Raw genomic sequence first — 72089 nt, forward strand, 5'->3', positions numbered from 1 at the left:
TGCATCAACATTAAGGGATCAAAGGGCCTGGAATGAGATACTCCAAACAGCAAGGGACCTTGGAATGCAGCCAAGAATCCACTATCTTCCAAAGCTGAGCCTACTCTTCCAGAGGAAAAGATAGAGATTTAACAAAATGGGAGACTGTCAACGTTTACTGATGAAAAAATGAGAACTTAATAGAAATTTTGGACATCAAACAGGAGGCTCAAGAGACACATGAAAAGGTAAAGAAAAAAACTACTATTCAATAAGATGAAACTGAAAATATCCCCTCCTGGGAGAAAGATTCTCATAACTCTTGAGAATTATAACTTTAGGAGAGAATATACTTAGCAAGAAGCAATGAACACTCATGATTTTTCTGTGACTCAGATAAAATGATTTAAAAACAATATCTCCTTCAAACGGACAGTAAGGAAATGGGAAGATGGAGGAGACTGAATGGGGTAAATCTCATTACATTAAGAGGTACAAAAGACCCACTGTAATAAAGGGGAAGAAGGGAGGAGCTGAGAGTCATCTGAATCTTCCTCTCATCAAATTTGTCTTAAAGTTAACTTATACAGCCACTCAGTTAAGAAACTTATCTTACCTTTCAAGTATTAAAAGGGAAAAGGGGAGGGAGAGGATGGGGAGGGGGAGAAAAAAAGAGAACTAACAGAAGGAAGGGTGGGAACAAGGGGAAAAGGGAAAGGGGAAAGAAAGGGTAGGGGAGATGATATAGGAGGACAAACACACTGAAGGGGGTGGTATTCAGATAAATACTGGGGAATATGAATAACGGGGCAAAGGGGGAAAAATACAAACAGAGGGAAGAAAGCATGAAGGGCAATAAAGAGTTAGTAATTATAACTTTGATTGTGAATGGGATTAACTCTCCCTTAAAATGAAGCAAATAGCAGAATATATTAAAAATGAGAATCCTACAATAAGCTGCTTGCAAGAAACTAAGCTGAAGCAGACAAATACATACAGAGTAAAGGTAAAAGGTTGGAGCAACATATATTTTGCTTCAGCCTAAGTGAAAAAGGCAAGGTAGCAATCCTTATCTCAGACAAAGCAGTTACAAAAATAGATAGCATTAAAAGAGATAAGGAAGGAAACTATCCTCCTAAAAGTACTATAGACAATAAAGTAATTTCAATAGTAAATATGTATCCAAATTCTTAGAGGAGAAGTTTAAAGAGCTACAGGAAGACACAGACAGCAAAACTCTACTAGTGGGAGACCTCAACCTCCAGCTCTCAGATTTAGAAAAATCTAAACATCAAATAAACAAGAAGGAAGTTAAGGAGATAAATACATTGTTAGAAAACCTAGATATGATAGACTTATGAAGGAAACTGAATGGGGACAGAAAGGAATATACTTTTTTTCTGCAGTACACGGTACTTACACAAAAACTGACCATGAACTAGGGCACAAAAACCTAATAATCAATTGCATAAAGGCAGAAATAGTGAATACATCTTTCTCAGATCATAATACATTAAAAATCATATGTAACACTAGACCAAGGAAATACAGACCCAAAACTAATTGGAAACTAAATAACCTCAATTTAAAAAATGAGTGGATCAAACAACAAATTATACAAAGAATTAACTATTTCATCCTAGATAATGACAATAATGAAACAATATACCAAAACCTATGGGATTCACTCAATATGGCTGTCAGAGGATATATTATATCTTAAAATGCTTACGTGAATAAATTAGAGAAAGAAGAAATCAATGAACTAAATATGCAACTAAAAAAATTAGAGAAAGAACAAATTAAACCCCCCCAACTGAATACCAAATTAGAAATTCTAAAAATTAGAAGAGAAATTAATGAAATGGAAAACAAGAAAATTATTGAACTAATAAATAAAACCAAGAATTGGTTATATGAAAAAAAATAAAATTAATAAACCTCTGGTAAAATTGATTATAAAAAAAGAAAAAAGAAAACCAAACTACTAGTATCATAAATGAAAAAAGTGAACTCACCACCAATGAGGAGGAAATTAAAGTAATAATTCAGAAGTATTTTGCCCAACTCTATGCCAATAAATTTGGCAATCTAAGTTGAAATGGATGAATATTTACAAAAAATATAAATTGCCCAGGTTAAGTGAAGAGGAAATTAAAAACCTAAACAATCCTATCTCAGAAAAAGAAATTCAACAAACCATTATTGAACTCCCTAAGAAAAAATCTCCAGGGCCAGAGGGATTCATAAGTGAATACTATCAAACATTTAAGGAACAATTGGTTCCAATTCTATATTAACTTTTTGGAAAAAGTAGGTGAAGACGGAACTCTGCCCAACTCTTTCTATGACACCAATATGATGCTGATACCTAAACCAGGAAGAGTGAAAACAGAGAAAGGAAATTATATATATATAAAACACTATATATATATATATATCTCCCTAATGAGCATAGATGCAAAAATCTTAAATAAAATCTTAGCAAAATGATTATGACAAGTTATCACTAGGATAATACACTATGACCAAGTAGGATTTATTACAGGGATGCAGGGTTGGTTCAATATTAGGAAAACTGTTAGTATAATTAATTATATCAATAACATACCTATCAGAAATCATATGATTATATCAATAGATGCTAAAAAAGCTTTTGACAAAATACAGCATCAATTCCTACCAAAAACACTAGAGTGTAGGAATAATTGGTTTGTTCCTTAGAATAATAAGCAGTTTCTATCTGAAACCATCAAAAAGCATTATATGGGATGGGCATAGGTTTGAGGTATTCCCAATAAGGTTGGGGTGAAACAAGTATACCCATTATCACCACTACTATTCAATATCATATTAGAAATGTTAACCTCAGTAATGAAAAGAAAAAGAAATTGAAGGAATTAGAATTGGGAAGGAAGAGATAAAACTATCACTATTTGCAGATGACATGATGGTATATCTAGAGAATCCCAAAAAATCATCTAAAAAACTACTAGAAATAATTAGCAACTTTAGCAAAGTCACAGGATATAAAATAAACCTGATAAATCTGTGACATTTCTATATATGACTAATAAAATACAGCACAAAGAGCTAGAAATCCCATTTGAAGTAAACTCAGACAGTATAAAATACCTGGGAGTCTATCTGCCAAGGCAGACTTTTTGAAAACAATTGCAAAACATTTTTCACACAAATAAAATCAGACTTAAATAAGTGGGCAAACATCAACTGCTCATGGATAGGCCGAGCTAACATAATAAAAATGACAATTTTACCAAAACTAAATTACCTGTTTAGTGCCCTATAAATCAAAATCCCAAAAATTTACTTTTATGAGTTAGAAAATGTTGTAAGTATATTCATATGGATAAATAAAAAGTCAAGAATTTCCAGGAATTCAATGAAAAAAAAGTGCAAAAAATGGTGGCTTAGCTTTACCAGATCTAAAATTATATTATAAAGCATCAGTCATCAAAACTGGTATTGGCTAAGAAATAGAGTGGTGGATCACTGGAACAGATTAGGTGCAATAGCAGGAAATATTTATAATAATCGCCTGTTTGATAAACCCAAAGAGTCCACCAGCTATTGGGATCAAAACTCTCTCTTTGATAAACACTGTTGGGAAAATAAGAAGGTAGCATGGAAGAAACTTAGATTAGACCAACATCTCACATCCTATACCAAGATAAGATCAAAATGTATACAGGATTTAGACATAAAAAAATCCAATATTTTAAGCAAACTAGAGGATCAAGGAGTAGTTTACCTGTTAGATTTACGGAAAGGGAAGCCATTTATGACCAAGGAAGAGATGGAAAACATCATTAAAACAAACTAGACAATTTTGATTACGTTAAATTAAAAAGTGTTTGCACAGATAAACCACTGTAACCAAAATCAAAAGAAATGCAGTAAATTGGGAAACAATTTTTACCACTAATATTTCTGACAAAGGTCTCATTTCTAAAATACACAGAGAAAAAAAGAGAAGCCATTCCCCTATTGACAGGTGGTCAAAGGTTATGCAAAGGCAATTTACACATGAGGAAATTAGAGCGATCCATAGTCATATGAAAAATTGCTCTAAATCATTACTTATTAGAGAAATGCAAATGAAAGCATCTCTGAGATATCATCACACACCTCTCAGACTGGCCAATATGACCAGAAAGGACAATGGTCACTGTTAGAAGGGATGTGGGAAATCTAGGACACTAATACATTGTTGGTGGAGCTTTGAATTAATCCAATCTTTCTGAAGAGCAATCTCAAATTATGCCCAAAGTGCAACAAAAATGTGCATACCCTTTGATCTAGCAATACCATTACTGGGTCTATACCCTGAAGAGATGATGAAAAAGGGTAAAAACATCACTTATACAAAAATATTCATAGCAGCCCTGTTTGTGGTGGCAAAGAATTGGAATTTGAGTAATTGTCCTTCAATTGGGGAATGGCTTAACAAACTGTGGTAAATGTATGTCATGGAACACTTGTTCTTTTAGTAACCAGGAGAGATGGGAACTCAGGGAAGCCTGAAAGGATTTGCATAAACTGATGATGAACCAGATGAGCAGAACCAGAAAAACATTGTACACCCTAACAACAACATAGGGGTGATGATCAACCTTGATGGACTTGCTCATTCCTTCAGTGCAACAGCTAGAGACAATTTTGGGCTGTCTGCAATGGAGAATGCCATCTCTATCCAGAGAAAGAATTGTGGAGTTTGAACAAAGACCAAAGACTATTACCTTCAATTTAGGGAGGGGGGGAGTTATCATTATGTAATTTTGTGATCTCTTATACTTTATTTTTCTTCCTTAAGGATATGATTTCTCTCTTATCACATTCAACTGAGCTCAATATATACCCATGGAAACAATGTAAAGCTAACAGACTGCCTCCTATGGAGCATGGGGGAGGGAAGCAAGAATGGGGGAAAAATTGTAAAACTCAAAATTAATAAAATCTTTCTAAAGGAAAAAATAAATACATAGAACTGGATTTGTTCCTAAACTAGGCATCACTCTCTGGCTTCTGAACTCAGTCTAAATAAGCCCTATGAAATTTGGTACCTTACATAAATCTTTGCCTTGCATTTTTTTTTCTCAGAAGTTAGACTTAAGAGTACAACTAAGAAGATAACTTCCTATGAGGGTAAGGACAACATTATCCAGGAGATAGCCATGGTAGTCCTGGGATAGTGGGGTAAGGCAGAAACAGGTACAAATAAGACTGCTGTGTAAGCATTTTGAGTTAATGATTACCTAATAAAGGTAATTACAGATAATATGAGTGTGTGCATATGCTTGTGTGCATAGAAAAAGGAGATTGGACATTGCATGTCCTATTTTTCTGACTCATTTTCTTATGGACACTAGTATAGGTTATTCTCTAGACCTGGAACTTCCTTCTTCATATTTGTTTCTTTAATTCCTATTCTTCCTTCCAGACCTATCTCAGGTGCCTCTTCCATAAAAGTTTCCCTCATTTCAAATGTTTTAATGTGACTTGTCGAAACTCCTCTTTTATATCAAGTGTTATGATTCTACTCACTGTCTCTGTTACTTCTTTCACTAAAACATCTCTCTTTGGTCACCACTCCTATGTATGTGTCCTTTTTCCTTAGTGGAAATGGAATTCTTTTATTTTTTTATTTGTGTATACCTTGTGACTAGTAAATTCTGGTACTTGTAAAGTGGTTAATAAATGACCGCTTGCTCATTTATACCACAGTATAATGTATTGGAGAGAGCAGTGGAAAATCTGGGGTTCAGTGTATACCAGATGTGTGACCATGGCCAATATTTCTGAATCTCAGTTTAGCTATTTATCCCAAAATTCAATGGCATGGTGAGAGATGAAGGCCCTGTGTCCCAAGAGAGATAGGACAGAATTAGGTAAAACAGAAGAGTTCTAGCCTTCTTCAGTATCTCTGGGACTCTTAAAGCTTTAAGTTATATTGGAAATTTTTAATATTTCTCCAATTGTTTAGAGCTTTCTTTGTGTAAAAGGTATTTTGCAATTATATTCTTAGACCCTGGGTATGTCGTGGCTTATAGATTGCCAAGTATTTTCTATTGTTTAAAACTATTTTCAATAGAATTTCTCTTTCTATATCATAACAGTTTTGTTATGCTTTTATAGAGAAAATACTGACGATTTTTATGTGGATTTGTTTTAAATCCTGAGAATTTTTTAAAGTCATTATTTCAAACTAGTTGATTCTCTAGGACTCTCTAGGTATGTCATCATATCATTTGCAAAGAGTGATAATTTTGCTTATTTTTATCCCTTGTTTTTCTTATCTTATTGCTTACAGTGAGCATTTTTAGTAAAATTTTGAAAAATAATGATGATTATGGACAACCCTTTTTGAAGGGGATGTGGGAAAACTGGGACATTAATGAACTACCTGGTGGAATTGTGAACTAACCAAGCATTCTAGAGAGAAATTTTTCAGGCTAATTGTTTTTCCAGTGAGAAATTTCATATTTTATTCTATTTTTTCATTCTTTTGGCTTTTTTTTTATTGTTTCTTGATTTTTTCCAGAAGTCACTAGTCCTGCCTATCTCTAATTCTTAAGGAATTCTTTTCATCACTCAAATGTTTGTACCATTTTTTTGCCTTTGGTCAATTCTGCTTTATAAAGTGTTGTTTTCATCAGTGAAATTTTATACTTTTTTTCATTTTTTTACCTTTTGCAAATATTGCTTTTTAAAGGGTTCTCTTCTTCATCCCATAGCTATTTGTTAGATTTTGAGCCATTAATAATTACTTTGCTTACAGTCTTACCTTCAGAGATTGAATATTGGAAGAGATATGAATTGATCACCATTAACCAAGATGATGTCTCTCAATCATTATGATGCAGGAAAAATGATGTAGAATAATGAATGTAGCAGAAACAAAATCTGTAATCTTAAATGCTGTTAAATCTTGTTAAATGGGTGGAGGTTCCCCACTCTTGAGATGCAAATTGACCCCGTTATTGTATCCTACCTCCTCTGGACACTATTGTTTGTGTCTTGTACCCCCATTTTTCCCTTTATTTAAATTTGGCCTAGATGCAGGCCCAAGGAAATGACATGTTGAACTTGGCGGTTGAGCACCTTGGAACAGGAAGGACCAGTACATAGCTTGCCATCAGAAGAAACCTGATACAAGGTATAAGAACACTCCCCAAGTTCCACCCTCTGTCCAACCTACCATTGGAAGGTATTTAATAGGCAGTGCCACCCCTTCCAGCTCTTGCTTCTTCCGGAAGGATGGGACTGTCTCATGCTCTTCCTTAACTCACATGGAGCACCATGGGTCTCACCAGGTGGTTAGACCAAGCCTCATGGCTGCCTGCCCTTTTCTCTTTCTCTCTTTCTCTCTCTGTCTCTCTCTCAGACTTCACCTGGCCTTGTCCTCAGGGTGCTTAATGCTTTTCTTACTAATTTTGGCCTGTGTATTTTGTAACAATATTTTGACATAATAAAATCCTGAGCAGTTTTAACATCTCAGAAAGTTATGAATTCCTTTGCCTTTTCCGATGACCCTAAATCTTCTGTCTTCAATCTCCAAATCTTTAATAATCAACAACAATTAGCTTGATAAAAGGAAACCAAAGAAAGAAAAGAGAAGAAGGAAATTAACTGGAAAAATGCTTGTCTTTTTTCTAAAAAAAAAACAACAACTTGGTAACTATGATAGAGAATGTCCTATGAGGTTGAGAAGAGATCTCAGGGGTATCCCAAACTCTGAGGGATTGAAATAAGGCAGGGAATGGAGAGGAAGCTTCCTTCCTGGCACTTAACAAAGGTTTTTTTGTCTTTTCCCAAAGAACTGTGGAAGAAGTCTGCAGATGGACTTTAAGCTGAAAGGTCATGGCAGTCCCTGCTTCATCTTGAGGATATTAGCAGTCAAAAATGAGGCCAGACATCCAGTTGTCCATATCGGATAGAGCAGTGTAAGGATATGGAGGGTCCAGTAGAGCACACTGTTGGCACAATGTCAGGAAAAGACCACAACTGAGCACTGTCTGATGTGTATTATGACAGCATTCAGGGAAGAAACTGAGACACTAAAAGGGAGCCAGCCTAGAAGAAGTACATTGACATTACTGAACAAAAGCAGAGGCCTTATAGTATCAGTCATGAATTATCCCAACATAGAGGTGCCCTGGCTACACATGTTCCTCATATGTTCTCCCTTCTATGACTACCTTGTTGTCACATCTTCTCACATTTTCCCTTCCACGTGTGTTCTCAATTTATATACATTCTTTGCATCAGTATTATATATTTTGGGGGAAAATAACCAAAATTTATGAGGGAAATCTCTTTTTATGATGCCATTTGATTCAATGCCTTTCCTTTGAACTACTTGAGTCCTCGACTTTCTGTTAGATCTGCCACTCACTCAGATACTGGATTAGGGGATACATTAAAATCAGAGTACATTAAAATCATAAGTAACCTTCCATTAGGAAGACTGATGATACAAGTTGTTACTAACCTCCAAACACAAGTCTCTGTGATGAATAAACTACTCTTCCAATATCAAGAAGCTCACCAAGCTACAATAGAAGGAACATTTTTTTTGGTCCTTTGTATTCTGAGAACTTAATTCAGAATCTGGTACAGAATGTTGAATTAATAATGTATGTTAAATGTCAGATATAGACTGACTGACTAATTTACTATATACATATATATATATATATATATATATATATATATATTACTGTTTCAAAGTCTAAGAGAAAGTATCAATTCTTGCCTGAAATTCTCATATTTCTAGTTTGACACTATATATTTTTTATCAGCCAGAATGGAGTCTAGGAAAATCATTGCTCTTCTCATTTATTCTACTGTTCAAAGAGTAAATTTATCATTAGAAAATCCATACCAGATTTTCATTTTTACTGCATTCATCAAAAAACTTCAAAAAATACCAAGGACAAATATCAGAGGGCTTCACGTACCTGGAAGTGTGGAGTTACTGAAACTGTTTTACATGATCAGAATTTATTAATTATTTGGGGCAATAAATTAGAGTTGAAAGACTTGAATAGGATTTTTTCTTTCTTTCTTTCTTTCTTTCTTTCTTTTTTTTAGTATTTTTAAAATTTTATTTGAGGCTATAGGGTTTGAGTGACTTTCCCAAGGCCTCACAACTAGGCAATTATTAAGAGTCTGAGGTCATATTTGAATCCAGGTCCTCCTGACTCCAGGGCCAGTGCTCTATCCACTGTGCCACCTAGCTGCCCTGAATTGATGTTTAATATTAAGTTCTTAAGCATTTTTACAATTTAAAACATCTTTTTAAAATTATTAAGATGGTTCCATTGAGCATACTGTTAATAAATAAGACAGAGTCATCTGATTGGATTAGAAAGATGCAGGTCATGGAAACCAGGGAGACTAATGACTCAGGCTTTGGGGATATTTGAGGAGACAGCAGTATATACATTGAAGTTCTCAAGAAAAAGACTGTTGAGTCAACTAACTTGGGAAAGGTCATAAATAACCTGAAAGCTAGTGAATTATGCCAAACCTCATGTTTCCTCATGTTGCAAGAGAAGGTGGAAAGGGTATAAGGGAACAAACTTTTATTATCTACCTACAACATGCTGGGTACTTACTTTGCTAAGTACTTTACTAATATTATCTCAGTTGATACTCACAATAAATCTGTGAGTCAGGTACTATGTAGAGTCCCATTTTACAATTGAGGAAATTGAGGCAGACAAATGAAGTTACTTGTCAGGAGTCCCACAGTTAGTATCTGAGGCTAGATTTGAATTCAAGTCTTTTGGATTCTATCTGCTGTGCCACCTGTCTCTCATTATTACATTCATTATTATTCATATTTATTAATCTCATTATTTAAATGAGGAAACTGATTCACAGAGGGTAAGTAACTTGACCAAGATTCCAGAGCTGGTACATGATGGAGTCATGCTCTTATCCCAGGCATAAAGACTCATCAAGATGAACCATCTCAACCTGGATACAGAATGTGATGAGAAGAGCAGTGCACAAGGGTTCACAATATAAATCCAAAACCCACCAAAATGGTAGCACCATCTCCTATCCCCAATAGTAGAGACAGGTGTGTCTCTCAGATTGGCAAATAGAGAGATCTTTATTGTTTCCTCCAGCTCTTGATGCTTCTTCGGATGTAGAAGATGCCAACACACTTTCCTGGAAACCCACAAGACTTTGGTTCCAGTCCTGATTAACCAGGATAGTGGCAGCAGGAAGCAGCTGCTATGATGATAATTGGTTTAGTGGTGTTTGTGATTAAACCCACATTTACGAATGACATGTGCGTTTGCAGGTGTGTAACTACTAAAGGGTATCAAGACAGCTCAAAGACCCAGGAAGTGTGAGATTTTCCCTGTTTGCTTAGCAGTTGGGTCCCAGATCAGAAAAGGAAGGAAGCTTTACCAACTACATGCATCAGTTCTGAGGTTATTATCTCTGTGCTGATTTGGTAAATCATTCCCTTTCTCTAGACTTCAGGCAAAGTGGTGTGAATTTTCCTATTTACAAAAATCTGATTTCTTTTCATTAAAATCTCCTATAATATTTCTGACCTTTCATATTCAGGGAGGTTTCTTAGTATTTGACTGATGTAAACTTTAGGGCAGGTAGGAGGTGCAGTGGATAGAGCACCAATCTTGGAGTCTGGAAGTTCTTTGTGAACAAGACAAACATCCTTATCATCAATGTAGGGCAAGGTATACTTTAACATTTCTCCCAACATAGAACAGGGAGAACAGTAGTCCTGGGGCTCACCCTCAGTTAAGGTGGTCTAGTAATAAAAATTGTTTATATTTCTTGGGGTTCACACCTCCATAATATTGATTCTGGTCTGAGAAAGAATTCTCCAGGGCAAGTTGGCAGTTTATTGGGTTTATTGGGTTCTATGCTGGCACAGATGGGAAATACTCTAGCAAAGATAGATCAAACCTATTTTCCTTTATATAGGAGAGAAGGAAGAAGAGAGAAAAAATGATCTCAGATAAATAATTAACTGTTTGAAGTGGGTCTGGAGGTCAGAAATTAGAACCCAGAATTGATAGCAAATATACTAGAGACCGAAGACCTTGAGTAAGAGGCACAAGACAGAGGTTGTAGAAATCTGGTTTTAGGAAGAACTCAAGGACATTCAGAACAGGTCCAAATATTATGGAGGGGGCTCATTAATTGGGAGTCTAGCTCATTGATTTAGGGCCCTTATGTTTGTAAAATGATAATAATATATTGTTTCATTGGTCTTTAATCTTATTATTTATTTTAATTGTCTTCTTAATCTATTTTTCTAATGACAAAACCAAAGGGAAAGTAACTTGTTCTCTGTCTCTGTCTCTCTCTCTCTCCCATACTGTGTTTTATTCATACATATTCCTCATATGTGAATCCCTCTATGAGTATTCTCCAGACACATATGTTCTCTGTGCCTTCCCACATTTGTGCTGTTTCTTAAGATTTTGTTTAGTTTTTGTTGTTGCTTTCTTTAAGAAACTTACAACTATCACACTCCTTTATCTCTATGTTTTATTACTGAAAAGCAGTAGAGGAAAAGAAGTATAAGTAGAGTACTAAGGAGAAAGATTTAAAAATAATATTTATATGTATGTGTAATATATATTATGCATGTATGTATATTTAGCAGGATGACTTTTTCATGGTGATCAGATATCTAAACATAGAATTTATTGATTCATATTTTAAACTTATGAAAAGCATAGAGAAAAACATGAAATTATATTCAATTCTTGAAAATTATATTAACAATTCAATGAGAACCAGTATGAATTGGAGGCAGCAGTGATGCAGGGAATTATGGACATAGGAGATCTGTATCTTGGAAACAAATTTTGTAATTCTTATTCTGTCAAATTTTATAAAACTGTAAATTGTTATCTGCTTCTGGGATGTAAATTGACTCCCATTGTTTCATTGTTAAATGTAAAATTTGTATGGTCTCATTCCCAAACTCCAGCTTCTGGTTTCCAGCTATCTGTCCTTAGTCACTGATGGGTCAAATTTACACTGGTATGACAGTAAATGACATGTGAACTTAGACATCACACACCTTGGGACAAGAAGGACCATTTCTTAGCTTGCCTATTGGAGAACACCTTGGAGCCAGGTGCTAGACCACTCCCCAAGTACCACCCTGTCCGACCCATTACAGAAGTGCATTTAAGTGTGGAAGAGAAGCACAGGCCCATCTTTTCTCCCCGTTCTTCTTGACCCTACCTTTGCCTAGCAAGGTTGGCTCTCCCCCTCTCTTTCTTAGGCCATGTGCTCCCAACCTAGTTCCAATGGAGAACCATGGGCACCTATGCCATGTGGCTGGGCTAAGCCAGCCCTTTTATGACTGTCTATCCTCTCTCTCTCTCTCTCTCTCTCTCTCTCTCTCTCTCTCTCTCTCTCAGACACACACACACACACACACACACACACACACACACACACACACTGAAACCTCTCCTAGACTGTCCTCAAAGTGCTTGCTGTTTTTCCAGGAGGAGAAAAGGTTTTAATCTATATACTTTGTAGGGCTGTATAATAAATCCTGAGCAGCTTTAAATCCCAGGGTTTTATGTGAATTTAACTCACTATTCAAAAAAAAAACTTTCAATCTTCATCTCTCAGTCTTTAATTAGTGACCCCAATCTCTCTGATAACAGTATGTTAGATGCCACCAAGGCAGCTAGATGGCAAAGTATATTTAGAATTGGATCTGAAGTCAGAAGACCTGAATTCAAATAAGGCCACAAACACTTGTTAGCTGGGTGATGACAGCTAAGTCAATTAACTTTGTCTTTCTTACTTTCCTCATTTGTAATATGTGCTCAAGAAGAAATTGGCAAACTATTCCAGTATTTTTGTCAAAAAAAATGGGGTCATAAAGAGTTGGACCTGAAAGAAATGACAGTAAGATGCAACTTCAGACCTTTTTCCTTCTTATAATTTTCTCCCTCATGGATTTGAAAGAAAAATTTCCCCAGGAGAAGAGGAAAGGAATGACTAGACACTAGAGAGAAAACCAAGGCCAACAGTGAGGAGATGGGGTAGGAAAGAGGCAGAACCTGGGAAAATAGTGGTGTTCCCCATTGAGAAAATTTGGGCCAGAAAGAAGGGTTAAAATGCCTCTCCTCAATAGCAACTGCTTTCAATAACTATTAGACATACATAATGCATATACTATAATACCTCATGCCAGAAGAAAATAATCATGAATCCTAAATGTCTGGCTATGGGTGAGAAGCTCTAAAGACTTGCTATACATTACAGTGTGCATGATTGACAGAGCAGAAATTGAATCAATGAGCATATGATAGGTGCTTTAGATGTGCTTATTGAAAGAAGTGTTAGGTTATAAAAAAATTCAAGACACATAGTTTCTGGGTAATTAATAATTTTATTAATAATATTACCATAGACGACCCATGATAGCATAAGTTCTTCTCTGAAATACAATAATCAAAGGTAATTTTTCTTTCTCATGGTTTTTCTCCTTTGCTCTGATTCCTCCCTCACAGTATAACTAATATGGAAAGAGGTGGAATATGATTTTGCATGTATAACCCATAACAGATTATTTGCTTTCTTAGGGAAGGGTTAGGGAAGGATGGGACTGAGAATCCTTTTTTTAAATAAATGTTGAAAACTATCATTACATATAATTAAAAAAAGAAGAAAAATAATAATGCTGCCTTATTTATTAATCAAAGGGGTCTGTGATACTCTCAGATGCCAAATGTTCTTCATGTAACCCACTCAATGCTTCTAAATCCTTGGAAGAGTGTGTGGGCCTGAGGGTGGCAGTTGTCTTTGCTTGCTTAACAAATAATGAAGAGAATGAATAGTATAATGAGAGCTGTAGGATATGATTTTGATCATGTCATTTACCTACAAATCACTCACAGTCTTGGGTAAAGTAGTCTAAGAATTTCTCCCTACCTAAACCTGAGTAGAATACAAAGAATAGGAATTCACTTAGATAAAATGGTCTAGGTGGAGTGAATTTTTGACAGAGGCAGGTAGTGTCCTTAAAAGAATGGGCTTCAAAATAGAAAACAGAACAGGGGAAAAGCCTAGATTTCCCCCTATGGTATGGTTATTAATAATCATTTCACTCACTAGCTAAGTTAGGGGTAAAATGTCAAAGCAAAGACCTGAGTTATGATGCAATTTAGGACATGAATTGAGCACTGAATCAAGGGAGGTTCTTTTGGAAGATAGAAGAAGGCATTGAAAATAGCTAGGATTCTGGATTCAAAGTCTTCTGTCCAGTTGACAGTGAGCATGAGATCTCCATATCTAGATGAAGGAAGGGAAATATTATAGGTAAAAATAACTAATCTTTATAATTAATCTATTTCCAATGCACTGATTATGCAGCTTACCTTAACACATCCCCCCCCCCCATCTCATTGTCCAGCTTAGCGATGGGGGTCAAAGAACTTTTAGTAAAATTCCTTGGCCCTCCCTGACAAGGACTTCCAGTAAATCTCTGCCCCCAGCAAAAGACAAGCCCCTGTCAATAAGACTATGGATTACTGCACTTGCCTGAAAGGATTAAGTCTTTGAGCTACCACTCCTGATCCATAAATCCCCAATTACCTCAACTCTGATCTCTGGTGTTACTTTTACCATCACTCTAATTACCTCATCTTCCTGTCCCTTTAAAAGCTTACTCACTACTCCCCCAAATAACTCTCACACCACTATCCTCTTCCTTACCACTTATATTCCCTAATTGCTTATCTTCCTGTGGTAGAGCAGCTACTTATGAGGGAGCATGATCCCCAAATAATCTCTCACATCCCTTTACTCTTATTTTTTATATTCTGATTGCTCAGCTTCCTTTGGGAGGGCAATCTCTTCTTGGGGAGCATGATCCCTCAGATGTTCTCTTATGCCCCTTGTACCTTTCCTTACAGTTTATAACCTCCTGGATCTCTCTCCCTCAGTCTCTGTTAATCAAAGCTAAAATTTCTCCTAGGTCAGAGTCAGTCTTTTACATGAATTCTTCCATGTTCTGCCTGAACTTTTAGCTAGCTTTATTTTTCCCCCAGCATCATAGAAAATAGGGTAGAAGACTAGTTCATATAAGGGAAGGTGCTTCTTTGGAAAGGTGTGCTCTCTTACAGTTAGAGAACATGCCTGTATTCTTCTTAAAGCATCTTTGCTTACACAGAAGCTTTCCAAGCTGTTGAAAAGGTTGACCCTTTCATTAATGAAGAGTAGCAAAGCAAATGAAGCAATTCTGTGTGTAAAGAACTGGAAGAAAAGGTAGCAGTCAAGAGAATAAAGGTAAAGGAAGGCTTAATATTAAGGACATGGGAAAAGGTGGTTAAAAGAGGGACATTTTTGAATTAAAGTTCCTGAAGCAAAAGCACTTTTGATGGAGGCCAAAATCTCACTCTGGTGGGCAAATTCAGAATAGTAGAGAGTTTACCACATATAAAGAGGTAGAGAGGAAACCCTTAACATTGTCCTTTCAGCATATAGTGTTTGAGGGCAGATGAATTTTAAAACTATTTCATGTATCACAGGAATCTATTATATTCCAATTCAAGTCAATAAACATTTATTAAGATACTACTTCTAGTTGATAGTCTTAAAGTGATATCTGAAGGATACCAATCTCAACTTCACCATACCCCAGGTCTTCAGAACATATTGGTGGATCACCTTCTCTCATTCTGGTGTCAGGGGATCTGCCAAAGAACTTGGGAGACTGATCTAGAACCAGTAGAGCTGAATTTGTAGCTGTGTCTAAAGAATAACAAGTAATCTGGTGGTAGTACTACTCTACTGGGTGAAGATGTTCTCTTCATCTAAATGCATTGTTGTCAGGGAAAGGAGCAGGACTTGCAAGGGCTGAGAGAGGGCTATGGAAAAGGAGTCTGGAGAAGGCAATTTCAGAACCCCAGGGTCTGTTCATTGTGTTGCTTAGTTGCATCACTGTGGATACAATGGTTCCAGGAATATTTCTGAAAAATGTCCAGTACAGAGAATTCTTGATGTACTGACAAAATCTTTTTGTTCTATAAATGACTTACCTGTGGGTGATTCCCTGTTTCCATCCCATTCATTGGTAGGACCCAAAATACTCTTCTCATTCATCTGGATCATAGGAAGAATTTCAGGCCCAGATAATTCTTCAGCATCATCATACCTATTATCTAGGATATCATCAGGCCAATGTGAAATATCTGAGGGAGAGATGATAGTTTTATTTTCAACAAAATCTTTCTGTAAGCAAATTTCCTTGAGCATGTGAAACCAAATACAAACATACGCATATATGTATGTATGTATGTATACACACATATTTTATATAGAAAGGAGTGTCAGGAAATATTCAAAGCTGAATTCAGCTAAAGAATAAGATCACTTAGGAACCTAACCTTGCAGTAAGAATCATCAAGTGGTCAAAGTGGGGATAAACTCTCCCTCACATAGGACAATGGTTTCATTTCCCTTAATTTCTCTTACTTTCTGTGTTTTCACTACTTATCACTGGCCCCAGCTGAAAGAAATAAATCACTTAGATCAGAATCTTCAACATTGTCATAATTCATGTTTATCTGATGATAGTGATCCCGAGTCAGAATTCACAAGATAGAGTTAATTGATTTCTTGAATTATTCTCCAGATTCTGATGCCACTTTGATCATCCGATATTTTCTATAAGAAATAATCTACTGGAGTGAGAGAAGAATTGAACTTTTTATTCACGGATCTTGAAAGACATGGATTCCCCTCCTAATGTAAGGCATACTGAGGTGCAATAATGTCCAGTATTATACAGTTTTGGAAACTCTTTCACCTCCCAACTGAAGTTTCATAGGTTCTCATCATTTGAATAATGGTCTAAGAGGTCTGCCCATCCCATGACATGTGTCTAATATGATGTCGCCCTTGATCATACAATGCACCCAATCATCACAGGGGCATGTGGGGTAATATTCATGAACCTAATTGCACTAACTAAGGTGCTTTGTTAGGTCTGAATCTCTAGATCAATCTTGGCTGGTTGAGGACCACTTCCTCCCTGGGTCTGTCATCTTTGAAAGAGATTAGAAGATCTCTCCTACTTTTGTGATTGACTGGGATTATTTCCCTTTATAATGTATTTCTTAGTCAGTCTCCACCCTGTGAAGACCAACAACACTCCACCAAACCATATACCCCTTTCAGGGACACAGCCATCTATCAAATCTAACCTGACTCCTTCCTTTTCCTTGAGTCATTTCCCTTATTTCAGTCCAAATCTCTAACTTTCTCGTATAGTCTTAGAGAGTATCTAGCTGCCTTTGAGAATATTAATAAAAGCTCAACCTAGGGTGAGATAGGATGTGTGGGATGAGGATGTCTGCTGCTGAGGGAAGCAGAGTTATATTTTAGTTGTAGCCTTTCGGGGCTGAATACTCCTTAGGAAATATCAATTCTTGCCTCTATAGCCTATCCTTTTCCATTATTTGGGGAAAATGTAGGTTGACTTTTCCCTTTATTTTCTCATCTATAGTATGGAAACATCTATTACAGAAAAGACTGTTGGGAATAAGAAAATAATAGAAACAAGTAAGAAAATGAAATTCAAAAACACACATACACATTCTCTCTCTCTCTCTCTCTCTCTCTCTCTTTCTCTCTCTCCCCCCTCCCTCTCCCTCCCCCCCTCACCCTAGGCTGGATCTTTCCAAACTTCTGAATAAAAGACAGTGTATTTTGATACCAGTATGGGAGATACCCCCAGTCTTTGTAATAAGAATAAAAAAGTCACTCTGAGATGATTAATCAAAGTGTTTTGGGAGAGACTTAAGGAGTGAGACAAAATGTCTCCTGAATGAGACAGAAAGTCTTATGCCAACTTCTGGAAGACTTCATATTTCACTATGGAAGAACTTTACTGACAAGGTATAAGTAGTATAAAACAGCTAAGTGGTGCTATGGATAGAGCACTGACCTTGGAGTCAGGAGGACAGGAGTTCAAATCTAGCCTCAAATACTTGGCACTTACTAGCTGTGTAACTTTGGGCAAGTCACAGTCTTGATTGCTTCATATCCAGGGCCATCTCCAGTCAGCTGGATTCATATTTGACCATTGGACTCAGATGGCTCTGGAGAAGGTGAAGTTGATGACTTAGCATAGAACCCCCTCATTCAAAATTCAATTCATGTGTTTGCCATGACATCACCTCTCTAATGCTATGAAAGAAAAACACCATCAGTATAAAAAAGCTAAGTTTTTAAAATTGTAGCATGTAGGAGGTAATGTCCTAACAGAAGGGTATTGTTTTTCATGCAGAATAGGGGAAAAAAGTGAGGAAATTGAAAACTGAATGAGGGTATCAGGTCTGGCATTGGAGAGAAGTGATTCTGCTGGATGGAAAAGTTTCATCCTCAACTTCAAGTTATTATTTTTACAGACATTCACACTTTTTGTATCCAATTTTGGATACAAGAGAGATTTGGAATTAGAATGGTATAATAATGTTAATTCTATAGAGTAGACTCTTAGAGACATGAAATCATTGAATCCTTGGATCAGAAATTATCCTGAGCTAATAATTAGTGGAACTCCAATTGACAAAAATTTCTAGAACTAAAAGAATACAGAACTCTGGTTATTTTCACTCTAGAGATAAAGTTCAGAGCTCAGAATTGAACTGTTGCACCTGTCTGCCCACATAGAGAATAAAAAATGGAAACTAAAGTGTTGGGGGGGGGTGGGCAGGGAGCCACAACAACCAAGTTTAGGCAGAGATTTCTGAAGACCAAAGCTTATAATTCATGTCCAGAATGTCAAAGGAAGAAAATTGACAGTAGATACACATACCTGGGCTGCTCAGAAGGTCCTCTAAATCTGTCAGCTGGTAATCAATCTCTTGGTACACATCTTCATAAAGAGAATCCCCATATCTGGACAAATCTGTGATAAATGACCATGGATCAGAAACTCTGGACCTGCAACCATTACCTAACATACATTTGTCTCAGGACTCTCCTCAATCTATTCACACTCAAACCACTCTCTAGTTCTATTATAGATAGCTGTTCTGTCTAAAACCATATGGTATGACCTTGGGTGGAATCCCATGCCTTGCACAAACTCTGTGCTCACAACTTAGCCTCTCCTAGGCCAATGACAATTGGAGCCCATTGGGACTTAAAAAACAGAGCAAAAAGTTGTGGCTCATATTCAGTTCTGAAGTACTTTATTTGTCCTTGTCCACAATTCCTATCTCTGTTGTTGCCTCCCCTCCCTCACTCCCACCTTTCTCTACATTATTCATTGTCACAGGTTGCCCACCTTGTTTCTGGATTCTCTCTCTGTGCATCTGAATCCCTAGGAGGATGAGGACCAGGAAGAGAAGGGCCCCTAAGATGAGGCAGAGGATCCCAAGCAGGGGGGTTATACCAGAATTCGAAGTGGCAGAAACTGTCTTTGTGATTGGTCCTTTGGAGAAGAAGACTTATAAGGTTTTGAATTGTGGGAGAGATTGCCAAATGCTCCCCAGGACAGCTCACTGAGGTTAGTATAGAGAGGGGAGGGAAATCTGTGGTACAACTCAATTAGAAGATCTTCCAAATGGGGAACCCCTCCCTCAATTTCACTGTACAGGGAACTGTGATAGCAAAGTAATGAAGGAACCGTCCTTACTGGGACTTAGTTCCAGAAATTCAAACTGGAAATTGTCAGGATGATGATATATTCTTGAAGAACAGTCTGTGAAACCTCCCAAACCCAGGCCTACAAACTTCCCAGTAGTTTCTCAGGATTCTGGTACTGTAGATCTCCTAAGAGATGAAAGAATTCCATAGGGTCAACCATGAGCCTGGGAAGGTTTTTGCTGTCGAAGGAACCCAGAGCTGTAGGAAGGGGATTGAGGGAGTGGCAGAGCATTATACCTTTGGTGGTAGATAACAATATTGTCTTCTCAACTGGAAAAAAATGGGAGAAAAAAAGCTGAAAAATGGGTAGAGATTAAGTTGTGCAGAATCCTACTCTAATCCCCCCATCATGTGAACTTTCTCCAAAATGCTCCTTCCAAACAATTTAAGATCTAGACCCCCATCTTCCATATCAAGCTTAAGAAGAAACTTAGAGTTCATATTGGAGTCAGATGATGTGTGATGAAGTCATATCCAAAATTCAGAAGGTAAATTTGTGGAAGGACCACACATTCTCTAAAAAAGTTCTGTAGATCCCCTCCCCCCCAACCCAATCTTTAGCTCACCAGTTTCTCAGCACATTTTCTGATATAACATGGCTTCTCCAAGATATGAACACTTTCCATAGGGAGTGAATATACCATATAACCTTTTTCCTGTCCCTAAAATATATCAAACTCAATGTGCCTCAAATAGTCATCATTTTCTTTTGCTCTTTCTCCTCCTCCTCACACATCTTTCTGAACTTCCCTATTACTGTTGAGAAAGCTACCACTCTCCCAATCACTCAGACTCACAATCTTGGTACTATACTTAAACCCTCATTCTCACTCTCTCCACAATCTTGTCATCTCATGTCAACATATTCCCTTCTCTCCACTAATACAGTCACTACTCTAGTTCAGGTCTTCATGATCTCCAGGACTATTACAAAGACTTATGATTGGTCCTTTCCATGCTAACTTACCCTTCATCCAGCTGCCAAAGTGATCATTCTGGTGATCATTTGTTTTCAGACATTTCTCACTCTCTTGGACCCCATTTGGGGTTATCTTGATAGAGATACCAGAATAGTTTGTCCATTTTTTCTCTAGGTCATTTAACAGAGAAAGAATGGATGCCAATAAATTAAAAAACAAGCTCAAGGTCACATTAAGTGTCTGAAACCCAATGTGTACTCAGGAAGAGTCATCTTCTTGTCACCAGGCCTGTGCCATCTAGCTCCCCATATCATACCCATGTTTACTAAAATCCTGTAGCTCCCTGCTATATTTCAGGATTCAATATAACTTCTCTATTGGGCATCTAAAGCACTTCATAACTTAGTCTTATTATCCACAATTCTTTAATACTCCTCCTCTCCACACACTGTACCACTCAGTCACGCAGGTCCAATTCCTGTTCCTCACACATGATATTCCACCTCTGTAATTTAATATTGTCTTTCTGACTCTCCTTAAATGAAATGCTCACACTTCTTACATCCACCTTTTGACATGCTTGGTTTTCTTTAGGACCCAACTCAAAAACTTCCTTCTAAAGGAACTTTTCTTGAGACATGGAAGGAGCTTAAGCTTCTTTCTAGGTTGCCACCATTCTATTCTGTAGGTATTTTCTATGTACCAAGTGATTTATCTGTTGATTTTGCCTTTCTTTCTATTGCAGTGGTTTAGTACAGTGTCTAGCGTATATTGTTAAATTCTTGTTGATAGATTGGTTGCCAGCTGATATGGGTGGAATGGAAGGGCAAAGTGTCTGAACAGCGTACATTTTTTGAAAGACAAGCACCACATGATACAAAGCATAGAGTCCTGAGTCTAAGATCAGGAAGATCTGAGTTCAAAGGCAAGCTTCTGTAATTCACTTAACTCTTGTCTCAGCACCTTTTCTATAAAATGAGAAATCACTGGAAAAGGAAAAGACAAGTTACTCCAAGATCTTTCTCGAGAAAAGTATCATACTCATGAAGAGTATGATAAAGTTGAAAGACTGAACAGTAACATTCTCCTATCATTTTCACTGAAAGAAAAAAATCAATAGTTATGAGTATGAGAATGAATAGAGATCAAGTTTGTTACATGGGTTCTGAATCCTGCCTAAATCCTCTATCATTTGAATATCTGCCCAAGGTAATCAAGCAGACCAAGAAGGTTCTCAAAAGCTCTACATTCTGTCCCTCCAGCACAAGTTTGTGGAAAGGACTAGAGGACAGAAGAGATATTGTAAGTTTGAGAGTCACAGAATCTCTGCTGAGAAATTTCTCAGCAAGATATACTTGCTAGTCTGTGTGCCCTTGTGGCAGTCATATAACCTCAGTGGACTTCTACATTGGCATCACAACCATTAATTTTATGTTCTAAATTTTATGATCCCAGGATCAAATAACAGTTTCCCCTGGAACCTGAGAACAGACTTATAGAAATCCCCTTTATATGCAAGTTGTAGTCCCATGTCTTACAGCTTCAATATCTGTTCTCAGTCTTCCCAGTCTCATCTTATGTCCTTCACACTCACCTGAGCATATCACACCTGCATCCTCCTCATGCTTACAGTTACTCTGCCCCCAGGGCCTTGCAGGGCAATCCCACAGAGAGTACTCCTTCCCTGTGCACTGAACATCATCCAACCAGATTGTCCCATTTCCTTGGCCAAATGTAGCCCATCTTGGGGCATCCAGAGCAGAGCCACAGTCCAGCTGCTGACAAACCACATTTGCATCTCCCAGGTCCCAGAAGTCATCACATACTGTCCCCCAGGAACCATGATGCCAAATCTCTACTCGTCCAGAACATCGGGTCTCTCCTCCCTTCAGTTGAAGCTTTTCTTTGTCTGGAAAGTAGCAGAAATCTGTTACACTTTCATCTTGAAAGTAAGGAATTTCTGATAGAGCAAGACATAGTGAGAGATGAACTGAGATACCCGAGCAGCTCCTGGAGGTTGGGCAGTCAGGGTCCTTCCTTCCTGCAGAGAGAAGACATTGAAAAAAAACTGTTAATGATAATCCTAAAATATCATTCAATTACTAGATTTTGCTGCTGCAAGACAAAATTCCCCCCAAGTTCCTTAATTTGCTTTCAAAATACAAAATAGAACCATCTTTTTCATTTTAAATAATTCATGTAAAAACTTATCAACTCAATAAAAAAGTGTATATCTAAATCATCTCTGTCTGTTTATATGTCCATCTATCTATATTTTACGAAGTACCTGCTTTTAAATTATTCAGAGCATAATTATAGGAATGAATAACATGAAGAACTGAGATTGGTTTTTTTTGAAAGAATATTTATTTTAAATCTCCTGCTAAGGGGACAGGAATTATGGAGGAGAGAAAGACTGATTCACAACTTGTTGATATCAAGTATTTAAAAAGGCAACTACAATAAAATATCTGAGGTCTTTGTCACATAATTTTCACCAACCTAGACTCTTCCAGTGTTTATTTGGATGGATTAAAATAAATTTTCATCTAAATCCTGTTTCTCCACACTGAAAAATAATCCCATTAAAAATAAATTAAAAGAAGAGAAAGTTGTAGTTACCTTCACATGTGATGTGGGCTTCTTCTTCCTGGTGACAAGAATTCTGGTCCCAAAATTGAGAAGGACAATGCCAGAGGAAGGATTCTTTACCTTGGCAGTTAATTTTGTCTATCCACTGGACCTGCAAATTTTTTCGGGGCCTAGACAATGTATCAACAGTCCCTGTGGCACCACAACTCAGGTGTCTGCAAATCACTGATACGGTATTGTGGTCCATGGAGTTGGAGCAAACACTACCCCATGTTCCATTGTAGAAAACCTCTAGCCACCCAGTGCATTCCTGATTATCACTCACCAGCCTGAGATCCAGGGATTCTGGAAAGAGAAAAAGTTATGGCAAAATCAGAGGGGACCTTTATTCTCATAATATCTAGATTTTTTTCCCCTTTGGAAATAGTTTTAAGCTTTCTTATGCTGCTGGGAAGTTTCCACTGCAAAGCCCAGACCCCAGACTATCTTTTTCCAGAATTACTTCCTCCTTAATTCTTAGCATTTCTCTCTGTCTCCCCCACTGATAAGGATAGGAATATCTTTACTGTTATTTCACTCTTCATTTTCACAGTTTCAAAATCAGTGTGTTTCTGTGAATAACCAATAATAAAGTAAATCAGCAGACATGTTGCATGACTATAATATGCACATCACTTTACTAGAAAATGAAGATACACGCTATCTATCTATCTATCTATCTATATACCATCACACAAATATCTATACACATATGCATGCATTTATATATATGTGTGTATGCATAAATATTCATACTCATATATTTGTATATATGTGTGTGGCTCTCTATGTGCTTATCTATATTTCTATCTATTTATCTATCTCTCTATCTATCCATCTATCTTTATCTTCACAAGGGACGAGACCTACCTATACAGTTACAGTTACAATAGATGAGTGAAATTGCTTTCCTTTGATTAGAGATTTTGTCCTGAAACAGAACTCTGGGGATTCTCTGGTCAGTCCTCAGTCTTCTCTCAAGGCCCTCAGGGTTAGTAGGGTAAGTGTAGGATGTGTGTGGCACAAACCTGAGCAGAGGACTCCTGCATCCTCTTTGTGCCTGCAGTCCTGCTGACCCCATTGGAGAGAAGGGCACTCCCATAGGTGGGATTCGTTTCCAGAACAATTAAGTGTATCCAGCCAGATGGGCCCTGATCCTTCTCCAAAGTGAGCTGAGGTCATGACTTTGAGGGCCACTCCACAGCCCAGTTGCCTGCACACCACATGGGCATCATTCATGTCCCAAGAATCATCACAGATAGTTCCCCAGGTGCCATTGTAATAGACTTCAACTCTTCCAGAGCAGGGACCTCCTCCATTCAACAAGCGAAGCTGTCCATTTTCTTCAGGGAGAAATTCAGATTAATTCTCCTTTTCCAAAAAAGAAGAACTTTCTCAGATTATTCAACTTTAAGTCTTACCTGGAAATTGGACAGATATTTTTTCCTGGTCCGACTGTGAATTATTGAATGTGAAGAATAGGGCCTTGTTTCCTGAAAAAAGCACACAGTTCAAATCCAATCAACTTAAAGTGTTGAGGTGGGAGGAGTAAAATAAGGTAAATATGTACCTTGAGGAAAAGGTGCTGAGTAAGAGGAGAAGGTCAGCAAATTGGGAGAGAAAGAGGCCCAAAGAGAAGGACAAAGGAATTTCCCTATCTAAGAAGGCATGATTCATCCCTATATAGTCAAACAGAATTGTTCTCATTGACAGTTATATTCCTCCAGTTCAATCATTCCAACCTTATTCTCCATATATAAAGTGCTCTAAAAAGTCTGTGACATTCTATATAGGAAAGAGCTTCTGAGAGAAAGGTTGCATCACTTCTAACTGATAAAACCTTTATAGGGTAGCTTCCTCCTACTACATTTCACTACCAGCCACCATGCTTCAACTCTGGAGCAGTTGTTTCTAACTTTTAGTACATTCCTGGGGGGGGGGGAGTTGAAAGAGGAAGTGAGAAAATTTAGTATTAAAATTATTTTTAAATGAATGTTAAAATTGTCGTTATATAAAATTGAAGAAAAAATATTTTAAAAGGAAAATAACCAAAATATATTGATAACTGTGTTGCACTATAATTGGTCTCTTATTTATATAAGGAGAGCCCAACCTGTAACAAGGGAAGCCTCTATGTGGTGATGCCTTATGTGTGGAAAGGGCTGTCCCTCCCAATATTGGAGTGTCATTGTATATTTTAAGGGAAGGAAGAGTAGACATCTCTAGCCCTCTTCTCTCCCAATTATTTTATTTCAGTTGCTTTAGTCCTATTCAACTCTTCATGGCTACATTTGAGACTTTTTTGGCAAAGATAATGAACAGGTGTGCTATTTTATTCTCCAGTTCGTTTTACAGATTGAGATATTGAAGAAAGCAGGGCCAAGTGACTTACCTGAGGACATGCTTCCTGACTCCTGGTCATGTACTGTATCCACTAGGCCACCTAGCTGCCTCTCTACCTAACTTCTCCACCTCTTCTTCACTAAGGGATGGGGCAGCTAGGAAGCATGGTGTATAGAGCATTGATCTTGGATTCAAGAGGATGGGAGTTCAAATTTGGCATCAGGCACATGACAATTACTAACTATGTGACCTTGGGCAAGCCACTTAATCCTGACTGCTTCATGTCCAGAGCCATCTCCAGTAATCCTGATGCATCTCTGACCACTGGACTCAGATGATTCTGGAGGAGAAAGTAATGCTAGTGACTTAGCACAATACAACGTCACCCAAATCTAATTTAATTGCTTGTCATGGAATCAACCTCCCTGATATTGCAGTTTTCTTTGAGAATGGGGTTACTTTAATTCTCACCAGATAAGGAAGCAGGTAATGGGGGCAGAGGTCACTTTTCTCTCTTTAGGAAGAGGGGGTACAAGGCTAAAATTATTTTTTTCTTATACCTTAAATTTTCTTAATCTTGTAGTCATAATCAGGTTCAATATAACTTCTGACCATTCTGACATTAATTGAAGAGATAGTAAAAAAACATTGTTCTCAAAAATGGTTTCAAGCCTACAGCAAAGGAAGCAATTATCCAATGAAATTTAAGAATTCCTGCTTTAATGTTATTCAAGACTCATGAAAAGTATACTTCTAATGAGACAGAAGAGAGGGTACTTAGTTTCTTTGAGACAATGCTGGTTATCAAACAATCAAGCAATCAATCTGTGATAATACTTTGATAACACTTTGAGCTTAATGAGCAATCAATTAATCAAACTATGACTGATGAATGAGTAATAAATAACATCAGGTAAAGAGGCAAAAAGATTTTTAATTTTAGGGGGAAATAAAGATGGGTATGAACACTGAGTGAATTCTATTTAATAGTTTTGATCCAGAGAGGGAATTAGATACATTCCCATTTGGGTTTAAAAATCTATCCTACTCTACAGGCAAGGGAGGGAAAGATAAAGGGAAAGGTAAAGCAAGAAGGGACTGATAAAAGAGAAGGTAAAGGTGTAAGTGAAAATAAACTAAAAGTTAAATTTTAAAAGAAAAGTCAAAGGGGAAAGTGAATAGTACTTTGATGAGGAGGAATGAGAGACAGAGAAAGAAAAAAATATAAATGGAGAAAGATAGCATGGAGGGAAATACAGAAGTAGTAATCCTTTCAAACATTTTATTTATTTGTTTTTATCCATTTGTACATTTATATTTCCAAGTTACAAAGTTTCCCTCCAACCTCCCTTCCCATCCCCCTTCTCATTTGGGAACTGTCAGGTTAGCATTTTACATACATATTTGGTTAAACATATTTATAAATTAGTAGTTTTTGGCATGAGGAATTAAGATTAAGGGAAAGAGATACATAAGAGATAATTTTTATAAAGTGTTCATCAGATTTGGTAGGGGTGTTTTTTCCCTGTGTATTTTGTTTTGTTTTGTTTTGTTTTGTTTTTCTTCCTCTGGTTGGGGATAATATAGTCCATAATCTGTCAAATACAATTGTCTGAGCTCTCTGGACTGCTGAGAGGGGCTGCTCCATCAAGGTCGTTCATCTCATAATGTTGATGTGTAAATTGTTCTCTTGGCTTTACTCCCTTCACTCAACATCAGATCCCATAAGTCATCCCAAACTTCTCCAACCATTTATTGTTTCTTATAAAACAATAATATTCCATAGTATTCATATACTTGTTTAGCCATTCCCCAATTGATGGGCATCCCCCCGATTTCCAATTCTTTGCTGCTACAAAAAGGGCTGCTTATGAATATTTTTGGAACATGTAGGACTTTTCCCATTTTTTACATTTTCTTCCAGATATAGTCTTAGAATTGGAATTGCTGGGTCAAAGGATATAAACAGTTTTATAGCTCTTCAGGCATAGTTCCATATTACTTGCCAGAAAGTTTGCATTTGCTCACAACTCCACCAGCAATGCATCAATGTCCCAATCCTCCCACAACCTCTCCAACATTGATCAGCTTTCATTTTTCTCATCTGGGCTAATCTAATAGGTGTGAAGTGATACCTCATTGCTATTTTAATTTGTGTTTCTCTAATCAATCGTAATTTGGAACATTTTTTCCGTATGTTTATATATAGCTTTAATTTCTTCATTTGAAAACTGTCTGTTCATATCTTTTGATGATTTATCAATTGGGGAATGACTTGTGACTTTATAAATTTGATGCAACTCTCTATATATTTTAGAAATGAGATCTTTATCAGAACTCCTGGTTGTGAAGATTGTTTCCCAGCTTTCTGCTTTTCTTCTAATTTTGGTAGCATTGATTTTATTAGTGCAAAAACTTTTTAATTTAATATAGTCAAAATCATTCATTTTGCAGTTTATAATGTGCTCTAATTCTTGTTTGGTCATAAATTTATCCATTTTCCATAGATTAGATAGAATATTTTTGATCTATTATGGGATTATAGGATCACTTTTTATGTCTTAATCCTGTGCCCATTTTGATCTTATTTTGGTATAGGGTGTGAGATGCAGATCTATGCCTAATTTTTGCCATACTATTTTCCAGTTTTCCCAACAATTTTTCTCAAATAGTGAGTTCTTATCCCAGAGGCTGATGTCTTTGGGTTTGTCAAATAGTAGATTCCTGTAGTCATTTACTACTGTTTCTTTTGAACCTATCCTAATCCACTGATCCATTACTCTATTTCTTAATGAGTACCAGGCAGTTTTGATTACTGCCACTTTATAGTATAGTTTTAGATCTGGTAGAGCTAGGCCACCTTCCTTTATAATTTTTTTTCATCAGTTCCCTTGCTATTCTTGCCCTTTTGATTCTCCAGATGAATTTTGTTACTATTTTTTTTCTGACTTGATAAAGTATTTATTTGGTACTTTGATTGGTATGGCACTGAATAAGTAATTTAATTTGGGTAGAATTGTCATTTTTATTATTAGCTTGACCTAACCGAAAACATTTGACATTTTTCCAATAATTTAGAACTGACTTTATTTGGGTGAGGAGAGCTTTAAAATTCTGTTCACATGATTTCTAGATTTGTCTTGGGAAGTAGAGTCCCAAGTATTCAATGTTAACTAAAGTTATTTTAAATGGAATTTTTCTTTCTATCTCTTGTTCTTGGACTTTGTTGTTCATATATAGAAATGATGATGGTTTATGTGGGTTTGTTTTATATCCTGCTAGTTTGCTGAGTTTGTTAAATGTTTTAAGAAGTTTTTTTAGATGATTTTCTCAGGTTCTCTAAGTATATCATCATTTCATCTGCAAAGAGCGAAAGCTCTGATTCCTTTGATTTCTTTTTCTTCTCTTATTGCTACAGCTAGCATTTTTAATACTATATTGAATAGTATTAGTGATAATGGGCATCCTCATTTCATCCTTGATTTTTTTGAAATGCTTTGAATTTATTCCCGTCACATATAATATTTGTTGATATTGACATACACAGGCAGAGTCAAGATGGTGGCACAAGGCTAACAAGCTCCCAGAGTCTTTCCCTACCAAAGATACATGAAGCCAACAACAAGCCAGGGATAAGACTCCAGCCCCAGAAAAATAAAAGGAAGTTAAAAAGGTAAATGAAATCTTAAAAAATTTAGATAAGAGAGACATCTGGAGAAAACTAAATGGGGATAGAAAAGAATATACCTTTTTCTTGGCAGTACATGGCACCTATACCAGAATTGATCATGTACTAGGGCATAAACCTTATAATCAAATGCAAAAAGGCAGAAATAAGAAGTGCATACTTCTCAGACCATAATTCAATAAAATTTACATGTAAAAAAGAGTCATGGAAAGATAAACCAAAAACTAATTGGAAATTAAATAATTGTGTTTTAAATAATGGTGGATCAATTAGCAAATAATAGAAATAATCAATAATTATATACAAGAAAATGATAATAATGAAACACCATACCAAAATTTATGGGATACAACCAAGGCAGTTTTGAGGGAAAATTTTGTATCTCTAAATGACTATATGAATGAAATAGAGAAAAGATAAATGAATTGGGTATGCAACTAAAAAAAGCTAGAAAAAGACCAAATTAAAGATCTCCAACTAAATACCAAATTAAAATTCTGAAAATCAAGGGAGAGATATTATTAAATTGAAAGCAAGAAAACAATTGATCGAATAAATAAAACTAAGAGTTGGCTTTAGGAAATATAATATAATATAATAATATAGATAAACCTTTGGTTAATCTAATTAAAAACAAAAAAAGTAGATAATCAAATTACCAGTACCAAAAATGAAAAGGAAAGACTCACCACCTCCTCATCAATGAGGAGGAAATTAAAGAGATAATGTGGAGCTACTTTATCAAACTATATGCCAATAAATTAGATAACCTGAGTGAAATGGATGAATATTTACAAAAATTCAAACTGCCTAGATTAACAGAAGAGAAAAAATATTAAATAAACCCATTTCAGAAAAAGAAACTGAAGAAACCATCAATAAGAAAAAGTGCCCAGGTCCAGATGGATTTACAAGTGCATTCTACCAAACATTTAAGCAATAATTAATTCCTATTCTACATAAACTATTTTAAAAAATAGGAGAAGTTCTGTCAAATTCCTTTTATGACACCAACATGGTGCTGATACCCAAACCAGGAAGAACCAAGACAGACAAAAAATTATAGATCAATGAATATTGATGCAAAAATCTTAAATAAAATTTTAACCATGAGTCTACAACAAGTTATTACAAGGAAATGCATCATAATCAGGTAGGATTTATACCAGATAGGCAGGAATGGTTCAATATTAGAAAAACATTCAAGATAATTGAACACATCAATAGGAAATCCTGCAGAAATCATATTATCATCTCAATAGATGCTGAAAAAGCCTTTGATAAAAAAACAGCATCAGTCCTATTGAAAACATTAGATAGTTTAGGGATAAATGAAGTTTTCCTTAAAATAATAAATAGTATCTATCTAAAATATCAATAAATATTTTATGTAAGTGGGATAAACTTGGAGCATTTCCAATAAAATCAGGATGAAATAAGGTTCCCCATTATCACCATTACTATTCAGTATATTATTAGAAATGCTAGCTTTAGCAATGAGAAGAAAAAGAAATTGAAGGAATCAAAATTCGCAATGTGGAAGCAAAGCTTTAACTCTGCAGATGATATGATGATATACTTAAAGAATCAAAGAAAATCATCTAAAAAGTTTCTTGAAACCGTCAACAAATTCAACAAAGTAGCAAGAAATAAAATAAACCTACAAAAATCATCAGCATTTCTATATGAACAACAAAGTCCAAGAGCAAGATATAGAAAGAGAAATTCCAATTAAAATAACTGTAGACATCACTATTTGGGAATCTACCTCCAAAGATAAACCCAGAAACTGTATGAACACAATTATAAAACACTTCTCACCCAAATAAAGTCAGATCTAAATAATTACTCATGGTTAGGTTGAGCTAATATCATAAAAATGACAATTCTACCCAAAATAAAATAGTTATTCAGTGTCATACCAATCAAAATACCAAATAACTGTTTTACTGAAATAGAAAAAATATTATCAAAATTCACCTGGAGCAACAAAAGGTAAAGAATAGCAAGGGAATCTCCAATTGATATGGATATGAACAGACAGTTTTCAATTGAAGAAATTAAAGCTATATATAAACATATGAAAAAATGCTCCAAACCATTATTGATTAGAGAAAAGCAACTTAAACAATTCTGAGGTATCACTTCACATCTAGCAGATTGACTAAGATGACAAAAAGGGTAAATGATCAACATTGGAGAGATTATGGAAGGATTGGGACATTAATGCATTGCTGGTGAACTGATCCAAACATTCTGGAGAACAACATGGAACTATGCCCAAAGAACAATAAAACTGTTTATTCCCTTTGACCTAGCAATTCCAATTCTAGGCCTATATCTAGAAAAGTCCACATGTTCAAAAATATTCATAGCAGCTCTTCGTATAGTGGCAAAGAATTGAAAATTGTAGGGAAGTCCATAAATTGGAGAATGGCTAAATGAGTTATGGTACATGAATTCTATGGAATATTATTGTTCTAAAAGAAATCATAAATGGTTGGACTCTAGAGAAGCGTGGAATGGATTATAGAATCTGATGCTGAGCAAAGGGAGCCATGTACACATTTATAACAACATTGTCAGATAATCAATCTTTATGGAAGCAACTCCTTTCAGCAGTTGAGAGAGCTAGGACAACCATGTTATGGACAATGCAAGTCCCATCCAGGGGAAGAAAAACAAAACAAAATCAAAAAACAATTTTTTAATCCCTTCAGAATCTGATGAACACTTTATAAAAAATATCTCTTGTGTATCTCCCTTAATCCTGACTCCTCATAGAGAAAATGACTAATCTGTAAACATGTTTATCACAACTATATATGAACACTATTGATCTGACTGTTTACCATTGAGGGTAGGGAAGTGGGAAGGGAGGGTGGAAGGAAATTTGTAACTTAAATATATACATATGCCTATGGATGAATATTGAAAAACTTTTATAACATGTATATGTAAAAATAAAATATCAATTGAAAATTAAAAAAATTTTAAAAGAATTTCTGTTTTAGGTGGAACTAGATCTCTCTTGAACTAGCTAGATATGAATTCCTTCTTCCTCTAGCTCAATAGAGAAAAGGTTATTGCTTAATTAAGGTCAAAATCAGATCTAAAGAATGATACAAGGAATTTTCACAAAAGCAACCCATATATTCTATGTGAAAAGTTACCCACTATTTTTTAATCAATTATTGTTTCCATGATCTTTTAATTGAATACAGATATTTGGGGAGGGGGGAATGGAACATGTCTTTTGTTTGATTTCAGAGAATTGCACATATATGTTCTCCCCTCCCCATTGTAAAACCCCTAATCTTTTATTCTACTCTCTAATTAGAAATTAGAGGATCTGCTAATTAAATTGCTTAATTTTGTACTCTGAACCCTGTCCCATTTGTATGTCTAATATAAAATAAAAAATTATCATGAGGAGGTTTCATCCTAATTCAATTCCTACTACCACTAACAAATATTCAAAATAAAAGATAAATTATATAATCTTTGGCCAAAGAATTTTTTTTGCACAAGATCTTTTCATTGGTGGAAATTGATTTCAAGAGAGGAAGTTAATGAGAGCTGGTCTCTATTTTAGACCAGGATCTCTCTTTTCTCCAGTTTTTAAAAACTCTACTCCTTGAGAAATCAGTTTCCATCAATGAGGAGATCTTTTGCAAATGACCCAGTGAGCCAAGAGATGCAGTTTCAAGAAAGAAACACTGGAATTTTAGTCTAAGAGGGCTGAAATAGGGTTCACTCAATAACAAAGAAGTATCCTGGTATCTATGATCTTATTTTTTTAGGGTTTTTTTTTTGCAAGGCAAATGGGGTTAAGTGGCTTGCCCAAGGCCACACAGCTAGGTAATTATTAAGTGTTTGAGGCTGCATTTGAACTCAGGTACTCCTGACACCAGGGCTGGTGCTCCATCCATTGTGTCACCTAGCTTCCCCCTTATCTATGATCTTAACTAATCTATTCTGTCCTTGTAGATTAATCTTAATTCTTGCTCTGAGAAAACAGTCTATAGTAGAATTTGAACAATTCCTAGTCCTTCCTGTCTGTTTGTTCCTCCTTGGTCCTTCCTACCAATGACCAGAAAAGTATATATTTCTTTACTATAAATATTACACAATAGCATAATCACAATATATCTCCCCTACTTGAGAATTCTGAATGAAATGTCATATTAAACTAAATATGTATAAATGTCATGTGTAATTCCCAACAAAACTTCACATTTCACCCTTGCTATGGTAGAAAACATGTTTTAATGTGGTTGTCTACTTTCACTAGACTATTCTCCAATGAAAGGGAAGGTGGTATAAAATTGTGTAACTTAATGAATATGTATCTGAATGAATATTGAAAGGGTTTCATAACATGTAGTTGGTAAAGTAAAAATAAAATATCCAAAACAAAAAAAAATATTAAAGAAAAAAATGCCTTGACTCTCCCTTGAACACTGAATATGACTAACTGATGACTGGTGGATTTAGACACTACTATACTTTTCCTTTATATAAGCAGGTATCACTAATTTCACTGGCCCATCACCTAGAGATATACTTGTCTCCAAATGAGAGATTTCCCTTTACTAACCTGAGCAGACCACAGAGGCAACTTTTCCTTTGGAACATGGAGAAGTCCCTAGGAGAGTCACAGGACAATTCCATAAATGAGTCTCAGTCCCAGTACAATAAAATGTATCACCCATGACCTGGACACTTCCTTTGCCAAAATGTACATCTTCTGGAGTTTTCATGGCAACACCACAGTTAAGCTGATGGCAGAGAACATTGGCATCTGCCAAGTCCCAATGAGAGTCACAAAGAGTTCTCCAGGTCCCAAAAACTTGGATCTCCACTCTTCCTTCACAATGGGAGCTTCCATTTGTCAGACGAAAGTCTGTATACTCTGGAGAAGAAGACAGGGCTTTAGAAAAGCAATACTTTTTAATTTCTGTATTAAATATGATGTAGGAGCAGCATAAAAGCATTGTATTAAATTTTACTTGAACAAATGACTCCAACATCCATGCCGTGATTGCATTTTCCCTGAGGAAGAGGTACCATGGGGCACAATGAGAGAAACGGTTCACTTCCATTACACTGGAATTCTTTATCCCACATTTGGCCATTTCCTCTTCCAAAGTGAGCTCTTTTCATGATGGAGGCTGCAGTCCCACATTGTAGCTCAGCACAGATGACTTTGGCCGTAGAAAGAATGAAATTCCAATCACAAACTGTGCTCCAATTTTTCCTATAACTGACCTCTACCCTCCCAATACAGGGTCCATCCCCAGCAACCAGCTTGACAAATCCTGGAAAGACAAGAAAGAACTCCAGTGAGAGATCCTGAATTTTTAAGATTTCCCAGATGAGGAAAGATCCAAGTAATTTAGCATATTCACAAGGGAGAAGAAGCATAAGAACTTTCCTTGACTTTGCCAATTAATATCTTAGATACATATTAACTGTGATGGAGCCTGAAATAAATCTGAAGGTTCTTAATTCTTGATAATCTTTGGTAGAGCATGTCAGACATATTTTAAAAATGCAATCCTTCTATTCCCTCACCCAAGGAGAAGAATTAGATTCATTTGATGTCTCCTCTGCCTCAAGAATCTGCTTACTCTAGAAAGTTTTCTTTTATTTTCTTAATTTTCTAGGTTCTTTTTCATCTTTTCCTTTTTTCAAATAAGGATTACTTAGTGTAGCTGATATTTCAATTGCCTTGAGAACTTTACTAAGGATTTATGCTGAGATGTCTAATGTTGTTTCCATAATCCTGTACTCCATGTTTCAAGTACAATTTTCCTATTTTTTCCATGGTTAATTTCCTGTTTTTTTTCTGAATTATTTGAGACAAAGGACTCAGATGCTAAAAAAGGAAACTAAACACACACACACACACACACACACACACACACACACACACACACACACTCCTTTAATGCTGTGCTAAGTCATGAAGACCCACTGCCACAAGTAGAATCAAGGAGGAAAAAGACAGAAGAACTTGTTTATTTGAAATATGACTGTCAATATAGTGACACTGAACATACACATATAGACTTGTGAATTTTGATTCAAGGCCAGTATTTTTCTGATGTATATATACAATTATGGACATATACATATATGTACATATACATATACATATATACATACATATATATATATATATATATATATATGTCTGTATCTCTCTCTAGTTTTGTTACTAGGGAGACTCAGAGAAATTGGGTGACATCTATTATTTCAGAACGAAAGTCATCTTTTTTTTCAATGAATCTTTTTTATGATTTGATAGTCTTACTCTGTGAGTCTGTAACAATCACACAATTATTTTATATTTGAGTGTAGCATCTATCACATTTGTTACTGAGATTTTTATGGACATGATATTGAGTATAAGCTTTGTGGATTTAGCAATGAAGTAAGGTAAGGACAGAGTAGATGCTGGTTGCTGGACAACCAACTTTAGAGGGGATCAGAATAGCTTCATTTTTTTAGAAATAATCAGACAAATTGTCCTAAGAACAGGGGCTTCAAGATAAATCTCTCTGGGCTGCTCAATGAGAATGGAATTGATTCACAGTAATTGTATTAGCCCTCTTGACCCAGAGGTTGGAGATAGAAATTAATAAAGGAAATGATTAATGTCAATTAATGAAGCACTAGATTCAAAGAATCTTTCTCAATTTCTGCACTTATCTTTGACTCTGCTACTCACAATTGTTACGCTCTAATTTTCTAGGTTTTGTTTTCCAGGTTTGGTGACTTTTTTGCTTTAGAATGACAACTCTGTCTCCCTTTGTCTACCTTAAAGCCTAAGTACAAAACTATACAAATGAGAAGATTGAGTCAAGATGACAGAATGACAAGAATTAGCACACAGAGTTCCCCAGAGAAGAATTCCTCCAAGCACATATAAAATCCTAATAGATATAGTCTAAGAAAACACAAAGATGAGACTTTTTTTCCAACTAAAGTCAGAAGAGTGAGAGAGAAAGAAAAATCTTCAATTCTGGACTGGGCAGGAATTTGTAGGGTATGGAGAACTCCATAAAATGCAAACACTATCTGTTCCAATTACTCTTTTCAAATAGATACATGCCCCTAGTTCATTATTGAGTTTGAGATTCCTTTGCTTACTCAACCTAGTTTAGCACCTCTGCTGAAATAGTTTACCAGTGTTTGGTCACTACCATGCTACACCTTCTTGGAGTCACAGATTAGAGTTAGGTAACTCAGGTGGATATCAAAAGTGGAAAGTAGCCCTTGAACCAGAAGTACTAGTCTTCCTTGTAAACATCCCAAGGAGTGCTTGCCCAATTTCTGAATAGTTGATGCTGCTTTCACAATTTTCACTCACCAGTTGAGTGTAGCAAGGTGTTGTCCTTGTTCTCATGCTTTTAAGCATGACATTTTCAGCCTTGCTATGAGTATGGATATGGCATCAAATTCATCTACCACATTCAAACATTGCTAGAGAGAGCACATCTCCAATGGACTGGCCATAAAGACTATTTTATGGAAATTCACACATGACTAATACTTATAGGGGAATCAGAAAAACCAAGGTTTCTCAAGATCTCTCTTAAAAACATTGGAATTGATTGTGCAGCATGGGAGACACTGGTAGAGGATGACCCAGACTGGTGTGCTCTCATCAGAGTGGCACCTGTGCTCTATGAGTAAGGAAGAATTGAAACACCTCAAAGGAAATGTTCAAGTTTAGAGAATTCACCCTAGGTATTCACATGGTCTATTTGTGTCCAACTTGTAGTAGAGCATTCTGAGATCATATTAGCTTGATCAACTACAGTTGGAGAAATTGTAAATTGCCTCTAACACAGTGATATCATCGATAAAATGACAAGTGACAAGAACCAAGATCAAGAAGGTTCCCAAGTTCCCTACATACTCTCTCCCCAGTAAAATCCCAGAGAGAACTGGAGTTCAGAAGAGATATTGTAGCTTTGGGATTCCCAAAGCCTATGTTCAAAAATTTCCCAGAAATACTTGTTAATCTGGTGTGACCTTGTGACAGTCATATGAACTCAGTGATCTATTTCATGTTCTGAACAGCAAAGACTTTGGCATCATTAATTTTAAATTTTAAATTCTATGAATGCAAGATCAAATTACAGTATCCAATTGTACCAGAGGGCAGATTTGTGAGAACTGCATTTGTAGGCAAGTTCTAGCTCTGTCCTCCAGTTCAATATCTGTTCTCAGAGCTCTTATCACTCACCTGAGCATATCACACCAGCATCTTCCTCATGGTAACAGTCACTGTGCCCCCAGGGTCTTGCAGGGCAATCCCACAAAGAGGACTCCTTCCCTCTGCACTGTATATCATCCAACCATATAGTCCCATTCCCTTGGCCAAATTTAGCTCCACTCAGGGCATCCAGAGCAGAGCCACAGTCAAGCTGCTGACAAACCACATTAGCATCTGCTAGGTCCCAGTAGTCATCACATACTGTCCCCCAGGAGCCAGCGTGCCATATCTCCACTCGTCCAGAGCATGGGGTCTCTCCTCCCCTGAGTCGGATTTTATCTTTGTCTGGAAAGGAAGAAAAATCTCCTATTACACTCCCAGGTTGGAAGTGAGGAAACTTTGAATGCCCCATGTATAGAGATGAACTGAAATACCTTTGCAGTGACTGGGGGTTGGGCAGTCTCCTCCTGCAGAGAGAAGAATTGGGAAAGGGCTGGGTTAGTGAACCCTAACATATTGTTTAGTCATTTGGTTTTTTTCCCCAAAGCAGAATTCCCAAAGATCATTTTATTTGTTCCCAAAATATAAAATAGCGCCTTCATCATTATAATATTAAAATATTTGCTGAATTTATAACGTAGTCATTAATATATACATATTAATATATACATATACATATATACATATGCTTATAGACAGACAAAGAGGAATATATCAGATATAAATAAATAAAAAATAAATATATAGATGTATTACAAAGTGTCTGCCTTTCAGCAGTTCAGAGAATAATGAGAAAGAAGGAATGTGAACGTAAAATGGAAACTTTATAAGGCAGCAGATCAAAGTAGCCCATGAAGAGTGAAGAAGTATGAGGCAAAGAAAAATTGTGTATATGTAAGTCAGATGGATGTCTTTGTAAATGAATAAGGTAAAGAATTTGGAGGTTAGGGGATCTGAGGGAATATTTATGCAGAAATCTCTTGCTATGAGGACAGGAATTAGGGAAGAAAGAGAAAGACTGACTTCCAACTTACTGACATCAAGCTTTTAGTCAACTTAAAAAAAATCTGAGGTCTTTCTCACATAATTTCTACCAATTTAATTTTCTTTCACTGTTTACTAGCCTGATTAAAAGAAATTTGTATTTAAATCCTGTCCACAGATTAAATGTATTTGAATTAAAAACATTCCCATTAAAAAGGACTCAAAAGGAGACAGTTGTATTTACCTTCACATGTGATATAGGCTTCCTCATCTTGCTGACAAGAATTCTGGTCCCAAGATTGAGAAAGACAATGCCAGAGGAGGGATTCTTTACCTTGACAGTTGATTTTGTCTATCCACCAGGCCTGTAAACTTTCTCGGTGGCTATGCAAGTCATTAATAATCCCTGAGGCACCACAGTTCAGGTGTCTGCAAATCACTGATACAGTGTTGTGATCCATGGAGTTGGAGCAAACACTGCCCCAAGTTCCATTGTAGAAAACTTCTAGCCACCCAGTGCATTCTTGATCATCACTCACCAGCCTGAGATCCAGGGATTCTGGAAATGGAGACAAGTTATGGCAAAATCAGAGGAGGCATTTGTTCTTATATTCTCTTGGTCCCTTCTGCCTGAAAATTATTTTACATTCTCTTATATTGGAGGGAAGTTTTCACTGCATAGCACAGACCCCAGACCATCTTTTCCTAGAATTACTTTCTCTATGTTTCTGAGCAATTTCTCTATCTTGTCTCCCCCACTGATAAAGAAAGGAATACCTTTACTGTGATTTCACTACTCAGTCTCACAGTTTCAAAATCAATGCGTATCTGTGAACTACCAAAAGTAAATCAGAGACCTATTATATACCTATTATGTGATTTGTACTGTACTAGGAAATGACAATTTCATATATATATATATATTTATAACTCTGTATATATATAAATACGTATATGTACACATATAGCTATAAACACACATATATAATGTATGTATGTATGTATATAATGCAAACATACATACACACTCATATAGATAAAGATATATTCATAAGGGAGGATAGCTGATGAATGAAATCACCCCTCTCAGATCAGAAGTCTTTCCCTGAAACTGGACTTTAGGGACACTCTGTCTGGCACAGTGCTCCCACAAGTCCCTCATGCTCATGGTATGTGTGTGGCACAGACCTGAGCAGAGGACTCCTGCATCCTCTTTGTGTCTGCAGTCATGCTGCCCCCAATAGAGGGAAGGGCATTCCCCTAGATGGGATTCATTTCCAGAGCACTTAAGTGCATCCAGCCAGATGGGCCCTGATCCTTCTCCAAAGTGTGCCGAGACCATAGCTTTGAGGGCCACTCCACAGCCCAGCTGCCTGCACACCACATGGGCATCACTCATGTCCCAAGAATTATCACAGATGGTCCCCCAGGTGTCATTGTAATAGACTTCAACTCTTCCAGAGCAGGGACCTCCTCCATTCAACAGTCGAAGTTGAACATTTTCTACAAAGAGAAATTCAGATTAATTGCTCATTTTCCCAAAGAAAAAGAAGAGTTTTCTCATATTGTCCAACTTTCTTTCTTACCTGGAAATAGAACAGGACCCTTTTCCTGATCAGGCTGTGCATTATTGGATGAGTAGTACTGGGTCTGGTTTCCTACAAAAAAAACACAGAACTCAAATCCAGGCCATGAAAGTTTAAAGTGGGAGGAAAGGTACTAGATGAGAGGAGAGGGTCAGCAAATTGGAAAGAAATCAATTTTTAAGGGAGGGACAAAAGTATTTCCCAGCTTAAGAAGGCATGTTTTACCTCTATATAGTCAAATAGATTTTTTTCTCATTGACAGTTCTATTCTTCCACTCCCCTTTCTCCTTGTTGAGAGTACCCTAAAAATTCTGTCACTTTCCATAAGGAACAGCTTCTGATGGGAAGGTCACAGCACTTCTCTAGTTGATCATCCTTCCTCAGGTTTTGCTCGCCCTCTGTCAGCAACTAAGAACTATATAGTATAACTTCCTCCTACAATCTTTCTGCCACCAGCCTATTGTCTCAGTTCTAGAGCAGGAGTTGTTTTATTTGGACTACAGGAATTTGTCTTCAAATACATTGATAAAAATTGTTTTGGGGGAAGGAGCATTGAGCAAAGGAAGGAGAAAGTTTGGAACTATTTTTTAAATTTATGTTAAATATTGTCCTTTTTATGTATTTTTGGGGAAATACTCTATTCAACAAAAAGAACATAAAGTATATTGATAACTGCATTACAATATAATTGGTCTCTTATTTATGTAAGAGGATCCTCACATGAGTGTCATTGTGTAGCTCAAAAGGGAGGAAGAATAGACATCTTCAGCCCTCTTCTCCACCTGTTGTTGTAGTTCAATCATTTCAGTTAGTCTCATCTGGGGTTTTCTTGGCAAAGATACTGGAGTGGATTGCCATTTTCATCTTGCAGCTCAGTGAGTTGCCCAGGGACATGCATTGTCTGAACTCAGATTTTTTTTGATTCCTGGACCTAAACTCTCTCTCCCCTGTGACTACTAGCTGTCTCTCTGCCTAGCTTCTTCCTCTTCCCTTCTCCAAGAGAGACTTTAATTCCTGCCAGGAGGAGACACAGGAGGCAGGGGCCAGAGGTGATCTTCACTCTTCAAAAAGAGGAGATGCCTAGCTAGATTTTTTTTGATTTTTTAAACATTGCTAATGTAGGGGTCATGATCAGCTTTAATCTGAATTCTGATTGTTCTGATATTAATGGGAGAGAGAGAGAGAGAGAGAGAGAGAGAGAGAGAGAGAGAGAGAGAGAGAGAGAGAGAGAGAAATAAAAAATTATATTCAGAACTGGTCCTGAGCTTACACCAAAGGAGGCCACAATCCAATGAAAGTTAATCCCTGCTCTGGAGGATCAAGGATGTTTCTTGAACTAGTTAGATATGAATTTCTTAGCAGAGAAAAGAGTGAAGTCTTTAAATTGTAGTTACCTAGTAAATTCTAGTAATTTGATTTTCTAAGGTACTGAGGAAAAAGAAAACATAAAAACAGAAACTCTCCACTTTCACACATCAATAGAATAAACTTCCCAGGAAAGGGGCTCCCTCTGACCCTGTTTCTTAACTTCTCACCTGCTTTCTGGGACTTCCTATTGAGGGGATTAGAATAGAAGGTGGTGGTGGGAATTGAATGGATTTCATTTTGTGATTCAATTCTAGAGTTAGTTTTCTTTTCTTTCTATTTAGTTATGGGTCTAGTCCATTTTCTGTCTTGTTAGAAATCTTTATTAAATTGTGGGAACTGGGAGAAAATATATTGCATTATTTGAATGTAGGCCTTCATAACAGAGATTGGGATCACTTCTGTTTGATGCTTGACTAAGGACTTATTCAGATCCAAAGACTGATGCAATGAATTTTTGCACAAGCAACCCATATGTTTTATCTGAAAACTTCTCAGTACTTGTTAATCAGTTATTGTTTACATGTTTTTCTAAATGTTTAAAAGATACTTGAGGGAGAGGGGAATTTGGATATCTCTTTTTTTCTGATTTCAAGGAATTGGACCTATATGATCTTCTTTTCCAAGCTTGGAAAGCCCCTAAACTTTCCTCCAATTAGAAATCAGATTATTTAATTTGGTAACTTTGTTAATTGTTTGTTGTTTTCTTTTTTTATATTTTTCAAGACAAAGGGGTTAAGTGGCTTGCCCAAGGCCACATGGCTAAGTAATTATTAAGTGTTTGAGGCCGGATTTGAACTCAGGTACTCCTGACTCCAAGGCCAGTGCTCTATCCACTGCACCACCTAGCCACCCCAATTGCTTTCTTTTAATTAATTGGCCTTATTTTATTGCTAGTTATTAAAATATAAATCTTCCTCTCCTGTATTCTTACTGCCAAAGTTGAGAAAGGGCCCTGGTCCTTATTTGTTTTGGAATAGACATAAATGGCTTAATAAATTAATAAACTTGGAAGCTCAAATCTTTATTTCCTTAGTTATTTCATCTTCCATATGCCTCACTATTTAGTCCCTCAAGTTTTCTCTCCAGCAGCTGACTGATCTGGTCTGATTAAATGCATAACCTCTTTCCTCATAGAAACCTGTTCCTCTGACCCCTGACTTAATGTTTTACTCTGTTTGTCTCATATACTTACTGATGATGAGAACTACTCCTGTCACTAAAATTGCATAGTCTTTGGCCAAAGGATTTTCACTGGAAGAAATTGATTTCATAAGAGGAAGTTAGTGAGAGCTGGAGGAAAGATTCTCATTCACAATCTCTCTTTTTTTCTGACCAGGCTTTCTCTTTTCTCCAGCTTTCACTAGCCCTATCCAGCAAGAAATCAGTTTCCACCAATGAGAAGATCTTTTGCAAATGACCCTATGAGCCAAAAATTGTAGTTTTCATGGAACAAAAAAACTTGTTTTATTCTAAGATAGAAGTATTATAGCCCTCCCAATAACAAATAGTATTTTAGTGTCTATGATCTTCTCTAACCCAGTCTGAACTTGCAGTGTGATCTTACTATCTTGCTCTGGTAAAATAATTTACAGGAGAAACCAGACAATTCCTATTTCTTCTTGTCTAATTCCTGTCTTCTAAAGACCAGAGCCAGTATATCTCTGTTCACTATTAGTACTACACATTAATAAAATTCTACACTTTCCCTTCAAGTACTTTATGGATGACAGTATATCTTCCCAAACTGAGAATTCCCAAGGAAATGTCATGAATACACAATGGCATATATATAAAGTAAATATGTTCAAAAGCCCCACATAATTCCCAAGAACTTGATTAGAATTTTTCACTTGCCTTATAGAAAAACTGTCATGATTCTCCTCTAAATATTTAAAGAGATTACATTAACTCTTGATAGGTGTAGACAGTGCTATCCTTGTTCTTCCTGCTGCTATAATTACTTTCACTGGCCCATCATCTAGAGATATATTTAGTTCCCAAATTAGAGATTTCCCATAACTAACCTGAGCAGACCACAGAGGCAACTTTTCCTTTGGAACATGGAGAAGTCCCCAGAATAATGACAGGACAATTCCATAAATGAGACTCTGTCCCTGTGCAATAAAATGTATCCCCCATGACTTGACCATTTCCATTGTCAAAACTGGCAACTTCTGAAGGTTTCATGGCAACACCACAGCTGAGCTGATGACAGAGAACATTGGCATCTGCCAGGTCCCAGTGGGAGTCACAGAGAGTTCTCCAGGTCCCCAAAACTTGGATCTCCACTCTTCCTTCGCATTGGGAGCTTCCATTCATCAGTCGAAAGTCTGTGTACTCTAGGGAGAAGATGACAGGGCTTTAGAAAAGTGTACTTTTTAATCTCAGTATTAAATGAGAAGTAGGTCCATAGTAAAAGCATTGTGTAAGCTTTACTTGAACAAATGACTCCAACATCCATGCTGTGGTTGCATTTTCCCTGTGGAAGTGGTATTGTGGGGCACAATGAGAGAAGTGGTTCACTTCCATTACATTGGAATTCTTTATCCCAGATGTGTCCATTTCCTCTTCCAAAGTAAGGTCTCTTCATGATAGAAACTGCAGTCCCACACTGTAACTCAGCACAGATGACTTTGGCCGTAAAAAAATTAAAATTCCAGTCACAGACTGTGCTCAAATCTGATCCAGAATTGACTTGTACCCTCCCAACACAGGGTCCATCCCCTGCAACCAGCTGGACAAATCCTGGAAAGATATGAAAGAACTCTAGTGAGTGGCTCTAATCTTCAAGATTTCCCTGATAAAAGAAAAAAGACACAAAGAATTATGTGAGACTAGTATATTTCCAAGAAAGCAGAAGCATAAGAATTCTCCTTAACTGAGCATAAGATAATTAATACCTTGAAAACACATTGATGCTTAAAACCTGGTACTCTTTGGAAGAGCATGTCTGACATATGTAGGGAAGTGTAGTCCTTCCACTCTTCTAGACAAGGGAGAGGTACATGGAAACAGTAGAGTATATGGATACCTCTCCTCCAAGGAGCAGAATTAGACTCATATGATATCTCACCCTTAAAGAAGTAACCATCACTTCTCTCCCCAAAATTAATTACTCAGAGTGGGTTTTCTTTTCTTTTTTTTTAGGGTTTATTTTTTGCAAGGCACATGGGGTTAAGTGGCTTGCCCAAGGTCACACAGCTAGGTAATTATTAAGTGTCTGAGGCTGTATTTGAACTCAGGTACTCCTGACTCCAGGGCTGGTGCTCTATCCACTGCGCAACCTAGCCGCCCCCTCTTTTTTAATTTTCTATGGTTTTATTTATCTTTTCTCTTGTTAATAGATAAGAGATAGAGTAGCTGATATTTCAATTGCTTCAATATCTTTATAAAGGTTTTATGCCGAGATGTTCAAGATTGCTTCTATAATTGTGCACTCCTTGTTTCAAATACAATTTCCATATTATTCCTTGGTTAATTTCCTATTAATTATTAATTATTCCTACTTATGAGATGCTGGAGAACTCGGATTCAGATGCTAAGAAATATGGGCATTAAACACACAATCCTTTAACACTGTGCTAATCTATGAGGACCCACTACAGCAATATTAAATCAGGGAAGGGTGGAGGGGCACAGTCATGATGATGGAGTAAAGATGGGGACTCATGCAAATTCTCCCCCAAACCACCCCAATGCCTTTAAATAATGACTCTAAACAAAATTTAGAGTGGCAGAAACCATATCAAGATAGAATGAAGGAATTTTCCAGTCCAAGACAAATTGAAAGATTAATGAAAAATATCTGTTGCACATCAGCTTCAGAGAGGAGTGCAGTAAAGCCCAGGTCATATGAGATTGAACCAGTCCCAGCAATCTAGAAACAGACAGCAGGTTGACCTGGGCAGTGGTGGCAGTGGCAGTTTCCAGATCTCTCAGACCAGATATTACCAAGGACAGCTTGGAAGGAGAGTAGGAAAGGTCTTCTGCACCAGCGTTAAAGTGGACTGTGGTCCAGTGCAGATTTGACTCTGGCAGACCAGGAACATGGTTCAGAAGACACTGAATCAGCAGATACAACTCTTCTGGAGTTCTCAGTCCATAGACTGTGAAGGGGTCAGAACTAGGTCCCTTTTCACCACTAAGGCAGGTGTTTTGTCCATACTTTTATGTGGGTACAGTCTGAGGCAGAAGAAGAGTGTGGCACAGCAGAACTTGCAAGAGAAGAGTGTGGCACAACAGAACTTGCTGTCAAAGGGGATCCAGGTGCCCTCCTCACAATTCCAAGGCAAAAAGGAGTGCTTGTGGGCAACGACAAACCAGACCACAGGACTGGAGAGTAGTAAAAAATATTCTCATTACATCTTAAGACCTTGGAATGATAGATAACTTGCAGGTCCTTAGCAGTATCTCTGAAAACAGCTACAAAAAAATCCCCTGTGTTTGGGACAGTGTGCCCTCCACTCTGGAAGCAGACCCTCATCCTAACCAAAAAAGTCAAAATCAAGCCATAGGCTAAAGAAATAGACTAAACAACAGAAGGAAAAAATATCTGGTCATAGACAGTTACTATTATGATGAGAAACATTAAAATGTATTCTTGGAAGATAACAAAATCAAAGAATCTACATCCAAAGCCTCCAAGGAAAATATGAATTGGTCTCAGACTATGGAAGAGCTCAAAATGCATTTTGATAATTAAGTAAGAGACATAGAGGAAAAATTGGGAAAAGAAATCAGAGTGAAGTGGTAAAATCATGAAAACTGAGTCGGTAGCTTGCTGAAGGAAACAAAAAAAAATGTTGAGGAAAATAGCATTTTTAAAAGCAGAATAAGGTAAATGGGGTAAAAAGTCCCAAAAAGTCAACAAGGAAAAGAATTCTTGAAAAAAATAGAATTGACCACATGGAAAATTAGACTCAAAAGCTCATTGAAGAAAATGAATCCTTAATATAGAGTATAGGGCAAAGGGAAACTGATGATTTTGTGAGATCAGAAACAATAAAACAAAACCAAAAGAACTAAAAGAAAATATAAAATATCTCATTGGAACAATTGACCTAGAAAATAGATCTAAGAGAGATAATTTTAAAATTATTGGACTACCTGAAAGCCGCAATCTAAAAAGAACCTAGCTATCGTTTTTTAAATATTTAATATTTATTCTCATTTTGTACAAATAATGTTTTTATACATTAATAAAATATTCTTGTTTAAGAGTAAAAAAAATACCCCTCCCCCAAAAATATAGACTCACTTGAGCGATAAAGGGGAGAAAAAAATTAAAATAAAAAAAATAATAGTAATAATTGTAGGTATGGCCAGGTGGCACAATGGATGGAGCACCAGCCCTGGAGCCAGGAGTACCTGAGCCCATATTGGGCCCCATACACCCAACAATCACCCAGCTGTGTGATATGCAAGCCACCCCAACCCCACTGCCCTGCATAAACCAAAAAAAAAGAAAAAAAAAGACCCCAAATCAAATAAAATAGTAATAATAGTAGGGGTGGCTGGGTGGTGGACAGAGCATTGGCCCTTGAGCCAGGAGCACCCAGGTACAAAACTGGCCATGGACACCCAAAGATCACCTTGCTATGCGACCCCAGGCAGGCCACCCAGCCCCATTTGCCCTGCACACCCCCAAAAATAATAATAATAAAAAATGTGCTTCAGTCTTTGTTTTAACACCAACAACTCTGTTGCAGGTGGATCACATTCTTTATGATAAGTCCATTGCAAAAGTTACTTCCATATTTTTCCACCATTGCCGTTGCTGATCGCAACTCCCTCCTTTCCTATTTCTCCACTACCATGTACTATATTTTCTCTTTCCTTTCACTCTGACTCTGCTGTAGGGTAGCTTAGTGGTGCAGCAGACAGATCCCTGGTCCTGGGGCCAAGAGGCCCTGAGCCTCCCTACCACCCCTTAGGGCCAGCATCCACCTGGCCCTATGGTCCCAGATAGGCCATCCAATCCCAGCCCCTTGCAAGAAGTTAAAAAGAGAATGTGTTATATCTGACCACTCTCCCCCCATGGTCCATCCTCTCTTCCATGACTCACATCCCCCCTTACCCCTGCCCCCCCTCTTCTTACTCCAGATGCCTATACCCCACTGAGTATATATGCTGTTTCCTCTCCTAGCCACCTCTGATGAGAGCAAAGATTCCCTCATTCCCCCTTGCCTTCCTCCCTTCCATATCATTGCAATAGCTCATTGTAATAAAGAAAAATCTTATTATATGAAATATCTTGGCCTATTCCTCCCCTCCTTTTACTTTCTCCCATTACATTTCCCTTTTTGTTTTATTGACTACATTTTTACACCATATTTTATCTTCAAATTCAGCTTTCTCCTGTGCTTCAACTATAAAAGCTCCTTCTACCTGCTCTGTTAACTGAGAAGGTTGATATGAGTATTATCAGTGTCATTTTTCTATGCAGGAATACATGCAGTTCATCATCATTAAGTCCCTCATATTTTCACCTTCTCCTCCAATCTCTATGCTTCACCTGAGTCCTGTATTTGAAAATCAAACCTTCTATTCAGCTCTAGCCATTCCAACAGGAACATTTGAAATTCCCCTGGTTCATTGAAAGTCCATCTTTTTCCCTGGAAGAAGACATTCAGCCTTGCTGGGTAGTTCATTCTTGGCTGCATTCTAAGCTCTTTTGCCTTTCGGTATGTTATATTCCAAGCCCTACAAGCTTCCAATGTAGTTGCTGCTAAGTCCTGTGTGATGCTGACTGCAGCTCCACAATATTTGAACTGTGTCCTTCTGGCTGCTTGTAAAATTTTCTCTTTGACTCAGGAGTTCTGGAACTTGGCTATAATATTCCTAGGGGTTGGTTTTTTGGGATCTCTTTCTCAGGGGGATTGATGGATTCTCTCCATTTCTATTTTGCCCTCTGCTTCTAGAATATCAGGGCAATTTTCCTGTAGTAATTCTGTGAAAATGATGTCAAGACTCTTTTCCTGATCATGACTTTCAGGTATTCCAATAATTTTTAAATTATCTTTCCTAAGTCTGTTTTCCATATCAGTTGTTTTTTCAATGAGATATTTCACATTTTCTTCTAATTTTTCATTTTGGTTTTGAAGAAATGATTCCTCATTTCTGGTAAATTCATCAATCTCCCTGAGTTCTAATCTTTGTCTGAAGGATTTGTTTTCCTCAGAGAGTTTTCTTATCTCTTTTTCCATCTGGCCAATTTTGTTTTTTAAAGCATTCTTCTCCTCAATAACTTTTTGATCTGTTCTATCCATTTGACCTAAGCTGGTTTTTAGCATGCTATTTTCTTCAGCATTATTTTGGATTTCCTTGACTAGGCTGCTGAATTCATTTTCATGTTTTTCCTGCATCTCTCTCATTTCTTTTCCCAGTTTTTCTTCTAACTCCCTCATTTGATTTTCAAAGTCTTTTTTGAGCTCTGTCATAGCCTGAGCCCAATTTCTGTTTTTCTTGGAGTCTTTAGATGCAGGAGGTTGTGTTTCCTCATCTTCAGACTAAGTATATCGATCCTTCTTGGGATCATAGATAATGTATTTCTCAATGGTGTTCCTCTTTTTTCTCTCCTTGCTCATTTTCCCAGCCTAAGCCTGTTTTGGGGTGCTTCCTGAGCTTTTGGGACACTCCCACAAGGGTCTCAGTGTATGAGGTTCTGTCCTCCCTCCTGGTCTGTGAATAACCATATGCGCCCCCCTCTGCTATGGGGTTGAGGTGGAGGGGGCCCTGCTGTTCTATTGGGGGGGGGCTAGACTGTGATCAGTATCTGAATGTATTCAGAGGCCCAGAGTCCTGTTCTAGGGGCAGTGCTCTGCAGTCTCTCTCTCTTCACTCCCCTCCCTAGGTTCAATGGGCTCATGCCTTGGGGGCTCCTGATTACTGGCTCTGCTTGCTTCTGTTCCTGGATCTGGAATGCAGTGGCTAAGCTGCTTGCTGCGTGCCCTGAGGGCTGGGCTTCACATGTTCACTCTGGCAGAGGTCCCCTGCTGTTCCCCCACTTTGTGCCTGGTGCTCCCTGGGGCATAGCTCAGGAAACTCTCTGGCTGCTGTGAGCCTCGACTCCCAGTGCCCTGGGGCTGCCTCCAGAGGCTGAATTTCTTTCCCTCTGGCTGACCGCCACTCCAACCCCAAGGAGCAGAACCTTTCTGCTCTTTTCCAGGATACCTTGAGTAGGAGAACTGCCTCATTGGGTGCCTCTGTTTGTTCTGTCTCTTGAAAATTTAGTTAAAGTCCTTAGTTTCGAAGATTTATGAAAGAGCACCTAAGACAGGATTTGCTCTTGTGGCCACCTTGGCTTCGCCCCACCCCCCTCCCCCAGCTATCATTTTTAAGAAATTATCAAGGAAACCTGCCGGGATGTTCTAGAGCTAGAATATTCTATTTTTTAAAAATAGAACATGAAAGAATCCACCAATCATCCCCTCAAATATTCCCAAATGTAAACTGCCAGGAATATTATATTCACATTTTAGAGCTTCTAGATCATGGAGAAAATATTGAAGGCATCCAGAAAGAAACAATTCAGCTTTCTTAGAGTCACAGACTGGATAACACAAGATCCAGCAGTTTCTGTATTAAGGGATTGTAGGGCTTTTTGCAAGGCAAAAGAGCTTGGATTACATTGAAGAATCAACTACCCAGCACTATTGAAATACTCAGGGGAAAAGATGAGCATTCAGTGAAATAGGGGACTTTCAAACTTTCCTGATGTAAAGATCAGAGCTGAATAGAAGATTTAATCTTTAAATATGAGCCTCAAGTAAAAAGGTAAACAGGAAAGGCAAATCATGAGGGACTTAATAATGTTGAAATGTTTATATTCCTGTATGGGAAACTGAAACTAGTAATTTATATGAACTTTCTCATTTTTACAGCAGTTGGAAGAACCTATCTATTAAGAGAACACAGGCAGGAGTTGAATATGAAGGGATAAAATATTATAAAGATGCAGTTAAGGAGTGAGAGACAAATGTACTGAAAGAAAGGGAAAGGGGGGTAGACTGCAATAGGTTATTTCACGTAAAAGAAGTAAGAAAAATCTTTTACAGTGGAATGGGGGAGAGGAGTAGTTGAGGGGTAGTAAATGAATCTTACTCAGAAAGGGAATAACATGCACACTCAACTGGGTATAGAAATTCATCTTACCCTAGAGGAAAAGTAGGAAAGAAGGGTATGGGAGAAAGTGGGGAGGTGATAGAAGGGAGGGAAGATTATTGGAGGAGTTAGTGAAATGCAAAACATTATTGAGAAGAAATAGAGTGAAAGTGAAGAGAGAATAGAATAAATGGGGATGGGGGAATAGGATAGAAAGAGATACAGTTAGCAATAGTAATTTTAGGGGAAAATATTGAAATATTTATCTGATAAAGACCTCATTTCTCAAACATAGAAAACTGAGTCAAATTTATAAAAAAAAGAGCCATTCCCCAATTGATAAACAATGCTATCTATGACTATATTTAAAAAATGTCCTAACTCATTATTGATTGGAGAAATACACACCAGAACAATTCTGAGGTATTGCCTTATACCTATTGGATTAGTAAATAGGACAGTAAGAAAAGATGACAAATGTTGGAAGGTATGAAGGGAAAATGAAACATTGATGTATTGTTGGAGGAATTGTAAAATGATTCAACAACTCTGTAGACTAATTTTGAATTATGCCTAAAGGATTATAAAACCATGGCTACCCTTTTACCTAGCAATACTACTATCAGGTCTGTATTCCAGAAGAAATGAAAAACAGTAAGGAAAAGTACCTTTATGTTTAAGGATATTTTAGCAGTTATTTTCTGATGGCAAGGAACTAAGAAATTGAGGATATGCTCATCAATTGGAAAATGACGATAAATAGTGGTTATGTGATGATGATGAAATGTTATGATAGAAAGCTATTCTGTTGTTATTTTATTTTATTTTTCTAATTACATGTTAGAAAAGTTTTTCAACATTCATCCACATGCATATGCATATTTTTTGAGTTACAGAATGTTCTTCACCCTCTTTTCCTATTCTCTTACTCTCAACAGTGAACTATCAAGTGAATATTGTACATATACAATTGTGTTTAACATGTTTACAGATTAGTCATTTTTGGTATCAGGAATTAGGATTAAGGGGACAAAAAGAAAACCATGATATAGGAAAGAAATTCATAAGAGAAAAATTTAAAAAGGGAATGTAGTGTTCATTCAGATTCCATAGAGTTTTGTTGCATTTTTTTTCTTCCTCTGAATGGGAATAACATTGTCCATAGCCAGTCTCCTGGGGTTCTCCAAGCTCTGAACTATTGAGAAGACTACATCCATCAAGGTTGATCAACTAATGGTGTTGTGGTTAATGTGTACAATGTTCTCTGGGTTTTGCTCCCTTCACTCTGCTTCAATTCCTGTAATTCATTCCATGCTATTCTATAGTAGCATAGAACAATAGCATTCCATAACATTCATATATCATGACTTGTTCAGCTCTTTCCCAATTGGTGACCATCTCCTCAATTTCCAATTCTTTGCCACTACAAAAAAAACCTGCTATGAATATTTTGGAAGACATGGGACTTTTCCAATTTTTAATGATTTCTTCTATAGTATTGCCTAGTATTGCTATTGCTGGACCAAAAGGTATGATAAGTTTTACTGCTCTTTGGGGATAGTTCCATATTGCTCCTTAGAATGGTTGAATCAGTTCACAACTCCACCAATAGTGCATTTATGCCCCAATCTCCCCAGCCTCTCCAATATATTGATCATTTTCTCTTTTGATCATCTTAGTTAATCTGATCTCATAGGTGTTTTAATTTACATTTCTCTAATCAATAATGATTTGGAGCATTTTTTCATGAGATTGTATGTAGCTTTAATGTCTTCATTTGAAAACTGCCTGTTCATATCCTTTGACCATTTATCAATTAGAGCATACCTTGAAACCTTATCAATTTCATGCAATTCTCTATATATTTTAGAAATGAGACCTTTATCAGAACTCCAAGCTTTGAAAATTATTTCCCAGGTTTTTAATTTTCCTTCTATTTTTTGGCAGCATTGGTTTTATTAGTACAACAACTTTCTAATCTAATATAGTCAGAATCCTTCGGTTTACAATTTATAATGTACTCTATTTTTGATTAATCATTAATTTCTCCCCTTTCCATAGATCTGACAGATGAGATTTCTTAATCTGTTAATTGGTCTATGATGTCCCACTTTGTGTCTAATCTTGACCTTATTTTGGCAGAGGGTATGATTTGTGGATCTATGCTAGATTTTGCCATACTATTTTCTAACTTTCCTAATAATTTTTATCAAATAATGAATTTTCATCCCAGAAGTTAGTATTTTGAAATTTGTCAAGCAAGTTTCCTGCTGTCATTTACTACTGTTTCTTTTGAACCTATCCTAATCCACTGATCCATTACTCTATTTCTTAACTAGTACCAGGCAGTTTTGATGACTGTTTCTTTACAGTATAGTTTTAGATCTGGTAGAGCTAGGCCCCCTTCCTTTACATTTTTTTCATCAGTTCCTTTAATATTTTTTACCTTTGCTGTTCAAGATGAATTTTTATACTATCTTTTCTAACTTGGTAAAATAACTATTTGGTAGTTTGATTGGTAGGGTACTGAATAAATGATTTAATTTGGGCAGACTAATCATTTTTATTGTATTATCTTGACCTAACCATGAGCAATTGACATTTTCCCATTTTTTTAGATCTGACTTTATATGTATGGAAAGTGTTTTATAATTATGTTCATACAGCTTCTGGGTTTGCCTTTGGAAGTAGATTCTCAAGCATTTAATCCTGTCTGCAATTACTTTAAACAAGATTTCTTTTTCTATTGCTTGCACTTGGATTATGTTGTTCCTTTATAGAAAAGCTGATGATTTATGTGAGTTTATTTTATATCATGCTACTTTGCTGAATTTGTTAATTATTTCAAGTAGTTTTTCAGATAATTTTCTCAGGTTCTCTAAATATACCATCCTATTATCTGCAAAAAGTGAAAGCTTTGTTTCCTCACTGTCAATTTAATTCTGTCGATTTCTTTTACTTCTCTAATTGTTAAACTTAATATTTCTAAAACTATATTGAACAGCAATGGTGATAATGGACATCCTTGTTTCACCCCTGATCTTATTGAAAATACTCCTAGTTTATCCCCATTTGGAATGTTATTCTGCTATAAGAAATGATTAACAGGATGCTCTCAGTAAAACTTGGAAAGACATGAACTGATGCAATGGGAAATGTACTACATACAATATAACAACAATTTTGTAGGATGATCAGTTGTGAATGACTTACCTTTTTTCAACAATGCTGTGACACAACAATTGAAGGAATTATGAGAAAGAATAATATCCATCCCCAAAAGGAGATTTGATGGCTTCAATACAGATTGAAGCACACTTTTTTTAACTATATTTTTGTGGTTGCTCTTTTTTTGAAGGGGTTATTTACTTTCACAAAATGACTATTATGGTAATGCTTTATATGACAACACATTTTTAACCTATTTCAAATAACCATCTAAATGAGGGAGAGTAGGGTGGGAAGAAGGGAGAGAATTGGGAACTCAGAATTTTAAAAATGAATGTTCACATTTGTTTTTACATGTAACTGGGGAAAAAATAAAATAAAAGAAAAACAAAAAAAGAAAATTAGGGAAGAACAGAAAAGAAATTGTTTGTTTGAGATACAACTGCCAGTACAAATGATGTTCTGTATATTTCTGAATTAAGAATTCACGGCCTATAATATTCTGTCACACACATAAACACACACAAATATATATACATACACGCTAAACAAGAGAGACAGAGAGCAACAGGTTACATATCTACCAATTTGGGAAGGAGGCAACAAATCTTTTTCATAATTTTTTATTCATATTTATACAAACAATTCTTTTCAATTTCTGGGTCTGAAAAAGTCTCCCATACTTTGACACTTGACTGTAGCCTTTGTTACATTTGCTACAGAGGTTTTTTTTTTATGGATATGATGATGAATATAAGTTTTGAAGATTTTTCAATGGACTATGGTTTAGACAGAGTAGATGTTGGTTGCCAGAAAACCATCTGTAGAAAAAAATCAGAAAATTTTCTATTTTTTTTTTTAATAATCAGAGCAGGCGCTGTCAAGGTAAATCTCTCTGGGCTATACAATGAGAATGGAATTGAGCAGTTCATTCGTATTAAGTTCCTTGACCCAGAGGACAGATAGCAACATGAAGACAGAAAGCACTAAAGGAAGTGATTAATATCAGTGAAAGAAGCACAAATTCCAAATGATCTCTCCCAACTTCTATAGTTACCTTTACTCTGCTCACTATTAGTATACTTTCATTTGCTAGGCTTAGAATGGAAACTTTATCTCCCTCTATCTTTTAGTTTTAGTATAAAACTATAAAACTGAAGAGGTAGAATCAAAATATAATAATATAATAGGAATTAGTACACAGAGTATCCCCCCAAAGACTCTTCCAAGTAAATATAAAAAGTGTATAAGGCAAAATCCTGATAGAGAAAATCTAAGAAGTGAAGATGAGTCTTTTTTTTTCCAATTAAGGACAGTAGTGAAAGACAGACAGAAAAGTCTCCAGATTCTAGCTATGGAGAACTCCAGATAACTGAAAAGTTATCTGCTCCAAATACTATATTCATATACTTCAAGAGGTTATCAAATCCCTACATATTCTTTCCCCAGTATAAACCAAGCCAGAACTATGTGGGACAAAAGAAATATTGCAATCTGGGGAGTCATAGAACTTACATTCAAAAATTTCCCAGCAAATTTTCCTTGTTCATGTATTTAAACATTTGTGGTATAGTTGTAATAACCCCACCAGACTTCTATTTACTCCTCTGTAAAGTAAAGACAATGGAATAATGACCAGTAATTTTTCTTTCTCTTCTAAATTCTATGATTCCAGGGTCAGATTACAACATCCCCTGGTACCAGAGGACAGACCTGAGAAAAACTCCTTTTATATGTAAATTCTACCCCCATGTGATCCAGTTTAATATCTTTTCTCAGAACCCCCAACCATATCTTAGGTCATTACCACTCACCTGAGCACATCACACCAGCATCCTCCTCATGGGTACAGTCACTCTGCCCCCAGCGTCTTGCAAAACAATCTGACAGAGAGGACTCTCTCCCTGTGCACTGTACTTCATCCAGCCAGATGTTCCCATTTCCTGGGCCAAATTCAGCCCCTCCTAGGGCATCCACTGCAGAGCCACAGTCCAGCTGCTGACAAATTACTTTAGCATCTATTAGGTCCCATGAGTCATCACATACTGTCCCCCAAGAGCCGTTGTACCAGACCTCTACTCGTCCAGAGCATGGGGTCTCTCCTCCCTTGAGTCGGAGTTTTTCTTGGTCTGTAAAGAAGCAGAATACCCTGTTACATTCTAAGTTTGAATGTGAAGAACCTCTGAGTGCCCCAGGAATAGTGAGGGAGGACTGTGGTACCTGTGCCATTACTCTAGGATGGGTAATTTCCTTCTTGTATTTATTTTATTTGCACAAAACTGTTTCCCATTCCTCCTATTATACTTTGAGCCCCCTGAAGGAAGGGGCTTTCTTGCCTTTCTTTGAATCACTAATGCTCAATTCAGAGCCTGGTAAACAGTAGTTGACTAAAAAATGATTATTAACTTTGTATAAATAAACTATTAGACAAGATTAACTAAACAGCTTTGAGAGGCAGAGTCACCATGGTGCAGTAAAGGTAAGGACTCTCACAACCTCTCCAAAATTACCCTCTGAACAATTTTGAAATAATGACTCAGAGTAAATTCTGGAGCATAGAACTAAGAAAAGCAAGGTGAAATAATACTCTAGCCCAAAACAACATAAAAGTTTGGCAGGAAAGTTCTGTTTCAGGGACAGGAGGGAAATGTCCAGGTCATGTCACACCTGGAAAGGCAGCAAGAAGGCCTTAGCTCTGGTACAAAGCAACAATTGGAAGAACACAACCAGTACTAGCCAACAGCAGGTCCTGGGGCAAATGAATTTATAGTTTTATCTTCCAGGACTTTCAAACCATTGATGATAAGAAGATCTGACAACTGATTAGAAGGAGATTACAAGGAACTCTTTACTGACACAAATTGCTGGACTCTGTTGAATTGCTCATACTCTGTTCCAGGTTATGATCCATGGGCAAGAAGAAGCACTTGCACATTATAGATACCAGATACAGAGAATCAGGGACCCTAGTAAGAGTTCCAGGGCAGAAAACAGTAATTGTGATTACTTACAAAATATGGACCAGGAAAGCAGTGATGTTTCAGACAATGTTCCCTCCACCAAGGGAACAGAAATCAACTTTAACATAAAGTTGACTGTGAAGAAATAGACTAAGAAGGAGCAAGCGCCTATTAAACAGAAGCACATAGCAGAGTGGACCAAAAACCAGAATTCTGCAATGTGTTATTTACTTGAAGCACTTGAAGCAGAGAGACTCATAAAAGTTAAAGGCTGTAGCAGAATCTTTTGCTTCTGCTGAGGTAATTAAAAAAAAAAAAGCAGGTTTATCAAACATGGTTCCAGACAAAGCAAAAATAAATCTAATTAAATAAAATAAGCAAGAAATTTTCTTCTTGTTAAAAGGTGCCATAGAGAATGAAGTCATATCAAACAACACAAATTTGCACCCAATCTAAATTCTTAAATGAAAAGTTAAATGATTTACAGGAAGAAATAGACAATAATTTTCCCTCTCAATTAAACCTACCTGCTCCAAAATAGGCAGTTAATGATATCATCAAGTGAAATAGTACAGAGGATGAAGAGATGCAAGACAGATACTTGGGAGCTATCAATGACTAGTGGGATTGACCTGAGGAGATAGAGAAGGAAATATCAGACAGGTAGGAAAAGAATCAGAAAATAGCAATGTCATGAAATTCTAGAGAGAAGAGATTATCAAAGGGAAGATGATGATTTACAAAGAGGTTGTAAAATAGTAGAAATAAGAAAAGTTAATTAGATTGGCAGTTTAAGAAATCCCCTTCTACCACTAGAGGAATCTTTAACTCCAGGATTTCCCTAGTACCACAGCACGTACTTAACAAATGTTTTAAGCAAAAAGATTCTTAGTTTAAATCCAACCTTGACTTATCTCCTGAAAACATCTAATGTCTTCTTTGTACATCCCAAAGCTAAATTACCATGTGTACTCCTTCCTGTCAATGAGAAAGGGATGGAACCATGGGGAACCAAAAGAGAGAATGGGAGAGAAACATGAAATATTTACATTTCAGAGAAGGAAAACTTAGAGGAAATTACCTGAAGCTCCTTTTTTTTTTTTTGACAGGAGAGAATGATGTTGAAAGAGATAAAATAAGGCAGAACCTGATTCTGCAGACAACAACCAGTCTTGTTTCCACTACAGCTAAAATTTTATTTTACACACAGATTAGAGGTGTATAGTAGCTCTATTTCTTCCTTTGAGAAGTTTAGCATAGATGAAATCAGTGAATTTATCGTAACTCAGCACTGCTATGAACAGGGCTTGCTGGGAATATTGGAGTATGTGAAATTCTGAATGCTCATAGGAAGTTTATGATCAGTCACTTCGGGAATTTTAAATTAGGGGTTAATTAGAGAAACTTAGGCTCTCCTCTCAGTCTCAGGTCAGATCCCAGCTCCACATCAGGTGACATTATTTATTCTCAGATTCATCTTTTATAAAATAAGGATGGGATTGACCTATCTCTTAAATGGGATGACTAATTCCAGAAAGAACCTGCCTCTGGAGCAAAATATTTGCTAAACACTTCAGGTAAGTATAATTCCTTGTACTTAAACTTAGTAGTATAAGTCTTAAAAGCACAAGCCCTAAATTGGGGCTCAGAAGTAGGCAGTGAGTACAGAGTTATTGAGATATTGTAGTAACTGATATCTGTATTTCTCTTCACCCAGTCACAAAGGCTATGCAAAAAGTTCAGGCCATTTCACAAACTAACCATGATCTCCCAATTAGTGAGTACAGGCCAGGTCAGCAAAGTCTCAATAAAAGCTATCTATTGACTTGAGTGACTATATCAGGGTATCTCTCTACTTGCTTCATGTATTAAACCTTCCATCCATCCTTTCTTCCATCTACTCATATCCTGAATTTAACAAATAGCAATAATTTGATATTTCATAGTTCTTTAGAAGGGTGGCATGGCACTGAGATGATATCTCAGCAGCAGGTCAATGATGCCTAAGTGCTGCACTGTGATGGGTCTTCTATTATTTCCTTATTGGAAATCCTGTGAAAGTTAAAACTATTCCTAGGATAATAGGGGACCTTACAATCTAATTCTGAGACCAAATACATTCTCTCAATGAAGAATTCCCCTCCAAACTGAATTGAAAAGGTCCACCAAAAGAGAAGAAAAGACATTTTGACATTACAATATAATTGTATTTTCTAAAACAGCTGGTAAATATTGTATTATGACTTTCTGACTGATAATATCCTCCCCAAGTTCAATAGTCCAACCCTGTAGAAAAAGGAAACTGGAATCTCACCAAAGCTGGTCACCAGGACACCAAAGAAAAGGAGAACAAGTCTCTGGGCAGTGGAAAATTTCTCTAAGGCCATACTGACATCCCCAGTTCCTCTGTCGTCTTTAAGGCACAAACACCTCTTGAGAGATCCCAGAACACTGAATAAGAGAAATACAGCAATAGAAGTGGAATATATAGATTCAGAACCTGACCACGCCACCTGTGCTGGAAGCCAATAAAAACTCCCTTTACCATTTCAGACAATATCAGAGACTTCATCTGTCACAGTTTGAAATTCAAAAACCAATCAAATTCTTTACCCTTACATATCTCCTTAAATGAAAGATGTGATGGAAATTCTCTCTGAGGACATGAATGAGATTTGTATCTCAGAAGTGAGTGAAATGGTTAAATATATGTGACACTTAACTCCTTTGTGAAGTCCATCTCACTTTCATGATCAACAAAATATGAATCCATTCACAATCAGTGGTGTTGTGATTAGTCACTCACTGTACTACATCAGTCAGAACCAGGGACATCTTCTATATAATTGGAATTATTTGAGTATATATGTATATATATATATGTGTGTGTGTGTGTGTGTGTGTGTGTGTGTGTGTGTGTGTGTGTGTGTGTGTATAGTGTATCACTTCTCCTGAAATGTGGCCCCCAAGGTAACATTTAAAAAAGAAAAAAAGTTAATTTCAAAATATAATTAGGACCAAGAAAAGGATAAAATTTGGGAACTGAAGAAAATTTATAATCTTAGTTAAGACTAGGAGTGAAGACTGTAGACTTTTGAAGGATTCAGAGAAAAAGGACCCTAGACAACCAGAATCTCAGATTCGAGGACTCTATGCAGCAATCTCAGTGAAACTATGATTCAATTTCACAAACATGCATTAAATATGTAAATATTTAATGTACAAAATGTGTACAATAACCTACATTGTTTTTGCTCCTAAACTGGGCATCACTGGCCCATAAACTGGATGTTTTAGAGCCCTAAGTTATTTGGTATCTTACATAAATCCTCACACATTGTATTGATTTTGTTTTCAAGAAGTTAGACTTCAAGACTATAACTAAGATCACTTTCTATGAGATTACAGGCAGCATTATGTGGAGATAGCCACCTTAGGTCCTTGAGTAATTGGAAGGCAGAAATAAGCATACATAAGGGTTTGCTGTGTAAACATTGAGATTAGACAATTATCTAATGAAATGAATTCCTGGTAAATCTCTGTGTATATGTATCTCTAAAATGGAGATTAGTTATTGCACATCCTATTCTGTCTTCTCAATTTCTTATAGGCACTAGAGTAGAACATTCTCTAGGCCTGGAACTTCCTCCCCCCCATATTTGTGCTTCTTGAATTTTGGCTCTTCCTTCCATACCCACTTCAGGCACCAATTCCATGAAACTTTTCCTTATTTCAAATTTTTTTTATATCGACTTGTCTAGATTCCTCTTTGGTACTAATTGTGAAACTACTCACCTTTCCTGTGACTTCTTTCACCAAAACACTTCTCCCTTGTCACTACTCCTATACATATTTCTCTTTCTTTAGTAGAAATAGAATTCTTTTATTTTTTGCATATCTAATCCCTTTGATTAGCAAAAGTCTGGTACATGTAAAGTGATTAATAAATGATTGTTGGCGTATTTATTCTAAGCATTATATACTGGAGAGAGGAGTGGAAATCTAGAGATCAGTGTATTTCATAAGGGCAATATTTCTGAATCTAAGTTTAATTATTTATATGTAACCTTGGTTCCAAAGTCCACTGGTATTGGACTCTTTCCTTATGGCTGGAGATGAAGACCCTGACCTACATGAGAGGTATAGGAGTGTCATATAGGAGTCATCTTCATTCCCTTTGGAAATCTTCAAACTTCAAGTCACTTTGAGAGTTTTTAATTTTTAGCTTCAATAGGAAAGATGGAAGATGTAAATCATACATCAGATTACTAAAGTAAATGACTCTGGAAAGACATGAAAGGAGCAAGCAATTCCACCATCTTCTTGTCCTCTATCTGTTTCATTCCCTCTTGGTTGAGATCCAAAACCCTTTTAGTTGAGCTAAGTCAATATCTCTTCCAATGGAAAGGCTTTTTCACTCAATGTACTTTATATTCTCTTACGTGCACATTCTCTGATTACTGTCATGGGTAAATGTGTTTCTTTGCTGTGTTCTAGAAGTATATTCTTTGTGGAATTGGTATTTGGTGGCAAAGGGATCAAGCCTTGGTAATAAATTTGGGATCCTCCTCCTTCACCTCTGAACAGTAATGATATAGTGCACAGAAGTTAGATGAAATCTCTTGTCAAATCCCCTAGAACAATAATATTTAAAGAAGTAGATACCATTCTAGCTTAGTACACCCTCTTTCTAAGATGAACAGATCAGCAATCTCTGACCCCATTTCCTGCTTCTGTTCTAAGGCGGATATTAACATCTTTCTCAGATTGGTGGAGGCAAAAGAAGCAAGAGTTGTCTGTACTACCTCCTTTTGAGCCACACAAGGACAGCTCTTGCTGGAAATGAGGCTACAGTGAACTTGTAACACCCAGAACTCTCTCTTTACATGGAGTTTTATTACATATAAAATGGGAACAATAATACTAGTCTTAACATGGGCATGACTACAGGAAAACTTTCTGAGCTCAGTTTAGTTATTTATAAAATGGAAATAATCACCCTTGTCTTATACATTCAAGAGGTTGGGGTGAAAGAAATGCTTTGTAAACTTTAAGGTAGCATTTGAATAAATTGAGACCTTGAAGACCATATGGTCTCAACCTTCTCATTTTACAAATGATGAAACTGGAGTTCTCAAAGATAAAGTTTCATGTCCAAGGATACACTGACTCATGCCAAGCAAGCTGAGGATTATAAAACACTAAATTATTATGGTCATTGACTATTTTGTATATTAGATATCTAATTTACTCCACTCAGATGAGTGGTAGATGCACTCTGTCCTTACCCAGTTAGATTGTTTTGTTGATTTTCACATTGTAATATACTTCATTTTTTTAAATTTATTTTTTATTCTCATTTTGTACAAATGTGTTTTTTACATTAATAAAATATTCTTGTTTACAAGTAAACAAAATACCCTTCCCCCCATGAATATAGATAGACTTGCTTGGGCGAAAAAAGTAAAGGGGAGAGAAAAAAATTAAAATTAAAAAAAATAGTAATAATTGTAGGTATGGTCAGGTGGTGCAATGGACGAAGCACCAGCCCTGGGGCCACGAGCACCCGAGTCCATATCCAGCCTCGTAAACCCAACAATCACCCAGCCATGTGACATGAAAGCCACCCGATCCCCACTGCCCTGGAAAAACCAAAAAGAAGAAAAAAAAAGACCCCAAATAAAATAGAACAGTAATAATAGTAGGGGTGGCTGGGTGGCAGAGAGGGCATTGGCCCTTGAGCCAGGAGCACCTGGGTCCAAATCTGGCCCCAGACACCCAAAGATCACCCTGCTATGTGGCCCCAGGCAGGCCACCCAGCCCCACTTGCCCTGCACCCTCCCCCAAATAATAATAACAAAAAATGTGCTTTAATCTTTGTTCCAACACCAACAACTCTGTCATGGGTGGATCACACTCTTTATGATAAGTCCATCACAAAAGTTACTTCCATATTTTTCCAATGTTGCCATTGATGATCGCAACTCCCTACTTTCTTATTTCTCTACTAACATGTACTATATTTTCTCTCTCCTTTCACTCTGACTCTGCTGTAGGGTCACTGAGTGGTGCAATAGACAGATCCCTGGTCCTGGGGCCAAGAAGCCCTGAGCCCCCACACCACCCCTTAGGCCCAGAATCCACCTAGGCCTATGGTCCTGGGCAGGCCTTCCAATCCCAGCGCCTTGCAAGAAGTAAAAAAGAAAATGTCTTATATCTGACCACTTTCCCCTCATGGTCCATCCTCTCCTCCTTTATTCACATCCCCACCCCTTCCCCCTGCTCCCCCCTCCTTCTTACTCCAGATATCTATACCCCATTGAGTATATTTGCTGTTTCCTCTCCTAGCCATCTCTGATGAGAGTAAAGGTTCCCTCATTCCCCCTTGCCTCCCCCCTTACATATCATTGCAATAGCTCATTGTAATAATAAAAATCTTATTATGTGAAATGTCTTGGACTATTACCCCCTCTCCTTTTTCTTTCTCCCATTCCATTTCCTTTTTTTTTCTATTGACTCCATTTTACACCATATTTTATCTTCAAATTCAACTTTCTCCTGTACTTCAACTATAAAAGCTCCCTCTACCTACTCTATTAACTGAGAAGGTTCATATGAATATTATCAGTATCATTTTTCTATACATACAGTTCATCCTCATTAAGTCCCTCATATTTCCCCCATCTCCTCCAATCTCCATGCTTTACCTGAGTCCTGTATCTGAAGATCAAAACTTCTGTTCAGCTCTGGCCATTCCAACAGGAACATTTGAAATTCCCCTGGTTCATTGAAAGTCCATCTTTTTCCCTGGAAGAGGACATTCAGCCTTGATGGGTAGTTCATTTTTGGCTGCATTCTAAGCTCTTTTGCCTTTCGGTATATTGTATTCCAAGCCCTACGAGCTTCCAATGTAGTTGCTGCTAAGTCCTGTGTGATCCTGACTGCAGCTCCACAATATTTGAACTGTGTCCTTCTGGCTGCTTGTAATATTTTCTCTTTGACTCAGGAGTTCTGGAACTTGGCTATAATATTCCTAGGGGTTGTTTTTTTGGGATCTCTTTCTCAGGGGGATCGGTGGATTCTCTCCATTTCTATTTTGCCCTCTGCTTCTAGAATATCAGGGCAATTTTCCTGTAGTAATTCTGTGAAAATGATGTCAAGGCTCTTTTCCTGATCATGACTTTCAGGTATTCCAATAATTTTTAAATTATCTTTCCTAAGTCTGTTTTCCATATCAGTTGTTTTTTCAATGAGATATTTCACATTTTCTTCTAATTTTTCATTTTTTTGGTTTTGAAGTATTGATTCCTTATTTCTGTTAAATTCATCAATCTCCCTGAATTCTATTCTTTGTCTGAAGGATTTGTTCTCCTCAGAGAGTTTTCTTATCTCTTTTTCCATCTAGCCAATTTTGCTTTTTAAAGCATTCTTCTCCTCAATAACTTTTTGAACTGTTCAATCCATTTGACCTAAGCTGGTTTTTAGCATGCTATTTTCTTCAGCATTTTTTTGGATTTCCTTGACTAAGCTGCTGACTTCATTTTCATGTTTTTCCTGCATCTCTCTCCTTTCTTTTCCCAGTTTTTCTTCCAACTCCCTCATTTGATTTTCAAAGTCTTTTTTGAGCTCTATCATAGCCTGAGCCCAATTTCTGTTTTTCTTGGAGTCTTTAGATGCAGGAGCTTGTGCTTCCCCATCTTCAGACTGAGTATTTTGGTCCTTCTTGGGCTCATTTGCAAAATATTTCTCAATAGTCTTCTTTTTGTTTCTCTGCTTGCTCATTTTCCCAGCCTGGGCCTGGTTTTGGGTGTTTCTTGAGCTTTTGGGACACTCCCACAAGGGTCTCAGTGTGTGAGGCTCTGTCCTCCCTCCTGGTCTGTGACCATAAGCGCCCCCCTCCGCCACGGGGTTGAGGTGGGGGGGGTCCCTGCTGTTCTATGGGGGTGCCTAGACTGGGATCAGGATTTGAATGTGGTCAGAACCCCAGAGTCCTGTTCCAGGGGCAGAGGACAGAGCTCGGCAGTCTCTCTCTCTTCACTCCCCTCCCTCAGCTCAATGGGCTCATGCCCTGGGGGCTCCTGCTTACTGGCTCTGCCTGCTTCTGTTTCTGGGTCTGGGCTGCTGAAAGACCAAGCTGCTTGCTGTGTGCCCTGAGGGCTGGGCTCCAAGTGCTCCCTCTGGCAGAGGTCCCCTGCTGTTCCCCTACTTTTTGCCCCATGCTCCCCGGGGTGCAGCTCAGGGGGAGCTGTGTGAGCTGTGTGCTGCTGTGAGCCATGGCTCCCAGCCCCTTGTAGCTTCCTCCAGGAGGCTGAAGTTCTTTGGCTCTGGTGGGCCACCCCTCTGGCGGGCCACTCCTCCCACCCCAGGGAGCAGAGCCTTTCTGCTCTTTTCCAGGTTACTTTGAGTAGGAAAACTACCTCACTGGGTCCCTTTGTGGGTTCTGTCTCTCAAAAGTTTAGAGTCTTTAGCTTATGAGTTTTATCAGAGAGCTCCTAAGACTCGATCCCTTCATGTCGTCATCTTGGCTCCGCCTCTGTAATATACTTTAAATTAATCTAGTACTTCTAAGTTGTCTTCCTTCACATTTTTTTTATTTATACTCTTTCTATTTGTTACCTTTCATTTCTTTCAGATGAATTTGATTTTTTTTTTGAGTCCTTTAAAATAATCCTTTAGTGGTTTGATTGATAAGTCACTGAATAAATAAAATAATTTAGGTAGAATTATCATTTTTATCTTATTAGTTTAGCTACCAATGAGTAATTGTTATTTCTCCAATTGTTTATATCTTTCTTTTTGTGAAAAATGTTTTGTATTTACTTTCATATAACCCCTGGGAATGACTTGGCAGGTAGATTTACAAGTATTTTATATTGACAATAGCTACTTTAGATAGAATTTCTCTATCTATCTTACTTGGATTTTGTTGGTCATATATATAAATCTGATGATTTATATGGGTTTATTTTATATCCTAAATATTTGATGAACTTGTCAGTTGCTTCAATTAGTGTTTTAATTGATTCTCTAAGATCTTCTAAGTATCTCAAAGACTGATAGTGGTGTATCTTTTTATTCTTTCAACTTGTTTTGCTTGTCTTATTACCATATGGTACAATAATGAATAATAGTGGTATAGTGGGCATTCTTTTTTGAAAGAGATGTAGGGAAGCTGGAACATTAATGCATTGTTGGCAAAATTGTGAACTGATCCAACCATTCTAGAAAGTATTCTGGAATTATACCCAAACTGTAAAACTGTGAATACCCTTTGTTCCAGCTATATCACAACTAGGTCTATATCCCAAGAACATAAAAAAGGGAAAATGAACTATTTGCAAAAAATTCTTTATAGCAGCTATTTTATGATAGTTAAGAATTTAAAATTGAAGGGATAACTTTGGTATTAAAGATGAATGGATAAATAAAGTGCGGCATGTGATTTTAATAGAATATTATTGTGCTAAAAGAAATGAAAAGCAGGAAAATCTCAGAAAGAATTGAAAGAATTAGAAATCTTGATACATAGTGAACTGAAGCAGGTGAAATTGAACACAATAACAGCAATACTAGAATTGATAGAACTCTTTTGATATCAAAAAGGAAATTGATAAAATTCTTTAACTATTTTATCAAATAGATTTTTAAATGTTTGGTAGAATCAACTTGTAAATCTATCAAGTCCTGGGGGATTTTTCCTTAGTGATGACTTATTCAATTTCTTTTTCAAAGAAATGGTTTCCCTTCTCAATCTGGGAAGCTTATATTTTTGTAGATATTCATTTATTTAACTTAGATTATTCCACATAATTGGACAAAATATCTCCCAATGGTGATTTTAATTTCATCTTATTGTTTGTGAATTCATTCCTCTGATTTTAGATACTGATTATATGGTTTCCATCTTTCTTTTTTAAAAAAAATAAAATTAATCAATGGTTTATCTATCTCACCCTTTTTCATAAAACAAACTCCCAGTTTTATTTACTAGTTTGAATAATTTTTTTCTTTTAAATTTTTTAATCTCTCCTTTGAATCTCAGGATTTCTGATTTGTTGTTTAATTAGGGCTTTTTAATTTGTCCTTTTCTACTATTTTTTTAAAATTTCTTTGCAGTTTTATGTTGCTAAGTTGCCCTTAAGTTGAAGTTCATTAATATGATTTTTCTCTCTTTTATTGATGAATGTATTTAGAAATATAAATTTTCCCCTAAGTTTTGCTTTAGCTCCCACCCACAGAATTTTGCTTTGTTATTTCACTGCTGCCATTCTTCTCAATGAAATTATTTATGATTTGTGTGATTTATTCTTTAACCTACTCAATCTTTAATATTAGATTATAATCTTTACAGTTAACTTTTAATGATGCTGAAATTTTACTTTATTGAATGTATTTTTTTTCTGAAATCTAAAATGAAAGGGATGCATTTAATATTTCTGCTTTTCTGCTCTTGGTTGTGATTTTTTTAGAGCCTAATACACTGTAAAGCTTTGTGTAGGTACTATGTACAGTTCAGAAAGTGATATTTCTGGGGTAGAACCAAGATGGTGGAGTAAAGGAAAGAAATCTCAAAAATTCTCTCCTAGACCAATCTAAAATGCCTAAAAATTATGGCTTTAATCAAATTCTAGAGTGGCTGAACCCACAGAAAGACTGAGTGAAACAATTTTCCATTCAATACAACTTGTAAAATTTGTAGGAAGGGTCTGTTCCGCTGGCATTGGAAAGAGTCGCTGCACATCCCAGACATCCAGGAACAGCTGATGGGATGCCTGGATCCCTAGGGGCTACTGGGTCCAAGGCAGTGTGGGCGGTTTCAGACTTCTCAGTCCAGGGATTTCCAAGGACAACTTGGAAAGTCAGCAGGAAAACTCTGCCACACCAAAGTGAGCTTCGAGCCCAGGCCAGCACAGGCTTGGGAATCACCCAGCAGCTGCTTTCAGAGTGCCCAGTCCACAGATGGTAGGGGGGTTAGGGGAGCCTGCAAAGGGGACAGTATTCTGTTTCTTTGTCCCTACTCATATCCAGATTACAATATGGTGCCCCATACTGACATAGTGGAGAAAGGACCCTCCTCATGTTCCAGGGCAGAAGGGAGTGCTGCTGATTATTCACAGACCAGAGCACAGAAAAAGAGAGCAGTTGAAGCCTCTCATAAGAACTTTGAGGTCTCTGGGGGGATGGGGGTCTTTTCCCCAAAACTCTCAAAAACTTGGGAAAATGCATCCTCCACCTTAAGGCAGAACCTCACTTTAACAGAGTTAAGTTAAGTCATAGACTGGGGAAATGACCAAACACCAGAAGGAAAAGAATCTGACCATAGACAATTACTCTGCCCTGATGGAGCATCAAAATGCACATTCAGAAGATGACAAGTCAAAGTTTTTATATATAAAGCCTCCAAGAAAAATAGGAATTGGTCTCAGGCTATGGAAGAGCTCAAAAAAGACTTTGAAAATCTAGTAAGGGAGGTGGAAGAAAAATTGGGAAGAGAAATGAGAGTGATACAGGAAAATCATGAAAACCAAGTCAGCAGTTTTGTGAAGGAGATACAAAAAAAAGTTGAAGAAAATAACATTTTAATAACCAGGGAAGAAAGGAGTGCTTGTCATCATGTACAGAGCAGAGCACAGGCCAGAAGAATGGTCAAGAAGAACACAAGACCTTGGAAGATTTGAAGTCCCTGGGGTGGGTGTCACTGAAAACAAATGCCCCTTATGGAGGATGAAAATACACACTCAGAAGTTAATACAGTCAAAACTTTGGTATCCAAAACCTACAAGAAAAATATAGTCACAGAATATGAAAGAGCTCAAAAAAAGATTTTGAAAACTAAGTTAAGTGACATAGAGGAAAATTTGGGGAAAAGAAATGAAAGGGATGTGACTAAGTCAGTAGCTTGGTGAAGGAATTACAAAAAATATTGAAGAAAATTGCAGGACAAAAAAACCCAGTTTGGGTCAAATGGAAAAAAAAGAGTCAAAAAAGCCAATGAGGAGAAGAATGCCTTAAAAAAGCAGAATTGGCAAGATGGAAAAGCTCTCTGAAAAAAATAATTCCTTAAAATGTAGAATGGAGCTAAGGGAAGCTGATGAATTTGTGAAAAATCAAGAAACAATAAAACCAATCCAAAAGAATGAAAAAAACTAGAAGAAAATTGAAAAAATCTCATTGGAAAAACAACTAACCTGGAAAACAGATCCATAAGAGAAAAATTTAAAAATTACTGGATTATCTAAAATCATGACCAAAAAATAACTTAGGGATGGCTAGGCAGCACAGTGGATACAGCATCAGCCAGGCATGGCAAAACTGAACATTCAGTTTCAGGGGGAAAGATGATCATGCAATGAAACAAGGAACGTTTAAACTTTCCTGATGAGATGAAAAGAGCTGAACAGAAAGTTTGATCTTCATGTGCAGGACTCAAGAGAAGCATAAAGAGGGCAGGTGGGAAGGGCAAATTTTGAGGGCCATAATAATCTTGAACTGCTTTTTATTTATTAGGGCAGTTAGAAGGAACGATGTAGGCAGCCAGGCACAGGAGGGAGTTGAATTTGAAGGTATGATATGCATTAATATAAACATATAAATAATGTATATTTAATACATTAAAAAGATGGAGTTAATGGATGAGAAAGAAATGTAGTGGGAAAGGGAAATGAGAGGTAGACTGGACTAAGTTATTTCACATAGAAGAAACAAGAAAAAGCTTTTGTTATGAATGGAAGAGGGAAAAGATGAGGGTGAGTGAGAGGGACTTTACTCTCATCAGAAGTGGCTCAGAGAGAAAATAACATAAACACTCATTTGGGTGTAGAAATCTCTCTCACCCTATAGGATAATAGGAGATAAATGGGATGCAAGAAAGGGTACAGGTGGAGGGGAGGAGGCATAGGTGATAGATAAGAAGGTAGTCAGAAACAACACACTTTGAGGAGGGACAGTGTAAAAGGAGAGAGTAAGAATAAAATAAATAGGAAGAATAGTGTGGAGGGAGATACAGCTACCAATAACAACTATGGGGAAAATATGAAGCAGTTCTCTGATGGACTCATGATAAAGAATGCTATCCACTCCAAAGAAAGAGCTGATGGTAATTGAATACAGACTAAAGAACACTCTTCCCCCCCCCCTTTTTTGAAGTTTCTTTTTCTTTGTGTGCATGTGTAGGGGCAGAGATTATGTTTAATTTTGCAACATGACAATTGCAGTAATATGCTTCATAGCTACACATTTTAACGTGTACCAAATAACTGGCTTGCTTAGTGTGGGGAGTGGAATGGAAGAAAGGGAGAGAATTTGGAAGTCAAGGTTTTGGAAGTAAAGTTTCTTTAGCATGTAGATGGATTTAAAAATATTTTTTAAAAATCATACAATGGGGGTAGTTAAGTGGCACAGTGGATAGAGCACCAGCCCTGGAGTCAGGGGTACCTGAGTTCAAATCCGGCCTCAAACACTTAATAATTACCTAGCTGTGGGGCCTTGGGCAAGCCACTTAACCCCATTGTCTTGCAAAAATGTAAAAAAATAATTACACGATAAATAATATAATAAATAAAAACATTATGGCACAAAAATAATGATAGTATATTATCAATAAAAAGGGTCAGTGACACTCTCAAATGCTGAATACCTCTGATGGAACTGACTCAATGTCTATATGCCATTGGAAGAGTTACTGGGGGTAGCAATTGATTTTGATTGGTTAACAAATAATGAAAGAGAATGAATATTATAATGAGAAGTAAAACTATTTTAATGAGACACTGGAAGATGATCATTAATTCACTGCTAAATTTAGTCACTGACTTGATCTCAACTCAAACCTGAGTAGAATGCAATGAATAAGAATTCATAAACATAAGTTGGTCTAGGTGGGGTAAATTTTTGACACAGTTCAATTAGGAAAGGGAAAAAAGTCTGGATTTCTCCCATGGTTTGGTTATTAATAACCATTTCTCTTACCAGCTGAGCCAGGGGTATAATACCAAAGTAAAAATTTAGAACATGGATTGATTCCCTAATCAAGGAAGGCTCTGATGAAGAAAGTTGAAGGAATTGAAAAGAATTCGTATCCTAGATTCAAATTCTTCTATGCAGCTGAGAATGAATATGAGATATCCATGTCTGATTTCAGTAGAGAAGGAGCTTCTCTGAAAAGGTGTGTTCTCTATAATACAGAACACATGTCTGGATTCTTCATAATGAATCTTTGCTCACAAAGAACAGTTGAAAAGACTGACCATTCCATTAATAAAGGATAACAAGGCAAATGAAGTCATACTATGGGTAAAGACCTGGAAGAAAAACTAGAGTACAAGAAATTAGAGAACAAGATATGGGTAAAGAAAGGATTAAGAAGGAGGACATAGGAAAAGAAGAAGGATAAAAGAGGGAAATTTCAGAATAAAGATCCTGAAGAAGAAGAAGTTTTGATAGAAGCATAATTCTCACCCAAATAGGAGTGTTCAAAGAAGAGAGGAGGTACTCACCACATATGAAGGGGTAGATTGCAAACCTTCAACATTGTTTCTTCAGGATAAATAGTGTTTGATGATAGGGTAATTTTTAACTATTTCAAGTATCATAGGAAACTCATTCCATTCCAATTCAATAAATTTTTATTAAGAGCCTGCTTGTTGCTGATAATCTTTAAGTTTCAGTTTCATCATACCCTGGATCCTCAGAGGATATTGGCATGTCATCTTCTCCCATCCTGAAGTGAGAAGATGACCCCAATAATTTAGGAGACAGACCTAGAAACAGTACAGTAGAGTGGTGAGTTTGTGACTGTGTAACAAAAAGAAGGAGTCATTGGTGGTGTTAAAAAGAACGACACCATCAAGACCTGGGTGAAGAGTCTTTTCGCAGTCCAGATACATCATTGTCAGGAAAAGGAATAGGAATGACAAAGACTGAGAGAGGTCTATATAAAGGGAACCTGAAGGAGGTAACTGTTCATTTAGTTGAGCAGTAACATGACTGTGGGTATAATTGTCCCAGATATATCTATAAAAAATGTCAATGTAGAAAATTCTTGATGTACTAATAAAATCATTTTTTCTCATATTATGAATATATACATATACACATATGGGCACACATATATAGATACATATCTATATACTTGGATGCATGTTAACACATATAGGTAAGTGAATATACATATATACATACATATTATCATACATACCAGTATATAAAAACCACCTCATCTTCCAAAATAAGTTCACTTATAGCTGGAAATCTCATTTGTTAGGTCAAATTGGGAACCACACACCTTTGTGTGATTTCCTATACTCATATCTTTTATGGATAGACCCCAGAGCAATCCCCCTCATACATCTGGGGAACAGGGGGAATTTAAGACTCAGATAATTCTTCACCATCATCATACCCGTCACCAGGGAAACCATCAGG

General features: G+C 36.8%; 1 protein-coding gene across 1 annotated transcript; it reads right to left on the reverse strand.

The window, feature by feature from the left end:
• Nucleotides 1-21987: 21987 nt before the first annotated feature.
• Nucleotides 21988-59105, reverse strand: LOC141488469 (antigen WC1.1-like). The gene is made up of 16 exons (XM_074188554.1): nucleotides 58981-59105; nucleotides 55521-55835; nucleotides 43873-44181; nucleotides 43461-43775; nucleotides 40069-40140; nucleotides 39671-39985; nucleotides 38727-39059; nucleotides 37933-37965; nucleotides 37529-37843; nucleotides 34281-34589; nucleotides 33869-34201; nucleotides 24659-24730; nucleotides 24266-24580; nucleotides 23229-23543; nucleotides 22606-22647; nucleotides 21988-22515 (listed from the first exon to the last, which is right to left on the reverse strand). The coding sequence occupies exons 1-16, from the start codon at nucleotides 59051-59053 to the stop codon at nucleotides 22115-22117; spliced, it is 3867 nt and encodes a 1288-aa protein (XP_074044655.1). The 5' UTR covers nucleotides 59054-59105; the 3' UTR covers nucleotides 21988-22114.
• Between the last annotated feature and the right edge of the window lie 12984 nt (nucleotides 59106-72089).

This window comes from Macrotis lagotis, chromosome 5 (assembly GCF_037893015.1).
Source record: "Macrotis lagotis isolate mMagLag1 chromosome 5, bilby.v1.9.chrom.fasta, whole genome shotgun sequence".
NCBI classification, from domain to species: Eukaryota; Metazoa; Chordata; class Mammalia; order Peramelemorphia; family Peramelidae; genus Macrotis; species Macrotis lagotis.

Excerpts from the sequence above, each read along its gene's own strand:
- LOC141488469 (XM_074188554.1), bottom strand. The coding sequence starts at position 59,053 with ATGGCCTTAGAGAAATTTTCCACTGCCCAGAGACTTGTTCTCCTTTTC. Across the intron at positions 39,060-39,670 it reads TGCAGGAGTCCTCTGCTCAG|ACTTGTCTCCATTTCCAGAA; the intron begins GTCTGTGCCACA and ends GATTTTGCCATA. Across the intron at positions 37,966-38,726 it reads AGCCTATATCACATGTGAAG|GAGGAGACTGCCCAACCCCC; the intron begins GTAAATACAACT and ends TTCTCTCTGCAG.